The sequence below is a fragment of the Mesoplodon mirus genome (genome assembly GCF_964341445.2).
Source record: "Mesoplodon mirus genome assembly, chromosome: 3".
NCBI lineage: Eukaryota > Metazoa > Chordata > Mammalia > Artiodactyla > Ziphiidae > Mesoplodon > Mesoplodon mirus.
This window is the reverse complement of record NC_138978.1, coordinates 43,030,277-43,091,224: the sequence shown is the minus strand read 5'-3', so window position 1 is coordinate 43,091,224 and position 60,948 is coordinate 43,030,277. Positions and strand designations below refer to the sequence as shown.

Genomic DNA, 60,948 nt, shown 5'->3' with positions numbered 1-60,948 from the left:
GCTGGCCTCTAAGTTCCTCGAGGCCTGGAGACTTGGTGCATGTTTGGATGTGAGGGTAGGAAGAGGCAGATTTGAGTGGTGCCAAGGAGAGCTCCCTGCCCACATGCCATCTGCCACCTTGTTTACCCTCCACCCCGGTCCCTCGCTCCTTCAGGTCTGACAGCCACCCGTGCGGAGCCACCAGTGAAAGTATAAGGCCTTCCTGGGGAGATTCTCGCTGGAAATAGGTGACCGGGGATTGGGAGCCAGAGAGTAAAGGAGGGAGAAGGGGGGACAAGAAAGGGAGCAAAGATGCATGAGGATTTTTGCAACTCTCTTGCCACTCTTTTTCTTGTATCTTCCACTTTTTTGACCTCATGACACACGTAGAGTAAAAGCTCCTGCACAGACTCACCAGAAGGCAGAAATAGTGTTTTTGAGGTAGGAGTGAAAGGTACTGTAGTGGAGAAGAGATGGAGTCAGGCGACCCAGTGCGAGTCCTACTGTGTGGCCTGAGCAGACCCAGGGCCCTCTCTGGGCCTCCTGGCTCCACCTGTCAGTGTACTGGCCAGATGGGGTGCTCTTTAGGGGCTTCTGCAGGCTCAGCCTCTGAGGGCTCAGTGTGGACAGCAAGGTGGGAAGGGAGCCTGTCTCCGGCCGGCCAGGCCTGGCTGTGTTTAACCTGCCTTGGCTGATACCGGGCCTGCAGAGTCACGCAAAATAGCCCCAGAGGAAGATGTTGACGGCCAGCAGGAGGACGGCGTTGATGTTGCAGACGCTTCTCCAGAGCGGCTCCTCCTCGATGCTGGTCAGTTTCTGCTCCAGCGCGGCCTTCTCCGCGGGGCTCAGCGCTTGCTCCGGGGCCGGCGAGAGCCCGCACAGCCAGCCCCAGAGCAGCTGTCCCCAGGACCTGCGTGGGGCTGAGAGACAGAAGTCAGAGGGGAGGAAGGCAGGGGCGCGGCAGGGCGAGCTTGGAGAAAGGAGGTGATGAGAGAGCAGGGCCGGGACAGAGATGGCGAGAAACCCAAGAAAGGAATGAGGCGCACGGAAGGGGGCAGAGGCAGGGGGAACAGTCAGCTTAGCCCGGGTGCCAGCCGCAGGCTGGGCGCTGAGCTGGGGCGCCACGCTGAACCCCCAAACCGTCATCTAGCGGAAGCATCCATCCCCGTGTTGTAGGGAGAGGGGTGTTAAGGGGCTAGGATAACGAACACAGTTCAACCCAGTTCAGAGCGCACGCCCGGCCTGAGGACCAAGCAGCTCAACGTGAGGAAGCGCCCTTCACAGTGATATAAACCAAATCCTTGCACTAAGCTTTATCAGTAATGAGGGCAATATTTCAGCTCTCATCTGCCTTACGCGTTGAATAGCCATCTGGGAAGGGAGGAGGGGTGATACTTTGGGGACTCCCTTAGAGACCCCATCCCCAGTGACCCCCCAGATGGGGTCTTTGGGACCCATGACCTGGTGTCCATCCCCACTGCTCCCCCCATGTGCCCTCAGCCTACCTGCAGGCTGTTCCTGGCCGTGCCTGGGGTTCTCTGTCCCTCCGGCCCCTGTAGGACCCTCCCCAGAGGGCATGTCCGCTGCCCCTGCTGTGTTCTCCCGCGCCTCCATCTTCAGCTCAGGGTGAGGATGGTGCCGTGTCCACCACGTCAGGCGAGCGAGCTGGAGGAGAGCAAACAGCCTCGGCTCAGGGATCTTTGGAAGGAAGTTGGGCTGTAGAAAGAGAGAACTCGGGCTTCCCTGGTGGCGCAGTGGTTGAGAGTCCGCCTGCTGATGCAGGGGACACGGGTTCATGCCCCGGTCCGGGAAGATCCCACATGCCGTGGAGTGGCTGGGCCCGTGAGCCATGGCCGCTGAGCCTGCACGTCCGGAGCCTGTGCTCCACAACGAGAGAGGCCACAGCAGTGAGAGGCCCGCGTACCGCAAAAAAAAAAAAAAAGAAAAAGAAAGAGAGGACTCCCCTTCCCGGGAGGCCGGCAGAGCAGCAAGGAGAACAAGGAAGGAGCACAGGGCTGGAGGACGAGGCCAGCCTCTGAGGCCCGACTTCCCTGTCCTTGAAAAATCTGAATTCCCTGCACCTGTTCCATACAGGGCTCGTGCCGGGGGCCGAAAACACCGCGGGTCAGGCTGGGCCCCTGACCTCCCGCAGCTCACGGGCAGGGAGAAGCAAGGTCGGACACAGGGAGGCAGGCGGCCCACAGCAGCAGCTCCCGAGGTCAGGCTGAGAAGCTGAGACTACGTGCAACTAGTAGGCAGTGGAGAGTCACCGCACGCGGGAAGCAGAGGGAAGAGGCTCAGTTCTGGGCTTTGGGAAGATCTCTCGGAGCGAACTGATGAGATCCAGCCTGGAGACAGTTGCAAAAGTGAAACCAGAAAAATGAGCATTTGAGGTCACGGGGTGGGGGGCAGTGCCAAGGCTGAGGAGTGAGATCTGCAGGCCGTGGTGACTGACTGGAAGCAGCCGCCGTGGCTCTCAAGGCTGCCCTGGACCTTCAGATGGGTAGGGGGGCCCCTCATGGAGCTCGAGACTGCAGGGGGACGACTGGGCTTGGTGATGGTGGGAGCGAGAGAGAGTGAGAGAGAGAAAGCCTGGGGGCGGGGGAGTGGTCATTCACACACACACACACACAGCAGAAGCTTGAAGAGCCTGGAGGACCTCAGAGCGGAGACGTCCACGGGTCCCTACGGAACAATGATATTTAAGGGGCAGGAAGAAAATCCCATGAAGATGACAAAGGAGCAGCCAGAAGGGTAGAAAAAAATACAGTGAGCAGAAGAGAGGTCTCCAAGATGCAGGATGTGGGCAGTAGTGTCTGGTTCTCTTCAGAGTTAGCTTGAGATGAAGATGGAGAAGTGACCAGTAACAAGGTTGTTGGGAATGTTGGTGTGAGCAATGCCGGAGGGCACTGGGACCAGGCCGACTCTGCGGGTCGAGGAGTCGATGAGGGGGAAGTGGAGGCTGGCGATGGACACCACTCTTCACAAAGTTGGCTGTTGAGGGTCAGAGAGGGAGACAATGGTACCTGGAGGAGAACAGGAGCAGGGAGGGGATTTTTAACTGGGAAGGATTTCAGTGTGGGAATGAGACATCAGACAAAGGGGATGCTGAAGGATCAAGCGGTGGGGGGAGATCATTTCAGGAGTGAGCCCCTGGGGGAGTCAGTCTCTTGGCTCACCTGTGAATGCGCTGCTTGTTTGTAGGAATTCGTGACACTAAGGGTATAGGTCATTTTGCAAACTCTAAAGGTAAGGAGTGTTATTATTTCCACCCAGTGTTTCAAGGACCAGCTTCTGGCATGGACTCTCTTACGGGCTGAATACTGTTCCCCCAAATTCATATGTTGAAGTCCTACCACCCCCCACTTCAGTGTGTAACTGTATTCGGAGAGAGGGTCTTTAAAGAGGTGATAAAGGTTAAATGAGGTCTGATGAGTGGGCCCTAAGGACACCACTATGACTGGTGCCCTTAGAAGAGGAGATTTGGACACAGACAGGCACAGGGGAAAGACCACGTGAAGACAGAGAGAAGATGGCCATCTATGAACCAAGGAGAGAGGCCTCAGAGGAAGCAAACCGACCAACCCCTTGACTTCTGGCCTCCAGACCTGTGAGGAAATAAATTCCTGTCATTTAAGCCACTCACCCTGTTGTACTTTGTTATGGCAGCCTGAGCAAACTAATACCCTTCTGCTCTAAAGAAAAAAGCTTTCAAAAGACTGAGCATCAGTGTCTGAGGACTGGTGAATCCATCAGCGTGGGAGTGGTGAGGGCTTCAAATCGAGCTCTTACTCTGCTAGACTGTTTCTTTTCTCATAAACCTGTTTCTTCAAGGTCCAACTCAAGTGACATTGTCGGGGACCCTCCCCTCCCCCCAGGGGTGACTACCTCTCCTCTGCCCTCGGCCGCTCCCTTTGAGCTTGGACCTTCTGTACCTTCTCTTGGGAGAGTAACTGTTGGTGTTGGGGTCTTCCTCCCCCCCTCCCCACCCCTGCTCCCCATGGGCAGTTGCTGGCAGGGACCATTCATCTTTGTAAGCCCAGTACAGTGCCTGGCACAGAGTAGGTGCCCACTGAGTAATTTTCCAATTGAATGAATTACTTTTCACTTGGGAATTAACAGCCCAAGGAGCTCACCGTCCCCAGCCATCTGTGATCACACCTCAGTGGAGTAAAAGTCGATGGTGGAATTCTAGGCACTGTGGGTAGGGGAACACTTGGTGGGAGGGGGGCTCGTTCTGAACACTCCACTTGCCTTTTCCTCAGGGATGGGGGTTGTGCAGAGGCTGACAGTAACGATGACGATGGCCGTGAGCCCACAGAGGAGGAGTGCAAAGTAGAGGTAGTGGAAGTCTTTCAGCACGGCCGGCCTCGGGTCTGCCTCCCCACAGGCTGGGGCTGGGTACGAGAACTCCAGGATCATGCGCAGAAGCCCCACCACCAGGCCAAATAGGAGGCCCCAAAAGGCTCCCTGCGGAGAGAGGGCAGTCCAGGGGTGGGATCCAGCAGGGAAACCCTAGGAAGCTAAAAGCCACGGTTTGGTTTATCACCGTGTTTGCTAGTCTGCCTGAGTAAGTTCCCCATGAATGCCGAGGCTTTGTCTTAACCTAAAGGCAGGCAGAGCAGTTTATTGGAAAAGGCATGGGTTCCAGAGTCAGACTAGGCTCCACTGCAGAACTATGACTGAAGCAGTGACTCGACCTCACTCGCATGCAATGATAAGCAAATTAATAAGTACTAAGGGTAGCTGCTTAATATTCAACTAGAATGGAATTTGCTTTTGTAATCAGCAGGGAAAGCCAGGATCTTCCTCCCCAGGTTTCTGACAAATCAGAAATCAGAATTAGAACTCTTCCTTTTTTATTCTTAAACAAAAGCTCTGACACCTCCTATATCTTCTCTGTAGCACTGTTGGACCCTAACCTCTACCTGTTCCCCATGTATAAGGGTCAGAAGGCTTATATTTTCAAAAATTCTGGAATGAATAGAAACCTCTAGAATTCAACCGAGTCCTGGCGTGCACTCTAGTTATCAGCAGGGGGCTCAAGCTCTGCAAACAGTAGACCCAGCAGAGGCCTGGCTTAACTACTCCACTGGGGGAGGGGTTTCTACAGTCCCCCTTTTGATGACCCTGGGCTCTCACGTGGCCCCTGTGCAATCATGTCCATGATGCTCCTTACCTTCCCAAGGTACAGCCAGCAATTTGGGCATGTCTTTTCTAGGCTATCCTGGGGAGTGACCAAGGTTACCCTCCTGGTACCTCCCAGGGTCTGTTACATTTCAGAGCAGTTTCATAAATGGCACATGTGCAGGCTCCCCTGTAAGCTCACACTTTGTTTCATCATCCTCTTTGCTGTTATTTTGCCGACACGTAGAGCCCTACCATGTTAGAGAGCTTCCCATCTGCTTGGGCTTTTACACACACTGTTCCTCATGTCTGGAAGACTCTTTCCTCTCCCAATAATCCTTCAGATCTCAGCTCAGAAGTCACTTTGTGACCCCCCCTCCCAGGCGTCCCATAGGTTAGGTGCTCCTGCTCTTTGCTCTCTTGGCAGCTATCATACTTTGCTATTATTGCATATCGAAACCTCTTTCCTCCCGCTGGCCCAGTGATGGTAGACCTATGTGAACTTTGTAAACCACTGCATCCCTGGAGCCTCCATAGTGGGATTGATTAATGTTTGCTGAGTGAATGAATAATTCTAGACCCGATGCTATGGCTGGGGAGACGGAAGCCTGGAGGGGGCAGTCCAGGTTATGGACAGACTAGCTCTCCTGACCCTCTGGTGTTCTGGGAGAGACAGGTGCGCTGCTGCACTCACAGGCTCTGTGACCCTCTTGCAGAAGATGGCCAGCAGGAAGAGGGCAGTGATGGGCGGGGCCAGGTAGCTGGTGACAGACTGGATGTAGTCGAAGAGCTGCCCGCTGTTGGAGCTTTGGATGATGGGGACCCAGAGGATGCTGATGATGACGAGGAACACCACAAACACTCTGCCAGGAGAGAACAGGGCACCGTGAATAGCGCTCAGAGCGGCATGGCAGGGGGGCAGGTGAAGGTGATGTACGGGAACCAGGAAGGGAGAAAGGAGGGGAACGCATGGTCGCTGAATCAGAGAAGACAAGATCACAAACGCCAAGATTACAGAAAGTTAGACTCTTAGAATCCCAGAGTATCAGAATTATAGAATCCAAAAAACCCAAAATTTTAAATTAGGTCCCTTTGAAGGTGTGTAGCCCATCTGCTTTCAGGAAGAAATCCGTTCCTTTCCCCTTCACCACCCACCTGAGTAAATGGCCTCTGGTTGAAAAACTTTTCTTGGGTGTGTTGGGTGCAATGATGCATATTGCCAGGAGATGGTGCCCAAACCTCACTGACTGATGAAATCAGGTGCAGTAAGACTTGGCAGGTGAGCAAAGAGATAAAAGGATTCTGCACACCTGTCCTCTTCTCTCCTTTCCCTCCCATTTTCTCTCTCTCAGGCCACACTAGAGCAGCAGCCAAACCTGCCGTTCACTCCCCTCTTATCCCCCACCTCTTTGTACAATCTGTCCTGCGCTCAGATCCTTTGATGGTCAGTCCCTGTGCATAGGGCTGGGATGCACAGATGAGTGGGCCATAGGGATCCATGGCAGCCGTAGGCAGAAGGCATCGTGATGGAAGGAACAGTGAATGCAAAGGCAGGGAGATGGAAAAGAGCAAGTTATCTAAACTCAAGTAGAGAATGAACACGTTAGTCCAGAAACCTGAGTGATAGAGCCTTAAATTATGAAGCAAAGATTTCAGAAAGGGACTCTTAACTTTGTGTAAGCTATAAATGCCCAACCCAGGGAGAAAAAGAAAAAATAGCCACCAAGTTATATTTTGAAAGGCATAAAATGAATACCTATGAGATAAAGTTCAAAATTTTCAGCTGAGTGTTCAAAGCCCTGCACCCTTGGGAGACAACCTTCCTATGAACACCTCCATCGATGCGGGCCCCTCACTGAATTACATGTTTCTGATTTTCTCATTAAACTGTGTGCACCCTCAGGGAAGGACCATATAAGTCGCCCCTGTGTCACCAGCACAAAGGTATGATGCAGGACACATGCTCGGGGTGAGACTGAAGGAGTAAATAGTCTTTCTGTTATCCTGGGATGACATCCAGAGCTGGTCTGGAAGACACTGGGGGCGAGCTGCTTGCTAACTGCTTTCCATCTATACAGTTCATCTTTCATTGATTCAGTGCTTTGTCAGCTTCTCTCATTTACCCTCTTGATCAGTTCCAAGATAAAGTTGAACAGGCAGGGAAGAGATTTTTTTCTCCTTATTCTGGAGGGAGGGGAGTGGTCCAGAGTTGGGGAGGAACTCACCTGAGATCATGTAGAAAGTTGACGCTAGGAACCAGGGGCTCTGACTGCCAGGGCAGGGCCCAGACCCAGCCGCATCTCCTTGTGGTAACCCAGAGCAGGGAGGAGAGGGGAGAGGGGTTTTGCCTACAGGGAGGGGGTGCTCCGGAAGGATGGGCCAGCGCACCTGCCCACCACCATCAGCTCCTGCTCTGTTGCCTGTCTGCGGAAGCGCTGCCACACGTCAATGGCAAACAGGGTACTGCTGCTGTTGAAGATGGAGGTGAGTGAGCTCATGAGGGCGGCCATGATCACTGCGATCATCAGGCCCCGCAGACCTGGGGAGAGATGAGGTCTCTGTGGACAGCTGGCCCATTAAGGTCAGCTCTGCCAGCAACCATGGAGGCTGCCGGCAACCAGCAGAATCAGTGTAGGGGAGGGGAAGGGATGGGGACGGTGTTGAATGAGGTGCCCAACCAGGAATCCTGGAGACCCATAGCACTAGAGGCCGGGTTCTGGCCACACGCTACCTCTGCCGCCCGCTGTGGCCTCGGCCGAGTCATCTGCCCTCCCTGAGCCTCCATTTCCTCATCTGCACTATTAAGGGATGTGAGACTAGCTGATCTTTAAGGTTCTCTGCTGACTGGACAGCTCGGTCTGGGTTTTAAACCTTGTAGACACTTGGTTAGTGGGCCCTGGTAGGGAGGAGGGTGACTATTAATTATTGAGTGGTTTTTTTCAGTGTTTTGTACCTTTTTCATTGACGCTATGATACCAGGCTAAAGTCCCAGCTTGGGAGGCAGAAGCCCTGGAATTTTTTGAAGTTTTTTTAAAAATTAATTAATTATTTATTTAAATTTTTAGTACAAATGTTAAAGGTTACTTTCCATTTTCAGTTACTACAACACGTTGGCCATATTCCCCGTTTTGTACAGTACATCTTTGAGCCTATCTTACACCCAGTAATTTGTGCCTCTCAGTCCCCCACCCCAATGTCCTCCCCCTCCAGGAACCACTTGTTCCTTCCCTATATCTGAGTCTGCTTCTTTTTTTGTTATAGTCACTAGTTTGTTGGGTTTTTTAGAGTCCACATATAAATTATATGATACAGTATTTGTCTTTCTCTGTCTGACTTATTTCATTTAGCATAATGCCCTCCAAGTCCATCTATGTTGCTGCAAATAGCAAAATTTCATTCTTTTTTATGGCTGAGTAATATTCCATTGTATATATATACACCATCTTTATTCATTCATCTGTTGATGGACACTTAGGTTACTTCCATATCTTGGCAATTACAAATAGTGCTGCTATAAACATTGGGGTGCATGTATCTTTTTGAATTAGTATTTTTGAGTTTTTTTGGATATATACTCACAGGAGTGGCATTGCTGGGTCTTATGGTAGTTCTACTTTTCATTCTTTGAGAAACCTCTATACTGTTTTCCACAGGCAGAAGCCATGGGTTTGTTTCCTGGTTCTGCAAGAAACTAGCTGTGTGATCTTTGGACTAGTTCTGACCCTTTCTGGGCTGTTTTCAACCTGTAACAAGGGATGGGGGGGCCCACTGATATCTCAAGTCTCTGTGATTCTGATGAGGAAGCATCTAGAAACACGACTCCCTGGCCAGCCCCATCTCAGTCCTTTTTCCCCTCAGTCCAAATATTTAACCACCTCCTGCATGACTCAAAGTCTCCCAAATCTAGGCCAGCATCTTCCTCTGGGTCCCTTGCTTCTTCCTTTGGTTAATGATATGTTTCTGGTCTCTAACAAGCCACCTCCAAGTTATTCTGGACCCCTTCCTCTGCCTTCCTCCTACCCCACCTCCCTCAGCCAGTCCCTCTGTGGCTGCTCTATCATAGCTGGGCCTCCACCCCCATCTCCACTATTTCTTTTATTCATTTCTTGTTTTACCGGAGGGAGGGAATAACTCAACTTCCCTCCATAAACCTGCCTTTCTTTCTATGTCCCCAGTCTCAATATCATTGTAAACTCAAGACCTGCAAGCCCTGTTTGGATCCCTCTGTCTTTCTTGTCCTTCAAATACAATCAGTCATCAAGTCCTGCCAATTCTATCTCACAAATATCATCTAACCCTTTCTGTCCATCCCTAAAGACACTGACCTGGTCCAAGCCACCACTACTGCCTTGACCACTGAAAATCCCTCGGGATCTACCTCCCTGCCTCCCCCTAAGCTGAATCTTCCATGCAGAGTGATCCTTCTAAAGAACACATCCAATCATGCATGCTGGCCTGAAACCCCCAGTGACCCTCCACTGCCCTCAGAGTAAAGGTCACGCTGCACAGTGGGGCATGGCCACCAAGTCCTCCCCACAAAGGCGGTCTTCATTCCTGCTGCATCTGAGCCTGCAATGGCGACTTTCAGTTCAGACTTCACACTCTCTCATCCCTGGGCCTTTGCACATGCGGGCCTTCATCCCCGGAACGATATTTCCCATGCCCCTCCGCCTTTGTCTGCCTAAGATGTGCCCCGGCACTCAGTTCCATTTCCTCTCCTCTGGGAAACTTTCCTCCACATTCCTCCAAAGTGGGTCAGGTGCCTCCTTAGGGCTCCCTCAGCCCCACCTTGTCCCCACACTGGTCCCATTGTACTGTGCCTTCTGCTTGGGTACCCTGCAGACTGCATTGAGCCCAAGAGCAGGGGCCTGCCTTTTATCTCTGCATGTCCAGAACCAGGAAACAGAGTAGTGTCCTACATATGCTTGTGAAAAGTGTGTGTGTGTGTGTGTGTGTGTGTGTGTGTATTAGGAATGGGGGTGTGGAGGTGAATGTTTTCATTTTCTCTTCCCATCCACGACCATCCTAATGCAATCCCTCTTGGGCAGTGGGGATTGGATGAGGCTGGAAAGCTGGTGTGCAGCCTGGTGTGGGGGGATGGGACTTACCCACGGGCATGAGACCCATGACCAGCTTGGGGTAGGCAATGTTGGAACATCCCACGCGGGCCCCGCAGGTTCTCTGGCAGACTTCAGGGTCCACGCAGCCCACTTCATCTGCAGAAGAAGTGATGGCAGTCAGAGCTAAATCATCCCGTGCCTTCTCTGGCTGGCCCAATACCTGCTTTCTGACCCCATAGGGAAAGTGTTCACTGGTGAGTGCCGGGAGTCAGCATCTAGAGGGTCAAAGGGCAGGTGGATGTTGGGTCCTGTGATTTCAGAGTGTCTGGTAGACTTCTCAACCACATACTACCCTGCAAAACCTGATAGACTCCTCTGGGTTTTAGGCCTTATATCTTTTTTTTTTTTTTTTTTTTTTTTTTGTGGTACGCGGGCCTCTCACTGCTGTGGCCTCTCTCATTGTGGAGCACAGGCTCCAGACACGCAGGCTCAGCGACCATGGCTCACGGGCCCAGCCGCTCCACGGCATGTGGGATCTTCCCGGACCGGGGCACGAACCCGTGTCCCCTGCATCGGCAGGCGGACTCTCAACCACTGCGCCACCAGGGAAGCCCGCCCTTATATCGTAATAAAAGGCAAATATCCTTATAAGGCACCATGAAAGCCTCAGTTGGTCTTTCCCTTATAGAGAGAAAGCAGGATGTTAAAATGACATTCAGATAAATATTTCTTCTACTGATATACATACTGTATTTTTGGCCCACAAAGCCTAACGAACTTACTATGTGTTCTTTTTTTATATATACATTTATTTATTTATTTATTTATTTTTGGCTGCTTTGGGTCTTCGTTGCTGCGCGCAGGCTTTCTTTTTAGTTGTGGGTGAGCAGGGGCTAATCTTTGTGGCGTTGCATGAGTTTCTCATTGCTGTGGCTTCTCCTGTTGTGGAGCACGGGCTCTAGGCATGCAGGCTTCAGTAGTTGTGGGACGCGGGCTCAGTAGCTGTGGCTCACGGGCTCAGTAATTGTGGCTCACAGGCTTAGTTGCTCCGTGGCATATGGGATCTTCCCAGACCAGGGCTCGAACCCATGTCCCCTGCATTGGCAGGCAGATTCTTAACCACTGCGCCACCAGGGAAGCCCTTACTATGTGTTCTTAATAGAAAGTGTGTGGCCCTTGCTCTGGTCCAACTTTGCCCAGAGGGAGACTAGCTCTTACCTGGGTACAGGGCCCGGCTGATCATGCCAGGCATGACGATGAAGAACATTGGAAGGATCTTCAGGTAGCCCCCCAGGACGGAGCCCCCCTTGGCGTGGGACAGACTCTTGGCGGAGAGAGACCTCTGCACAATGACCTGAAAAGACAGCAGTGCAGGAACGCCAGTCGGGCCTGCTCGGGTTTCCCTCAGCTCCAGCGAGCCCCAGCATGGGGACTGTGCCCCATACCTGTTCCCGAACCAGTCCCAGCCCTCTGTGCATCCACATGCCCAGTTTGCCCGCAGGAGCCACCCCAGTTTGTGGTGGGCTGGGCCAAGCTTGGTTAGGGCATCACCTGGTCAGTGCACCAGCACCATGTGGCCAGCACCGTGAGCCCGAAAATGAGGCCCGGCCAAGGGATGTCTCCGCTCACAGGGTCCCGGAGCATGTGGAAGGCGTCGGGCTGGGGGAGGTGACAAGTGGTGTTGGGGACTGTGACATTAGGGATGGCCTGCCTGTACCTCTGCTCCAGGCCTGGGTACCAGCCCACCTCTTGAAAGCCTGCAGGGAGAGACCACTGCGAGTGAAACAGCCCTGAGGCCCCACTGGGTCTGTCACATGCCCCAACTCGCTGGATCCCAGTGCTGTATGGGACCCCTGAGCTTGGAACTCATATGGGACTTGGGAATGAGAGATGGAGTGGCACTCAGGCTCAAGACCCCTGGTTTGGAGTAGAGGGAATCCTGCTGCTTGGGAGGCCTGGCCTGGAGGGGGGACCTGGCTCTGTGCTCTGCAAAGTTCTGATCAGACCGTGATGGTAACAGCCAGAGAGAGATCAGAGAGGAGTTTACAGGGGAGGGTGGGATGTATTCAGGACTCTTCCTTACCCAGAAACATGAGGACCAGGGCTCCCCCCACCATGATCACCGTCTGCAGAGTGTCTGTGTAGATCACGGCCGTGAGGCCCCCTGGGGACCCAAGGAGAGGGCTCATCAGCACCAGCAGGGGGTTTCTCTCAGGGTGCCTGCCCTGTGCTGGGCCACACTGGGGAGACCAGAGAACACATGGAGTCCTCAGCAGATGGACCCTGGCCACTGCCTTCTCCGCCTCTCGTGCTCCATGGGCCCGCCCAGAAGGTAGAGGCTGGTCCAGTCACAGGCCCTCAGGTCCCTCTCTTTCCGTCCCGACGGCCTTTGGCTGTTGTTTGGTAATATCCCAAGTCTTTTCCTTTACTCTGCTCCACCAGGAGGCCCTCCTCCCTCCCCACCCCAATGCCCATTTAAACTCCCCCATCTTTCCAGGCCACCTCAGCCAGGAGTAAGTCTGCCGGAGCCTGTGTCCCGGGAGCCCAGGCCTGTGTGAGGGGCTCTGGAGGAGACGGGAGAAGGCATGCTTTTGGCTCTTGTCTGGAGCAGCCCGTGGTGACTCTAGCCCGGGTGACAGTCCCCCCACCTCCACCCTATTCCCTGCTGTCGGTCTTCCTCTGCATCTCCTTCCCTGGCTCTCTCGGGCTGGCTCTGTTTCCTCCTGTTCCTGCCCTTCCTGTCTCCCCTTTTCTCGGTTGCACTGAGTCTTTCCGCCTTCTCCTCTGATTCTGCATCTCTGTCTGCCTCTCTCTTTGTTCCCTCTAGTTTCTCTTTCTCACTCTCCCGGTCATTTTTCACTCTGTTCCTCCCTGGACCTCTGTGTCCCTGTCATCCGGGGCTTCCCTCTCCACCTGTCCCTGTCTCTGTTCCCGGCACCTGCACCCGACGTGACCTCCCCTCGACCCTACCTGTGATGGTATAGATGGCCGTCACCACCAGCAGGATCACAGTGGAGAGGTAAAGGTTCCAGCCCAAGGCCATCTGGATGAAGAGGGCTCCAGAGAAGATGTCAGTCTGCAGAGACAGCGACCCAGGAGTCCAGGTCACCCAAGGCCCTCTGTGTGGTCACCGGGGTATGTCACCTTCCTGCTCAGCAATACCAAGTGCTGTCGGCCCACGTGGTGCGATGAAGATGAGCCTTACGTGCCATGCTCAGGAGGATGGGCTTGGCCTACAAACACTGAGGCGCTGTGGAGACTGTAAAGCAGAGGATCACCGCGGACAACTCTGAGCCTGAGAACCGTGTGATCTGGCAGCACTGCCAAGGTCATGTGCTGGCGGGGAAGGGATGAAGTGGCACACCAAGGAAGTGAGACAGGAGCTGGGGTCGGGGGGTGGGGGGAAGAGGCCACTGGGGGAGAGGGTGGGAACCTAGGGGGTTCCTGACTTGTCCCTGAAGGAGCACCAGCCCACTCAACTGCCAGATGGGCCCGTGGCTGACCTGACGGGCAGGTGCCCCAGTGCAGATGACACAGGTCCTGGATACCCACATGTTTGGGTTTATTGGAGGACTTGGGGTCGCAGCCTTTGCCTGAGCTGATTTAGGGTTATTTACAAGCATTGATGGAACAAGAGGCTGTAATTTTTCCAGCCCTGGACCTGGCAAACCTGAATGATTCAGTTCCCTTCAGGACATGCTTGCTGGTCCCTTTACATGAGTGTTTTGTGAGCTATTACAAGGGCTACTACATGAAAAAGCCTCAGGAGACCTCAACTTGGCCACAGAACCCAAACGTTAGTTCCAGCCCCAGAGCTAGTGCTCTGTGTGGACCTGGGCAAATCGTTTGACCTGGGTTTGTCTTCTGAGTTTAGGTCAACAGAGGAAGAAGAGGCCCTTTCTAATGGTAACATTCTAGGCAATTAATGCTCGGTGCTGAATGAAGAATCAATGAATGGGAAGATAAATGAGTGAATGAATTCTAGATTGTGACTTCTTTGGATAGAGGGACTCTCAATCACTCAACAAACATTTATCATTCATCTCTAATTACCCTACTGCCGAGGGGGAGCATGTGAGGAAGGGGTGTGGATTTTTTTTTTTTTTTTTCAGTACGCGGGCCTCTCACTGTTGTGGCCTCTCCCGTTGCGGAGCACAGGCTCCGGACGCACAGGCTCAGCGGCCATGGCTCACGGGCCCAGCCGCTCCGCGGCATGTGGGATCTTCCCAGACCGGGGCGCGAACCCGTGTCCCCTGCATCGGCAGGTGGACTCTCAACCACTGCGCCACCAGGGAAGCCCAGGGGTGTGGATTTATCCTCCCTTTCTATTATCCTTCCTCTTCTAACCATCCATGCATTCATCCATCCATCCATCCAGCAACAAGCCGTGCCCTCTCCTAAGCATTTTCAGAGAGACATGATGGCCACACAGGAGCAGGTACTCACTGAAATCTTGGTGAAGATGTAGAGGATGAGAGAAAGGACAGACATATACACCTGGATCCTCTGGCCCCCGAATCGCTTCTTCAGGTACTGCGGCATTGTGACCACACCGGCTGCGATGTACACGGGGACGAAGATCCAGCCGAGGGCCAGAAGCAGCCAGGTTGCCTGGGAGAGTGGGGAGAAAAAGGGATCCATGTTCTAGATGCAGATGGAGGGGTGGTCTGTGCAGAGGAGAGCCCTGGGCAGCGAGGTAAGGGACCAGAGGCCTGATATCAGTCCTGTGTGACCTCTGATGAGGTCCTCCAGGCTTTGGTTTCCTCATCTGTAAAATGGGTTCTCAATTCAGCATGCAGCTTCCCCAAGTGCCTCTGAGGTTCCTCTTAGCACTAAGGCCGGGGATGGGGTGGGGTGGGGTGGGTTAAGACCCCCGTTATCCATGAGAATCCTCCAGGCCAACTTCCTTACATTCCACTCAAAGCCACCCACAGCAAGGCCTCCAGCAGCCCCTGTCCCAGCCAGGCCGATGAACAAACCGCTGCCCACATTGCTGGACATCAGAGATGCTCCGATCTGCAAGGCACAAGTGGGGTCAAGGGTCAGAGGTCAGTTTTCATTTGAATCGATTTGTAGTCAGGACTATGGGCTTCAGGATCTGGGAAAGAGGCAGAGAGAGAGCAAAACCTGAACTCAGGAAACGTGAGATCAGAGGGAGGAGATGCAGTGGGGGAGCAATGAGAAGAGGAATGGAACTGATATTTATTAGGCACTTACTGTATGCCAGAGAATGTGCTAGGCATTTTATAGGCACTAATACACTTAATCTCCACAAATATTTAGAGGGATGGGTATTTTAATATTTCCAGTTTACAGAGGAAGGAGTTAATGTTAGGAGAAATGAAGTCACTGCCTCCAGGCCACCCAGTGAGGGAGAGGCAAAGTGGGAAAGAAGAGAAGCCACGGGAAGCAGGGTCCATGTAGGGAGGATAAAGCTCTGCTCTGGGGCCATGGATCTAAGGGCCTCCAGAGAGAAGGAAGCTGAAGGGAGAAGGGGAGTCCCCCACGAGAGGGATGGGGGAGGCCCTCTGCCACCCGGTTCCGGCAGGTCCCAGGGCAGGGCCAGGCAGCGGGAGGAGCCGCGGGGTTGAGCACAGCCCAGGCCAGCCCCCCAGTTAATTCTTCTCCAGGAGGCAGCCAACTCCCCGAGGCAATAGGAGGCAACACCAGTTAGATAGATGATGTCCACAGTCACAGCAGTCAGTACTTGAATGGCACGGCCAAGTGCCTGCTTCTGTTCTAAATATATTAACTCACCAACTCCTCATGCCAACCCCATGAGGAAAGTTCTGCTATTATCCCCATTCTACTCAGGGAAACTGAGGCACAGGCAAAAAACTTGCTCAAGTTCCAGAACTGATAAGTGACCGTCGAAATGAGGATTTCGACTCCTGTAATCACTGCTTGATGGGTGTTAGGCCTTAGTAAGCATCCATTAGCGTTATCTGTTATTGCCAGATGGGATCCTGCATTGGGAGGGGTGAGGAATGGGAGCTGGAGGGGAAGAACCTGTCTTGTACCCTGTGTCACCTTAATAAAATTGTGGGGCTGGGCAGTAGAAAGTGAGAAGAAAGGGGCTTCCCTGGTGGCGCAGTGGTTGAGAGTCCGCCTGCCGATGCAGGGAACACAGGTTCGTGCCCCGGTCCAGGAAGATCCCACGTGCCGCGGAGCGGCTGGGCCCGTGAGCCATGGCCGTTGAGCCTGCTCGTCTGGAGCCTGTGCTCCGCAACGGGAGAGGCCACAACAGTGAGAGGCCCGCGTACCACAAAAAAAAAAAAGAAATTGAGAAGAAAGGAAAGCACTGAGACATTCAGAGAAGAGGCAGCACAGTGCAAAGGCACAGAGATAACAATCAGCCTGACGTTGCTGAGGACTCTGAGCCACCACCCCCCACCCCCGCGCACACAACACGTACACACACACACTCTCTCCCTCTCGTAGGTGGTCCTGGATATGCTGCAGTCTGGGCTGGATCACTCAGTCACAGCAGAGAGCACTGGGCCTCCTACTGTGGAAGAAGAGGTTCCCCAGGCTGCTCTCGAGGACCCTGCCCAGGGCTCCCAGTGCATCACTCAGGGAGCCATCAACAAGGTCGGCAGGGGACCCCACGGGCCCCTCTGAGACGGGGATGCTGCTGCGCCTTCTGCTGTCAGCCCCCAACCACACTCCCCTCAGGCCACAGGGAGGGGGATGAGGCACCTCTCAGGACTGGCTGAGTAGGGAAGCGCGCAAAGCTATTGGACGATCTTCACAGACACCAGACGCACACGTCCCAGCGGGGCAGCGGGACTGAGATTCCCGCTCCGTCACCATCTCTGGGGCACCCCCTCCTGCTCGGAGGCCTCGGGTTTCCTCACAGCCCACAGCTCTGCTCTCCGCAGGACTGACCGTCCAGGCCGGCCCCCTACTGGTTCTCCTGGATGGACCAGAGGAGACCTGACCTGTCCCAATTCTGTGCCTCCCACTGACTCATTTCCAGGGCTGTGATTTGGGGTGGGGGGTGGGGGGACCAGATGATCAGAAAGGCTTCCGAGGGGTTTTCATTCTTCTGATGAGGGGGGTCTGACGGCACCAGAGACCCTGTCCCCACCCCTGTGAGCTGCCAGGCCCACAGCCCCCTGCATCCCTGGGGATTCTGTCATGCTCCTTTTTTTTTTTTTTTTTTTGCGGTATGCGGGCCTCTCACTGCTGTGGCCTCTCCCGTTGTGGAGCACAGGCTCCAGACGTGCAGGCCCGGCGGCCATGGCTCACGGGCCCAGCCGCTCCACGGCACATGGGATCCTCCCAGACCGGGGCACGAACCCGCGTCCCCTGCATCGGCAGGCAGACTCCCAACCACTGCACTACCAGGGAGGCCCTGTCATGCTCCTTTTGTCCTCACCTCTCCCTGTTCCAGACACCTGAACCTTCCAGAGAACCTGCAGGCTTCCTGGGTTCCTCTGCTCTTCGGTGAGTCTGTCGCCAGCGGTGGGCAGGGAGGGTGGCGAGAACAAAGACAGGGACGTGCAGAGGGCCGGTGGTGTGTGGGTGCGTGTGCGTGTGTGCACTCACACGCCATATGTGAGGTGTGCGTGCCTGGGCTTGTGCCCAGCTTCAGTGGCCCCTGGGGCTGAGGACTCCGCCGTTAGTTTGGAAGCAGGCCTCACCCCCCTCTGTCCTATTTCAGGAAGAGGAAGTTAGCTTTGAGGACCAAAAGGAACAAGTGGGGAGGCCTGATGGGAGGGACTGGGGTTCAAAAGATCAGTTCCTGGGGTGGGTGGGATTTTACCTCTAGGATTTCCCTCATTTAACTGCTCTTCAGTATTTATGTGTCACTTTCCCAAGAAAATCTTTCCTAATCCCACTTCCGCTGTCTGGAGGTTAGAGGCCTCCCCCAGACATTCACAGGCCCCATGCTGCCCTCCAGCTCGGCAGCCATCAGGTTGTTTATGAGTCTGTCTGCCCCACTCAGCCCTGAGGTCCTCTGGGACGGGAACACTCTGAGTGGCTCTGAGGTCCAGTGTCCAGGTCCAGTGTCCGGCCTGGGACCCACACTTAGGAGACGCCCAGGGCACGCAGGTCCCAGCTATGGGTTTGCAAGTTCTCTCAGGTTGCCTGGTGCCTCTGAACCAGAGAGAAGGAGCCCAGAGCCAGGAACCCCCCTGGGAGCTGTAGCCTTGGTCCAGGCAGGAGATGGGAGATAGGGGGAGGGGCGGGAGGAGGGTCGACTCACTGGCCACCAGCTCATGGACCTTCCCGCCAGGAAGTAGCCACCAATGGTCCCTCGGCTGGCACGGATGGACGACTGGAAAGGAAATGACAAGAGTGAGGATTTCCCGAGCCTCCCCCAGGCTCTGCCCTCTGCCCCAGATTCCCTGCCCCTCGAGGTAGGCACCGTGGGGACACTGGAGGTGAGAACTGAGGCTGAAGCATTCGCCATCTTTAAGCTACGTGGCTTTGGGGGTGTCAGCTCCCCTCTCTGGGCCTCCCTGCTCATCACCCAGGGCTGGTGTGAAGAACAAAGGAGCTAATGGCATGTGTGTGTGTCTGTGTGTGTGTGTGTGAGTGAAACGCCCTCATGAACGTACAGCGCTGTTCATGTGCACAGATTATTGCCATTGTGCACTCTTGTGTCCTATCCTGCTCCCCCGTCTCCGTCCAAACATTGCTTCAGGAAATGAGTTGGGGTCTCATCCTCAGGCTACCGTGGCAGGGAGACTGCCTTGTCCCCTTCGCCCAGCCAGACTCTCACTTGGGGGGCTGGGAGGATGCAAAGCACTCAGGCCCCAGACAGAGGCAGGACTCTTCTGGGGGGCGTCTCCTGCTCCGGCCTGATGTCAGACCACACCGCTGAGGTCCACCCATGACCCTGGAGCAAACCCTCTCCTGCAGTGGGAGGTGGTCAGTAGTGGCCTGTTTGAGGAATTACTCCGAAGACTGAAAGGGGGTGGGGAATGAAAGAACTTTCTCTCGGATGCAGGGGGTGAGTACAGGGCAGCGGGTTGGGGAAGATAAATGTAAAGCCCTTATTGGATGCTGAAGCCAGGCATCTGATTGGGTCTGCAGACAAGAGAAATACCTGAAGGAGTGGAAGGGTGAGGGAAATTGAAAGAAGCTTCTCTTCCCCCAAGAGAAAGTGACAGATTAGTCACTAGGGCATGACTGGTGTGCAGGGCTTGCTGCCTTGGACTTTGCTGTGCCACCTCTGGTCCTTGGGGAGGACAGATGAACAGAAATAATTTACGTTACAGGTGAGGAAATGGAGGCCCCCTAATGGGAAGCAACTTGTCCAAAGTAACAGGGGAGTTTCTGCTTTTCACGGCTGTCCACCTCCCGGGAGCCAGCAAGCCTCTGTTTGCCCATCTCTTCCTCACACACCCTGAGAAGCACGGACAGTTCATCCCACTTTACAGATGAGGAGACTGAGGCCCAGAGATGGTTCTTGACCTTGCCACAGCCTCATAAGTGACCACCTGGGGCTCAAATCACTCTCTGCCTCACAATGGAGTCTAAAGGTGCTGGCATTTCCCTCGAATGCTGCAGAGATAACAGCGGTCATTTATTGCTGCAGGCTGTGTGCTGGCACTGTGCCAGATCCTTAAATGTGTCACGCTCCTAAATGGTCATGGCCACTTTACCTCATAGACCTTTATACTCTCATTGACCAGATAAGAAAACTAAGACTCCGTATGTTCCCAGGGCCATGCGGCCCTACCTATTGGAGTTGACATCTGAACTCAGCTCCCCAACCTCCAAGCCTGGCGCCCGTCCAGGGCATTGAGGCTCTGGTGAGCAGTGGAGAACAGAAGCATGTTGGGATCCACCTGGCTCCCTTCCCGTGAGACACGCACCCCAGCTCCTTTAGAAAGCACGGCTCCTTGCCAAGGCACCATCTGGTGGAAGGTGTGGTGGGTCCAGGAGTCAAGCATTCGCATAGCTGGGGATGCTGGCATGTGGAAGAGGGCAGGAATGGGACGCGGGGAGGCCAGAGATGCACGGGGCCAAAGGAGCAGATGCACAGGGATAGGGAGTCGGGCGGGAGATGGGGGCTCGCTGTGTGAGCTCTGGCAGGTCACACCCCTCTCTGGGCCTCAGTTGCCCATCTCTAAAAGGAGGGGTTGGAGAGGATGATCCCTTAAGGTCCTTCCACATCAGCCCCTGTGCTTCCGGGACACGCCTTCCTTCCGCCCACCCCTGCCCCCAGCTCCATGACCAGCCATCGATGAGAGCCTGCCTTTGCCTCCCCTACCCACTCCCAACCTCCAGGCTACTCACCCAGATCCCCACACCAATGACGAAGACAAAGTAGACAACCAGGACCGCGATGTCGTAGGCATGCAGGCTGCCTCCAGGACCCGGTGCTGAGCGTGGAACTGTCGCAGTGCTGACCCCGTTTCCCGAAGCTCCAGGCCCCATTGCTGCCAGCTCCACGCTCATCTACTAGTCAGTCACCACCAGGCTGGACTTTGAGGCGCTCCTGGTTTCATTCCTTTCCTTTAATGATTAAACAGCCCCAAGCGCCACCGGCCAACGAGAAAGCTCTGAGCCCCATTGGCACATATAGTCCTGGCCTGCCTTTTCCCCTTACTGCCAGCTCCATCTTCTGCAGGCCTCTCTCCCTTTCTCTGACCCCACTACACACACACTTGCACACTCACACACACATGCACGTGTACACATGTGCACGCATGCACACTCCCACCCCGGAGAAGAACAGGAACAGGAGGGAGAGCAGAAAGGAAGGAGCAGAGTCTTGGCAGCCTGGACCGGGGGGACTTCAGAGTCAAGGTGCTCGAGCTCCTGCTTGTGTGGAGGAGCAACTGAGGCCCAGGGAGGAAAGGGATGCAGGGAAGTAAAGGCAGAGCTGGGCCTGGAGTCGGGGTTTCTTTTTTTTTTTTTTTTTTTTTGCGGTACGCGGGCCTCTCACTGTTGTGGCCTCTCCCATTGCGGAGCACAGGCTCCGGACGCGCAGGCTCAGTAGCCATGGCTCACGGGCCCAGCTGCTCCGCGGCATGTGGGATCTTCCCGGACCGGGGCACGAACCTGTGTCCCCAGCATCAGCAGGTGGACTCTCAACCACTGAGCCCCCAGGGAAGCCCAGGACATTTTCTGTCTCAGTTTTGTCTGAGGTCGAATGGGTGAGGACAATATAACAGGTGCCTAGTACCCTTACTCCAATTCTAAAAGTGAGTTAGGACACTCAGGGAGCCATGCCACAGAGGCCGTGGCAATGGCTAAGCCCAGGGCCCCTGCTGCCCCAGCTGACCCTGTAGGTATTGAACACTCGCCCTGAAATCTCACTTGCCTGGCTGCTCTCAGCCAGTGACTGAGCCCAGCTGATACCGTACATGCTCTTTCCTGCAGGACATGTGGTTTACATAATGGGCATTTTTGGCTGGAGGACACTCCTTGGACCAGCCGAAACTTTCTTAGAACTGCATTAGAGCCCCATGGCAAGTGCTTTGCAAAAAGTTGTTGGAGTGACCCAGCGACCCCTCTTCTTCCCCATCTACAGGGTGAGGAGGCGGCTCCTTTCAGCCTCTAGTGAAGCCAAGAGAGAAGAGTGTCAGAGGGTCTATGGCAGAATTTTATGTGTGTCCAAGGGCCTGGTGACTCAAGGAAAACAATGGTCTAGGCTGGGGACATCTCAAAAGGGGGAGTGACACCAGCAGAGGGTTAGGCCAAGGTCTGGAGCATGGAAGCTGGACAGCGCCCGTCGGGAGGCTGCACAGAGGGTTCCTGCTCCGGCACACGAGACTAGGGTGTTTAAGGCCCTGGCTGCACTGCCCTTGCCTGTCCTGCTGCTGCTGGGGGGCCACTGACCAAGAGATCATTTCTTGCCTCCCCTCCTCTCCTCTGGCTGCTCTTTGCTGCCTTTCCTGGTGCCCAGGCTGGGGGCCATGTGCTCTCCTTCACAGCACTGACCACACTGGGCTCTTCCTGGCTGTGTCCGCAGCTAGGGCGGCAGTGGCTCTGATGGGTCCCTGTGAGCTAAGACCCCAAGCAGCCTGGGGGCTTCCCGAGGATTCAGGGAAAGGACCGCGGGAGGGTAGTGAGTGCCTGACATTGGCTGTCTTCTCTGCAGACGTCACTTTTATGAGGAACCGGAGCTCAATCCAAGAGCAAACAGCAGAGCCCGAGTGACAGAAGGCAGCAGTGGCACAGAGGAAACAGGTGTGGCCCGGGAGCCGGAGAGCTTTGCTTCTGCCACCAGCACAGTGGTGACCCCTAATGCATGGATGCACGTGGCACACATCACTGCAAGCGCCTTTCCTCACCTGTGAAACGAGATGTCTGGAATCGCTTGTAATGACCTTGGAGTGCTAAAGTGCTACAAAGCAAATTATTGACCTGGTCTCCTCTAGCCTTTCGGTTCTAGGAGTCCTGGGGGAAGTGGGATCCAGCTGGAGCTGTGATTGAAAAATGGGAGAAGAGTGAGGGCTCGAGTCCATAGCTTTAGGCCAGGCACCCCTGGACCCGGCCCGGCCCTGGTACTCATGAGTTGTGCTCTCAGCCTCTGTGCCCTTGTATGTGGAGAGGGGATAACGAAGTTCACCTCGCAGGGGCATCCTGAGGTATAAAGCCTGAGGAGTGTGTGCAAGGCACAGAGCCCTCGGCTGGCGCAGGGCTGCTCTATCACGAGCGCTGTCACTGGCACTGTGCTCTGTGTGGCGAGATGGCTCTGTGGGACTCTGCCCTGGTCTTCACCTAGAGCGCTCAGGCCCCTGGAGATGTCCTTGGTCCTGACAAATTCCAGAGCCCCAAGAGGCCCCAAGTGGGGTCGGGGGACGGCTTCCTGCCTGAGCCACTGCCACCCACCTTGCCACGTCCTCCTCAGAAAGCAGAGCCTGAAGCCACCCAAGCAAGGCTCTGGAGCGCTCGCCAGCGAGCATCCGGATCTTGCTGGGGAGAGACTAAACAGGTGGCGAGTTCTCTGCCGCCTCACGTGAGAAACAAGCCAAGGAGATTCAGAGGATCCTGGGATTAGCAACTAGAGGCAGAGCCTGGGACCAGGGCTCATGCTCCTTCCACCGGCCCGTCCCCACCCCCGCCATGTCCTTTTCCGGATCCTGGGTTACTTGGTACCCACGGTCGCCTGTCCCTCCCTCCATTATAACTCCTACCAACTGTGCTATAATTGCTTGTCTGTTCCCCCTGCTAGTGGGGGACTCCTGGAAAGCAGGGGCTTTATCGGGTTCACTTCTGTCTCTAGCATATGGCACAGGGACTGGCACACCGTAGATCCTCATTACATTTTCATCAAATAAATGAATGAACGCATATTACATCAGTTTCTTCCTTTCCCATGCAAGCTCTTCATAAACTCAAAAACTCAAAACCATGCCAGTTGTCACTAGCCACACCACCTATATCAGCTAGGCTTAAGTTTGGCTGTGATATACATGCAACTTAAAAGTTGCTTAAATAAGAAAGTTTTTTTCACGTTCATGTCTAGAGGTACAAAAAACAGGACCGGTAAGGCAGTTCATAATTTTTTAAGAGACCTCAACTCCTTTTTTCTTGCTGTTCTACCATCTTCCATCTCATTGTTTGAAATGGAATTCCAGCCATTGCCTCTGTATTCCAACCATTGCCTCTATATTCCAGTGTACATTTCCTGGAAATGGCACACAACACTTCTGCTAATATCCTGTTGCCCAGAACTTAGTCATGCGATCACACCTAGCTACAGGGAAAGACAGGAAATGCTATCATTATTTGGGGTGGCCTATGCCCTGTCAAGATTCTGGGTTTTTTTACTCATTAACAGAGAAGAATGGATGCTGGGGGTGGGGGGGCATTAGGAGTCCCAGCCATGCCACACCTCATAGTCTAAATAGCACACCCTTCTCTTCCTATCTTCACCCACAAACCCTGCGTGGTACTTGGGAATAAGAGGCATTATCCCCACTTCACAGTTGAAGGAACAGAAGCTCTGAGAAGTCAGCAAGTTTTCCGAGGCCACGGAGTGAGTTATGGCAGGGCTGAGATGGGCACCCAAGGTTTCCAGCTACAAGGTTAGTCCTCTTTCCTCTTCATCATCTTGCCCCAGGGCTTCTCGGAAATGGTAGAGCTTGGGCTCCTTCCTCACAATTCCCTCAAGAAGCATCCAGCAGACACCTGCTGTGTGTGCAGAAAGCACCGGGTACTCGGAGAGAAACCAGATCCAATCCCTCTTGAGGACCTCATGGTCTGTCTTTACACAAGTCTTAGAATACAGTGTGATGGCTGGAGTGTTGCTAGCACAGACAGGTCTCTGACCCCAGAGCCAGGGAAGCCAATCCTTCAAGCTGTGTGACGTTCCATTTCAGGTTCTTCCAGCCTCCAGTTTTCTGTCTGGAACCAGAGATGGCGTTGGAGAATCCGGGCTGAGTTCAAACCTCAGACAAAGGACATTGGTGTTTATGTTTGATGGGGTGTGGTGGCACAGCTAAAAGTGTAGGCTCTGAGGTCAGAAAGCGCTACTTCTCTTTTCATGGAAAGCAAGTTACAGTCCTATTTTTCATGTGAGAAAACTGAGGCTCAGCGAGTTCCAGTCTCTGTCCAAGGCAAGTGTGTGTCGGAGCGAGACTTGAGCGCAGTCTCCTGATGTCTAAGCTGGACCTCCTCCAGCACAGGGCTTTGGGAGGCTCTCCAGACCACTCCCACTGCTCCAAACCCTGGCTGGGGCTCACTACCTGCCAGGCTAGACCAGGCCCCCCCCACCTGGATTTTATTCTGCAGCTAGAAGCCTGATCACCTGTAAGGAGCTGTCGGCATCGTGTCTCAACAACTGGAGAGAGGGAGTCTCACCAAGGGAGAGATTTGCCCCTTGTAAGGTGTGTAATGTTTGCTCTGTTAGACTCCATTGTGTGAGGCCAAGACTCTGCTCTGGCTAGTCTGTGGCATTCATCCCTTCTCTCCTTTTTCTGCAGGAATTATATCTTGAAGTTTACCCACTTCTGTAGGGCTCCTGGCTCCTCTGTATCCTGATGGCAGCAAATGGGATGGGAAAAAAATTGCCTTTGTATCATGCAGCAAATGGAGGTATATCATATCTCAGTAGCCTCACCGAGCCTGTTAGTTTTCAGGAAAACCATCTGGCTTTCTAAGCAGTCACTGACCCCAATTAGGCATTGATCAATAATGATCAATAAATGATCAATCAATCAATCATCAATTAGTTTTTGTTTTTTAAAAATATTTATTTAATTTTGGCTGTGTTGGGTCTTCATTGCTGCACGCAGGCTTTTCTCTAGTTGTGGTGAGCGGGGTCTACTCTTCGTTGTGGTGCACGGGTTTCTCATTGAGGTGGCTTCTCTTGTTGCAGGTTTCAGTAGTTGTGGCTCGCGGGCTCTAGAGCACAGGCTCAGTAGTTGTGGCACACAGGCTTAGTTGCTCCGCAGCACGTGGGATCTTCCCGGACCAGGGCTCAAACACCTGTCCCCTGCACTGGCAGGCGGATTCTTAACCACTGCACCACCAGGGAAGTCCATCAATTAGTTTTAAAGTATCAGCATTCACCAAGTTTATACTGTCTATCCAACCCTGTGCTTGGCCTGTGACTGGCAGAAATAAAGGGGAGTCTGGTTGCCTTCCTTTAAGGGAATTCAGCTGAGAGATTAGAGGTGGAAACAGAGAAAAGAATGAGGGACTTGAAGTAAGACAGAGGTAGGTGTGAATGACAACACTTCAGCTTATTAACTGTGTGACTGTAGGCAAGTGCTCAGGATACCTGGCTTGCTTGTTGTGAATATTAAAGGAGAGAATAGAAAACACTTTGCTCACTACTGGATCCATGGGAAATGCTCTGTTGGTGGTTAAGTGTCAAAAGCAGGATGAATGCACACAACTATAACTATTTAAATTGAGACAGGAATTCAGAGAAGGGAGATATTCATGTGTGAATTCTCTTTTAAGGCCTAGACTTGTAGAGCAGGTAATTTGGACCCTGGCAGGTCTGGGACTGGGGCCCTGAAAGATCCTACTTTTCAGAATGTGCAGTACAATGGATGGCCACAGGGGGAAGACATAGGACAAATTTTAGCATCTTCCATTTCACCGTCCCTCTGGGCAGAGAAACCAGTAGGTTTCCACACCCATGTTATAATCAGAGCTAAACTTCCACACACAATATCTGTAGATAGATGAGGGATTCGCGGGGCTTTTCAATTGCAATAATATGTCAAAAGTTCTCTGAGACATTCCTGGCACATAGGAGCCATTGTGTCAGAAAAGTCTTTCAATCTTGCTCTGATTTTTTTTTTCACATTCTCTGATCAAGTCTCCCAATATATCTCTGAAATATGCAAATATCTATAGTTTTCTGTATCTCTCTGAAACTTTTGGGACACCAACTATCTCACTGAAATATTCTGAAACTCCTTGAAATGCTGACTTTCTATAAATCTCTCAAATTATAGATCTCTGTGTGGATGTCTTTTTTTGACCCTCTCTACCCTTTGACAGCACACATTCTCTCTGAATCTCAGAGACTCTCAGTCCATCTGTCTACAACAGCTTGTTATCATTTTGCAAGTGGATATCGGACAAAGACAGACACGTGCTATCTGTGCTAAACTCCAGGAATTTGCACCTCCTAGTTCCAGGTTACAACTGTCTTTGTTCTGAAGAAGGTGGAGATCAGAGCCCTTCCCACAGGAAGTTTCAGCTAGAACTGGAGCCAGAGAAAAGAGCCAGGCATTTGGAGTCAGGCAAACCTGGGTTTGATTCTCTATTCCTCATCTTACTGTGTGGCCTTGGCAAATTGCTTTTCCCTCTCCAAGTCTCTCTTTTCTAATCTAGTAAAAATAATCCTGCAGCCTTCGAGACTGTTATGAGGACTAGCAGCTGTATGAGGTAGTCAAGTGTAAAATGCCTGGTGAACGCCCATGACTATCCTGACTTTAAGTAAGATGTGAGTCCGGAGGATGGAGAGATTCATGTGTGTGTTTCATTAGCCCTTGACATGGAAAGGAAGTATTCAGTCTGCTGCATTTAAGAAGTCGCTTTGTGTAAGCCCGCGTTATTGCTTCCTTTACAGATTCTGTGGGGCTGTGGACTTGCAAGAATTAGTCGTACTTTTCCCCCCACCCAACTTTATTGATGTATAATTGACAAATAAACTTGTACTATATTTAAAGTGTACAGCGCAATGATTTCATATACATATAAATTGTGAAATTAGTCCCACAATCAAGTTAATTAACACATCTATCACCTCACATAGTTACCCTTTTGTTTTGGTGAGAACGCTTAATATCTACTCTCTTAGCAAACTTCAGGTATACAACACAGTATTATTAGCTATAGTCATCATACTTTATGTTAGACACTCAGAACTCATGCATCTTACAACTGAAAGTGTGTAGCCTTGACAAACCTCTCTCCATTTCCTCCAGCCCCCAGTCTCTGGGAACTGCCATTCTATTCTCTATTTCTATGAGTTCAACTTCTTTTTGGTTCCACATACAAGTGATAGCATATGGTACTTGTCTTTCTCTGTATGGCTTATTACACTGAACATAATGCCCTTCAAGTTCACCCATGTTGTCACAAATGGTAGGAGTTCCTTCTTTCTTGAAGAACAATATTCCCGTGTGTGTGTGTGTGTCTGTGTGTGTGTGTATCTATATATCACATTTTCTTTACCCATTCACCCACTGGTGGACACTTAGGTTGTTTCCATATCTTGGCTATTGTGAATAATGCTGCAGGGAACACGGGAGTGCAGATATCTTTTTGAGATACTGATTTTGTTTCCTTCAGATATATACCCGAAGTAGGATTGCTAGGTCACATGGGAGCTCTAATTTTAATTTTTTGAGGTACCTCAACACTGTTTTCCATAATGGTTGTACCAATTTACATTCCCACTAACGGTGTATATCCTCAACATCTTCAACAACACCATCTCATGTCTTTTTGATAATAGACATCCCACCAGGTGTAATGTGATATCTCATTGTGGTTTTGATTTGCATTTCTCCAATTAGTGATGTTGAGGATCTTTTCATAAACCTGTCGGCCTTTGTATGTCCTTTTTGGAAAAATGTCTATTCAGTACTTTGCCTATTTTGGGGGGGAGGGGGGAAGGAAATGTCTATTGAGGTCTTTTGCCCATTTTTAAATTGGGTTTTTGTGGGGTTTTTAGGTTTTGTTTTTGGTTTTTTTTTTGGTTTGTTTTTTGCTATTGGGTTGTAAGGTTTCCTTATGTCTTTTGTATATTAACCCTTTAATGGATATAATAGTTTTGATACAATCCTGATTATTTATTTTTGCTTTCATTGCCTGTGCTTTTGGCAAGAAGATTCAAAAATTGCCAAGACAAATGTCAAGGAGATTGTCTCTGTTTTCTTCTAGAGTTTTACAATTTTAAATCTTTCCTTTAAGGCTTTAACCAATTTTGAATTGATTTGGGAGGGACATGATGTAAGATAAGGGTCCAATTTCACTCTTTTGCATGTGAATATCCAATTTTCCAAACACTGTCTGTTGAAGAGACTATCCTTCCCCCACTTGTGTTCTTGGTGTTTGTCAAAAATTAATTGACTGTATATGTGTGGGTTTACTTCTGGGCTCCCTATTCTGTTCCATTGTTTTCGGTGTCTGTTTTAATGCCAATACCACACTGTTTTCATTACTATAGCTTTGTAGTATGGTTTGAAATCAGGACATGTGATACCTCCAGTTTTGTTCTTCTTGCTCAAGAACAAAACTTTAACTATTTGGGCTCTTTTGTGGTTCCATATGAATTTTAGGATTTTTAAAATTTCTGTGAAAAATGCCATTAGAATTTTTATAGCAATTGCATTTCATCTAGAGACTGCTTTGGGTAGTATGGACATTTTAACAATATTAATTCTTCCAATCTATTAACAGGGCATATTTTCCCATTTGTGTCTTCTTCAATTTCTTCTGTCAACGTTTTATAGTTTCCAGTGTACAGATCTTTCACGTCCTTGGTTAAGTTTATTCCTAAGTATTTTATTCTTTTTGACACTATTATAAATGGGATTTTTTCTTAATTAATTTTTTCAGATAGTTCGTTTTTAGTGTCGAGAAATACAACGGATTTTTGTATGTTGACTTTGTAACCTGAAACTCTACAAAATGCATCTATTATTCTAACAATTTTTTGGTGGCGTCTTTAGGGTTTTCCATATATAAGATCATGTTATCTGCAAACAGAGGCATTTTACTTCTTCCTTTCTGATTTGGATGTCTTTTCTTTTTCCTGTCTAGTTGCTCTGGCTAGGACTCCAGTACTATGTTGAGTAGAAGTGGTGACAGTGGACATCCCTGTCTTGTTCCTAATCTTAGAGGAAAAGCTTTGAGCTTTTCACTGTTGAATACTTCTGTTAGCTGTGGGCTAAGTTCAAGGTCTTTATTACGTTAAGGTACAATACATTCCATCTTTACCTGATTTTTTGAGTTGCATTTCATTTATACCTAACTTGTTGAGAATTTTTATCACAAAAGTATGTTGAGGTACATTTTTATCTAGACTTGATTTGTTGAGAGGTTTTTTAAAATTTATTTATTATTATTTTTTATTTTTACGGTACATAGGCCTCTCACTGTTGTGGCCTCTCCTGTTGTGGAGCACAGGCTCCGGACGTGCAGGCTCAGTGGCCATGCTCATGGGCCTAGCCGCTCCGTGGCATGTGGGATCTTCCCGGACCAGGGCACGAACCCATGTCCCCTGCATCAGCAGGCAGACTCTCAACCACTGTGCCACCAGGGAAGCCCAAGAGGTTTTCTTTTATCATGAAAGGGTGTTGAATTTAGTCAAATGCTTTTCCTGCACCTATTGAGATAATCATATAATTTTTATCCTTTATTTTGTTAATGTGATGGATCACTTTTATTAATTTGCATATATTGGATCATCCTTGCATCCCAGGGATAAATCCCACTTGATCGTGGTGTATGATCCTTTTAATGTGCTTTTGAATTTGGTTTGCTAGTATTTTGTTGAGGATTTTTGCATTTATGTTCATCAGGGATATCAGCCTGTAATATTCTGTTATTGTAGTGACCTCATCTGGCCCTGGTATTAGAGTAAAGCAAGCTTTGAAAAATGAGTCTGGAAGTGTCCCTTTCTCTTTGATTTTTGGGAAGAGTTTGAGAAGGATTGGTAGTAATTCTTCTTTAAATATTTGGTAGAATTCACCAGTGAAGTATCTGTTGTAATGTTTCCTCTTTCACTTATGATGTTATTTATTTGAGTCTTCTCCCCCTTTTTCTTAGTTATCCTAGCTAAAGATTTGTCAATTCTGTTATCTTTTCAAAAAGCCAACTCTCAGTTTTGTTGATTTTTCTATTGCATTTCTAGTCTCTATTTCATTTATTTCTGCTCTAATCTTTGTTATTTCCTTCCTTATAATAACTTTGGGCTTATTTTGTTCTTCTTTTTCTAGTTACTTGAGGTATAACATTAGATTCTTTATTTGAGATCTTTTTTTCTTAACATAGGCGTTTATCACTATGAATCACTTACTTTGAATGTGCAATATCAAGAGTTGGACACAAGCTGGGGCAATAGAGCAGATTTCAGCATCTTCCACTGCAGTTTACCTTTAGTGATGAGGAGTTAAGCCTTTGGTGCACTTCATACACTATCTTATGTGTGACCCCATCTGCCTGCAGTGTTTAGCATCGGTGGGGACTGTGTGGGCAGCTGGAAATCTGAGCTGTTGTTTGACAATATGTCTCTGTATTTAGCATTTAGACTAGTGTGTTCCAATAGAACTTTCAGCTATGATGGAAATATTCCAAACCTGTGCTGTCCAAAATGGTAGCTATTTACCACATAGGGCTATTGAACACTTGAAATGTGACTAGTACAACTGAGGAACAAAAACTTTAACTAAGGGGCTTCCCTGGTGGCGTGGTGGTTGAGAGTCCACCTGCCGATGCAGGGGACACGGGTTCGTGCCCCAGTCCGGGAAGATCCCACATGCCACGGAGCGGCTGGGCCCATGAGCCATGGCCGCTGACCCTGCATGTCTGGAGCCTGTGCTCCACAACAGGAGAGGCCACAACAGTGAGAGGCAAGCATACCACACACACAAAAAAATTTTAACTTAATTTAATATTAATTAATTTGAATATAAATATTTAGCTACATATAGGTAGAGGGTTCTGGATTGGACAGCACAGAATTCCAGACAACTCCAGTTTATCTAGGAATGAATGAACACTCTCCATCCCAGCCTCTTTCTGAGGCTGAGCTAAGATTAATTAGTGAAGTTGTCTCCCAAGGAACTCACAGTGGAGGAGTGGTGGGAAGTGGGAGAGGAAGCAAAGATGAATTCATAAACACTATAATATAAGCAAGCCTAATTACTACAGTAAGAGATATAAATCATACCGATGGTTGCTTCCACTTTTGAGAGCCTAACCAGGGGCAAAACACATTATAGTGTGATGTAGGTCTCAGGGCATCCCTATGAGATTTTGCAGGTGAGGAAACCAAGGTGCAGAGTGACCAAATGGTTTATTTATGACAATTTAGATGTCAACCTAGATGGGTGTCTTACTCTAAAATCTTTGTATAATGCTTATGAGGAACCTAAAAGAGGACTACATCACATCAAGCTTTCTAAAGGAGTTTGGGTTTCAGCTATAGCAGGAAGAATAAATAGGGTTTTAGTAGAAAAGGAGAGAAGACAGAGTCCAAGCAAAAGGATAGCATTAATCAGTGAGGCAAGAAACCTTGGGGGCTTTTTCTGCTCATTAACATTGTAATTAACCAAAATTTGGGCTTGGCCTCTCCTTTGTAACAGGTTTGGCTAAGTCCAAGAAGAGGGGATTGGTCCCTGACTAGAGGAGTCTGTGCGTATGAGGTAATTGAGAGGGTGTTGTCCATGGAACAACATCATCTAAAACCACTGGTCTGGGAGGGAGACTAGAGAGCCCCCAACAGGGCTGGAGGGATGTGGAGCCCAGGGTGGAGGGCAGCAGGGGCGGGGGAGAGGGTGTCTCCCTTTGAGGTGGGTAAATTCATGGAGTGCAAGCATACACCCTTGTACACTTAAACATCAAAGGAGACTCCCAGCTTCTTAAAGATGAACTGTGGATACTGGGAGAGAGACACAGGGAATGACGGGAACCATGAGGTTCAAGTCGTGTTAGACTCACTCTTTTGCCTGTATTTTCAACAGATGTAAGAGAATCTATTGATGGAACAATCAAGTTCTTTGGCATCAAATATGTGGTGGAGTCAGCAGACAAAGTTTTTCATGTTGGGATTTCAAAAAGACATTTTCCATAATCTCTTGGAGACACGATGGTATGTTTGGTGGACTTGTGATAGTTGACGCTACTATGAAAACCTAGAGGCAGGTCTCTAGCGACTTAACCGTTCAGCTCTATTCTTGGCCATGTTCCTAACAAATGTACTGCATGATCTAAATAAAGACATTGGCTAAAGGGTTATCCTATTTGGTAAAGAGAACTAAATTGCTTTTCAGAGAATCAGAAGCCAAGAAGTTATTGTCTTCTGTAATTGATTTGACCCTATCAAGATTGTATTTAATTATGAGAGCTATAAAGTGTAGCATTTAGCCTCAGGAAAACCAAGTTGAGAAGGAAAGGAATGTTTGATTTGGTAATGTCAGTCTCAGTCAAACTTTTTTTTTTTGCGGTACGCGGGCCTCTCACTGTTGTGGCCTCTCCCATTGCGGAGCATAAGCTCCGGACGCGCAGGCTCAGCGGCCATGGCTCACGGGCCCAGCCGCTCTGCGGTATGTGGGATCTTCCCGGACCGGGGCACAAACCCGTGTCCCCTGCATTGGCAGACGGACTCTCAACCACTGCGCCACCAGGGAAGCACTCAGTCAAACTTTTTTAGTGCTTGCTGTAGGGATTTTATAGTGAATAAACCACTGCTCTCACTGGTCATACATTCCCCACATCAGAGCCGATAGAATCACTTTTACACTTGCTACTTAAATGGGGACTACAAAATCTATAGTGACTTATGGTGTGAAGTGGAGTCCTGGCTGTGAATAAACCCAGTTGTAGCCTGGCTTTTCTGCTGGAAATATAGAATGTTTCTTTAAAAACTGGTTTAGGATTTTTAAGTTAAAAAAATAAAATGTGATGGGGGTGTGTGGGGGGGAGGTGATTGTCCTGTACTATTTTCCCCCTAAAGGCAGATCGCTGCTTAGAGAAATGAACAGACGATTATGAAAGCCCGGGTTTATTTACCAGGCTCAGTCCCAAGGGGTGTCTCCCCAAAGCAGCAGCAGATGGGCCGAAGACACACGTGGACAGAGGGAAAGACCTAGAGCTGCTTGAGTGTGAGGTCAAGTCCTCACCTCAGCTATGTCCTGCCAAAGGGTGTGTCCTGGCGCAGGCCAGAGCGAGTGTTTTTAAGTGACTTCTAAGTGCTTGCAGTTCCACTGACCTGGCCTTTCCTCCCTCCTCCAATCCGTTCTCCACACTAAAGCCAGAAAGACCTTTTCAAATGTAACTCTGAGCATGTCATGCAACCTACTCTCTGCTTAGAACCTACCAGTGTTTTTCCAGGAATGTCAGCACAGTTCACTGGTGCCTATGTGGTTTACCCTGCAGCTTCATTTGCCCCAAAGCTCCCTCCTTTTCACTCTCCACTCACTGTAGTCTTTTGTTTCCTGGCAACATGCTATGGCCTTCCACTGTGGGGCCTTTGCACATGCTGCTGCTTTTGTCCAGTGAACTTTCCTGGACACACCCCTTGCTTTGTGCTCTCATAGATTCATATTCTTCCCATAAACTACACAAAGGAGGGGTTGGCCTGATTCTGCTCATCGTATTATCCCTAGCATAATGCCAGACACATAGTCAATAACTAGTTATTGAAAGAATGACTGAACTTTCTTTCTAGAGTGAAAGACTTTCATGCTATCAGATTTCGCTTCTAGGAAAGTATGTCATATTGATCTTCTATTCCCTTTTAATTTCTCAGGGTGGGGTGGGAGGGAAACCTTGAATCATGGCTGGGAAGGCTTAGGCATTGGCAAAGGGCCAAGGAGTAGGTGGGGGAGGTGGGAAGGCTTTTGGAGTGTCATGCAAAGGGGGAGGGAGGACTTTTTCCAGGCTGTCCTAAGGAGCCATCTACTTTGCCAGTGACTATGTTCTCCCCTGCCAGGCTACCCTGGGTCCCAGGAATTTAATCTTAATGAGTAGATGAGAAGTGGATAAATACATAGAGCCCTAAAGGAGCTGGGACTCTTCACCAGCAGGATTCTCATATAACCTATGCCTCTTATACCTCACGTGACTTCAAGCCATGATGTAATCTCTGTAAATCTCTTTTCAACCCAATTGTGATCCAAAGCAGGATGAGTGAAGCCAGAGGAAACTAAATTTGAGTGTCCGCTCAGCTACTTACCAGCTGTGTGATTTCAAACAATCCTGTTTGAAAACCTGTTTTTGCCACTGTAAAGTGGTGTTAATAATAGTTCCCATTTCACTGGGCAGCAGTGAGTATACAACAAAATAATGTCTCTAAAACACTGAACACCACTCTCGTCTCACTGGTTTGACACACAGAGGTTTATTTCTTGCTTACACTGCAGTACTGTGCCATGAGTAGTGGTGGCGGAAGTGTAAATCTCTGCATCCTTTCTGGAAGACAACTGGACAATATGTATGAAAAGCCTTAAAGTACTAGTCCAGTAATTTCACACTTCTAGGAATTATTCTTAGTCAAGTAACCAGAGACACAGATACACCAGCTGATGTACGTGGATATCCTTATAACTTATTGACAACAATGGGCCTGGAAAGACTTCAGTGTTTAACAGTAATGGGGGAGGGCAGGAGGGATGGCAGGGGTGGTTGTAAGGGCTGTAATTCTCCCAACAGCTGACGTTTACTTCCTTGTGAAAGCAGCTTTTTCTGTTACTAGAGTAATTCCCGTGGCCTCTCTCTACCTCCTCACTTACTACTCACCATGCTTCCGTGGTATAAATTTGGGATCAAGAACTGAGATGTGTCTTCCTGAAACTTCTTCCCATCTATCTAAGGAATAGGCAAACCCCAGGAAACATGTGTTCTCAATTGCTTTCAGCCATGAAGCAAGTTTAGCAGTTAAGTCTCAGTCTCAATGGGACCAGGCTATCACTGCCTGTAATTGGGCAGATAAATCAGCCCAATACTGGAATTCATCATTAGGTTGTCCACCCACCCATTCACATATGCTAACTTTATTTTACACCAATGATTTATAAAGATGACATTTTAATGCACAATCTGCCTTAATCTTTTATTTCTCACTTAGTTTAGTTTTATTTAGGAGAATATAATTATGGTGTTTATCACTTATTCTAAAGGTGTAGTCTCTATATCAGTAGTATCAACGTTACCTGGGAACTTCTCGGAAATACAGATTCTTGGACTCTACCTAGATCTACTGAATCAGAAACTCTGTGGGTGAAGCCCAGTGGTTTGTGTTTTAACAAATTCTCTAGGTGATTCTCATGCATGCTAAAGTTTGTAAGCACTCATTTTTTAGCACACATGCAATACTGGATGAAAATATACCAAAATGTTGCAGATACCAAATCAGGACTGGCTCCTTGCTGCTGGTACATCAATACCCAAGAAGTAGTTGTTGTAGAAAGGAAAGTTGCTTTTAATCAGAATGCCAGCAATCTGGGGAGATGGTGGACTCAGTGTCCCCCCAAAACCACCCCCGAAGACCCTGCTCGCCCATGAAAGTTTTTAAAGGGAAAAAGGGAAGTAATCTCAGTTCATTATTGAGATAGGGGGTCAGTGTAGTCTCCATCCCCCACTGTGTGCAGGTTTGTTGATATCTTGTACTTTTTCTTTAGATGCTGTCTTGTTCATACAGTTTGTTCACCAGGTTACTGAATGGGAAGCTAGGGAAGAGATCTGGTCATCTGTTAATTACTTATTCTTCATTTCTACTTCTTTGATCTACAGAAAGAACCAACAGATTAGACAAGATATTGTGTGATCAAAAGGTGTGAAAGGTGTGCTAGGGCTGGAGATGGGAGTGCCTGGTTTAAGGTTAGTGACAAGACAAAGGCCTCCCGTAGGGAGCTCTTTCTTGCAAAAAGCTCTTTCCTGCCAAAAGCTACTTACATTACTAGTAATTTTCCTTGAGAGGTGGGGCTGCAGATGTGTGTGTTTCGGTATAAGTTAATTTTAAAATAAATTATCTTAATTTTCAGATATCTTTGTGGATTTCTTGGCTTACATCCCATCAATAAATCTCATAGGGTGGAGCAGCAATTCTTGATGTCATTCAATGAATTATCAGCTTTTAATTTATCAAAAGTAGGCAAGGTTACAGATATTTGTAGTTTATGAGAGTAGATAAATTTTTCCACTTAAGAATTTTAATTTTTAAATAATTACATATTCACAGGAAATTGCAAAGATAGAATCAAAAGCAATTGATTTCTGTATATTAATCATGTATCCTACAACCTTGCTATAACTGCTTATCAGTTCCATGAGTTTTTTGTTCTGTTTTATTTTTGCAATTCCTTGGGATTTTCTTTATTGAGAATCTTTTCATACGCGAACAACATATCGTGTTTTACTATTGCTTCTGGCCAATGTTCAAAAACAAAATTCTCTAAGCTTTCCCCTAGTCAATATTTTCGCCTTTATCCTTTGTATCTTTCCCACTCATACCTCAGGAATGGGCTCTGGTAATTGTCAAGGAAATTCTAATGTAACATAGAGACAGGTAAACATCCCCAAGGGAAAGAAAAACTAGTGGGAAGTGGAAAAATTCCTATTCTGAGCCAACTGATTATCAACTAATTTATCTTTCCCCACCCCTGAAAAATGGGGGTAATCAGTAGAATCATTCCCGTGTTTATAATCAAGGTATAATTTAATACTACAGTGAAACAAGTAGACAAAAAAATGTGCAGTTCAATGAATTTTGAAAAATGCATATGCCTGTTACTTGTGTCCTATAACACATTTCCATTATCCTAGAGAGTTCTCTTACCCCTTCTAGGCAACCCCTCACTCCTCCAGTGACTACCACTCTACCATTTTACAACATAGATCAGCTTTGCCTGTTCTAGAAGTTCATACACATGGAATCATACTGTACATACTTTCTGGTGTCTTGCCTCTTTTATTCAGCATAATATTTTGACATTCACCCACATTGCTGCAAGTATCATTAGTTTTTCTTTGTTGCTGCTGAGTAGTATTCCATTGTCAGAATACACCACATTTGCTTGTTGATGGGCACCTGGACTATCCCTAGTTTTTGTCTATTACGAATAAGATTACTGTTGGTTTGCATTCTGCAGGCCTGCAAGGTCTGTACTTTCCCAGCTTCAAGACTGAAGAAAGAGCTTGGAGTCAGCAACAGACACATCAGTGGTTTAATGGATGGGGGAGCTTACACGTCTGAAGCAAGGTCCTGGAGCCACACCCCACCATGCGCTATGGACGGCAGGGCAGGACATGGTGGCAGTCTTCACTCCCGGGGGGCAGGGGGAGATTACCAGTTATAGGAGGAATTGATATCAGGTGGGCTCATTGGTTACCAGGGAAACCAGCAGAGGGGCATGCCCCTAACCACCCCTTTGATAAGCATAGTGGAGAGTTCTTATCTAAAGCTAGAACAATCATTAGCTGGGGCCTGGGCAAGTATGTAAGAAATTCAGTCATGTGAGCAGCGTGTAGGTGAGGCAGGACCTGATGGAGCAGGGGATGTACAGAGAGCAAGAGCACAGCCATCGAGTGGCCTGACCATACAACTACTATGAACATTCTTTTTTTTTTTTTTGCGGGCCTCTCACTGTTGTGGCCTCTCCCGTTGCAGAGCACAGGCTCTGGACGCGCAGGCCCAGTGGCCATGGCTCACCGGCCCAGCCGCTCCACAGCATGTGGGATCTTCCCCGACCGGGGCACGAACCCGTGTCCCGTGCATTGGCAGGCGGACTCTCAACCACTGCACCACCAGGGAAGCCCACTATGAACATTCTTATACAAAGAGATTTGTGGATATGTTTTCATTTCTCTTCGATTAATGCCTGAGAGTAGAATTTTGGGGCCATTGGGTAGATGTATACTTTAAAAGAAACTGCAAATCTTAGACACAACAGCCGTGTATGAGAGTTCCAGTTATCACATCCTTGGCAACATATCGTGTTGTCAGTGTTTTCATTTTAGCTATTTCAGTGACTCTGAGGTGAAATCTTTTTTTTTTTTTTTTTTTTTTTTTGCGGGCCTCTCACTGTTGTGGCCTCTCCCATTGCGGAGCACAGGCTCTGGACGTGCAAGCTCAGCGGCCATGGCTCACGGGCCCAGCCGCTCCGCGGCATGTGGGATCTTCCCAGACCGGGGCACGAACCCGTGTCCCCTGCATCGGCAGGCGGACTCTCAACCACTGCGCCACCAGGAAAGCCCTGTTTGTAGATTTTTTGATGATGGTCATCCTGACCGATGTGAGGTGATACCTCATTGTGGTATCAGATCCAGTTAATTGTTAGGAAAAATTAATTATCTCTAATCAGCAAGTCTTCTTTATCATGTACCCAGATTTGTGTTAGGTTCCAGGGGGAAGAAACAAATAAAGAAGACCTAATACTTGCCCTTGAGAACCAATATTCATATTTAGGAGACATGATTTATGTACCACTTATACTGTGAGGAAGTGGTCTAAGCTGCAGATCCATACTGGAATCCATGTGAGTTATCAGTGAAGTAAGGTGTCAGACGAGGAAGGATGGGATGGGCTAGTGGAAGCTTGACAGGTGATGAAAATTCACATTTGTAAAGGGATCTATGCAGAGAAGAAATAAAGATAACGTATTTAGAGATAGGTAAAAGAAAGCCTGAGACAACAAATGGAATATAAGATTTTAATGTTTCTAACAAAAGCTGCTTATTAAATGACAGAACTCTTAGTGATGCACATTTAGGTGGTATCCAGCCTTTGGCTAATAAAATAATGCTGCCACCAATCCTTGCACACATGTTTTGAGCATGCCTGTGAGTACATAGGTAGGAAACATTCCAGTGAGTAGAACTGCTGCTCAAAGACTATGTACCATTTTATTATATATTGAAAATATCATTCTGAAATAGTTACTATTCTACATTTCCACCAACAGATGGTATCACTATCTCAGATATTACAGGTATCAGAGTTTTTTATCTTTTCCAAACTTACAGATGAAAAGTAAATTTTCATAGTGATTGTATTTTACCCTTTTTATTAACAAGACTGAGTATCTTTCAGAGAAATTTTGTATTTCTTTTCTCTGAACTGCCTGTGTAGGTCCTTACTCCATGTCTCCTTTGCATTGTTGGTTTTTCCCTCATTTTTTTTTAATTATGAAAGAATCACCTTTTATTTTTTTAATTTTTTTTGGCCACACCATGCAGCACATGGTATCTTAGTTCCCTGACCAGGGATTGAATCCACGACTCCTGCATTTGAAGTGCAGAGTCTTAACCACTGGACTGCCAGACAAGTCCCTCCCTCATTGCTTTTTAAGAACTCTCAAATTTTTAGGAATTTTTATCTCTTATACCTATTCCACATGTTTCTGACTAGTTTATAATTCAGTCTGTTGACATATTAATTATATTTTGAACATCCAGAGGGTTTTTTTTGACTTTTTATTTTATTTTGTAAATTATGAAATTTCCCAAGTCCCCCTTTATTTTTTCCTCCTTTTTACCCTCATTGACTTTTTAAATTTTACTACTCTATTTTCTAGAGCAGTTTCAGATTTACAGAAAGAATGTGCAGAAAGTACATAGAGTTTCCATATAACCAACCCCATTCTCCCTTCCTCACCCCGCCACTCCAAAGTTTCCCCTACTACTAACATCTTCCATAGTGTGGTATGTTTATTACAACTGATGAACAAATATTGATAGGTTATTATTGAATAAAGTTTACATTAGTGTTCACTCTTTGTGTTGTAAAGTTCTCTGGGTTTAAACAAATTGTTATATAAATGAGCACAAGTAGCCTCTGTATATTGGCCCTGTGTTACTTATTTCTTTAAATCAGGCTGAGACCCATTAGTTCAAAAGCCTGCCAGTGCCAAACTCAAATTTTTACACATCCAATTGTTTTAGATATATCCCTGATAAGCATACTTTTAGCTATGTAATGCCTGTCTGCTTTGTGTGTCCTGTGAAACTGCACCCAACATCTGCTAGCCATAGGTAAGATAAACTCTGTAGCTACAGAGACCCCAAGCCACTGCTGCCCTGCAGAGCCCTCAACTCTTCACTGTTCTGTGATGTGACATTACTAGACACATAAGCCCTCTCTCCAACCCATCTCCTCCCTGGGAGTTCCCTTGCCCTCCTCCCCTTCTGCATGGTGTTCCCTGTGCCTCCAAATGGTCTCATACTGTGGGGATTGCCACCTGCGAAATCCTGTCAAAGTGCTGCTCAAATAAAGGCTTCTTGTGTGCTACCACCACCTCGTGGTCATATCTTTTTCCTTGATCAGCCCTGAAATCCTCAAATTTACTACATTAATACATGCATAATGCCATGTTTCTACCATTTCTGAATCATACAGAACCACTTTACCACTTTAAAAATACCCTATGCTCCACGTATTCCTCCCTCCCTCTTCCTAAACCCCTAGCAACCACTGCTCTTTTCACTGTTTCCATAATTTGGCCTTTTCCAGAATGTCATATAATTGGGATCATACAGTACATAAGCTCTTCAGACTGGCCTCTTTACTTAGCAATATGCATTTAACGTTCCTGCGTGTCTCTTTGTGGCTTGATGGCTCATTTCTTTTTATCACTGAACAATATTCCATTGTCTAAATGTACCACAGGACATATTGGTTGCTTCCAGTTTGGGGGCAATTATGAATAAAGATGCTGGGAACATTTATGTTCAAGTTTTTGTGTGGATGTAGTTTTCAACTCATTTGTGTTATACCTAGAAGCCTGATTGCTAGAACATATAGTAAGCACATATTTAGCTTTGTAAGAAACTGCCAAACTGTTTTCCTATGTGGCTGTATCATTTCGCATTCTCACCAGCAATGAATGAGAGTTTCTTTTGCTCCACATCTTTGTCAGCATTTGATGTTGTCAGTGTTTTAAATTTCAGCCATTCTAATAGGTTTTTCATGATATCTCATTGCTTTAATTTGCAATTCCTAATGACACATTATGTTGAGCTCCTTTTCCTGTGTTTGTTTCCCATCCATATATCTTCTGTGGTGAAGTGTCTGTTCAGATGTTCTATCCATTTTTATGTTGGGTTTTTTTTATTGTTAAGTTCTGAGAGACTTTGTATTTAGTAGTCCCCATCCCCATCGGTGGTTTTGCTTTCTGCAGTGTCAGTTACCCAAGATCAACCATTGTCTGAAAAAATTAAATGGAAAATTCCAGAAATAATTCATAAGTTTTAAATTGGGAGCCATTCTGAGTAGGTTGATGAACTCTCATGCTGTCCTGCTCTGTCCTGCCCAGAATGTGAATCATTCCTTCATCCAGGGTATCCTACTCCTTAGTTACTTAGTAGACATGTTGGTTATCAGAATGACTGTCACAATATCTCAGTGCTTGTGTTCAAGTAACCCTTATTTTTCTTAATAATGACCCCAAAGCACAAAAGTAGAAATTTTGGCGATTTGGACGTTCCCTTACTGTGGCTAATTTATAAATTAAACTCTATCATAGGTATGTATGTATAGGAGAAAACATAGTATATATAGGGTTCAGTACTATCTGGGGATTCAGGAATCCACTGGGTTCCTGGAATGTATCCCTTGCAGATAAGGAGGGACTACTGTATTTTGGATACAAATCCTTTATCTGATATATCTTTTACAAATATTTTTTCTCAGCCTGTAACTTATCTTTCCTTTCTCATAACAAAAGCTTTTGCAGATTTAAAAAAAAAAAAAAAAAGCTTTTCCAGAGCAGACTTTTATTTTAATGAATTAAAATTTTAATTTAATGAATTAATGCTTGATCTGTTATACCTTTTATTGACCTTTATAATTCAATTTATTTACTTATTTTTCTGTTGCATAATTCAATATTTTTTCTATTCATGGTTTCCAGCTGGTGTGTTTGCTTAGAAAGAGTTTTCTAGGCCATGTTCCAAGTTATACAGCCACTTTTTCTATTTATTTTATGTTTTCAAATTAATCTATGCAAAATGATTTCTATTATAAGGATTTTGACAGAAATATAACATTTTTTTTCCAAAAAATACCCAGTTGTCCTTCCAGTTATTAAATAATCTATCTTTCTGTACTGATACCAAATTTCATCTTTGTCATAAACTAAATTCCTCTATGTATTTGAAATTATAAACTGTTTCATTGAGCTCTCTTCTCATGAGCCAAATTCAGATTTTTCAAAAATGATAATATTTATACATTGTTCTAACTTATAGAACAATTCCATGCTCAGTACCTTTTTTAAAAAAATATTTTTTCTATAAAAGTCTATAGAAAACAAAACAAACAAAACATGTTTTGTTTTATGAAAAGGTTCAAGATATTTTTATTTGATGACCTCAAATTTCCACACTGAGTTACCCGTGCTTTACAGTTGTTCTTAATAGAAAATGCTCTAATATTTTCCATTATATCTTTGAGAATAAATTTTCACTTTTTTTCTTGTTTCCTGTAAGATTGTTATAAACCTGAAAATTTATGAAAATATGTATTATGTAACCTTAAAATGTATCAAATTATAAATCCAGCTAAATATAAAAATGAGTAGAAAATAATGATGAAATTATCGTTATTATTTTATAATAGATATAAAGGTAACTGGTAGTTAGCTTGTAATCACTCTATTTTATTTGTTACATAATGCACTTAAAACACATTCAAAATAATCAGTGTTTTGGATCCATAAGTAAAGTTTAATTGTTTAAGGGAATAAAATTAACTTCATTGGCAGTGTTCAAATAGCTCAAATTATTTTCAAATATTATTATACAAACATATCATAAAATGGGGATTAAACAGTTTACACCTAAAATAGTATTCCTTTCCACATACAAAATAATTTTTAATATTTTATATGTTAATTGATTAATCAATCAATTAATTAGTTGACACATTGGTACTGAGACTCTTCTGGCCTCAAGGATGAGAAATCCTAAATTTATTTGGTGGTCTTTTTCAAGTGGCGATATAACAGGAGGGATTGGGAGAGACAAGAAGGCCTTAATGTGGGGGAAACAGAGAGTCCTAGAGTTTCAACTATGTCTGCATCCTCCCCTCAATGAGTGGGGCAGGGACAAAAATGTGAGGGTCTGGCATGTGTCCTATTCCCACACCTTATTCTAGTCAGGAACTAAATGTCAACTTTGAGAATTTCTGACTCTCTAAACTGAAAGAACATCTGTGGTAGCCCAGTTGTATCAGGAAGGCAAAACAAAAAATGAAATATTTTAACATGGGGACACCCGTAGGAGCAGGCAGTGGTGGTTTAAGACATCTGCTGGTAATACCCAAGAGAGTTGAGAGGTGTTGTGTGGAACATAAAAATTTTATAAGAGCATATAGTGAATAAGAGAAGTAATAAAATTAAACATTTGTTTGGTGAGAATTTTCTATACTTGAAGAAAGATGAGAATTATCCAATTCAAAAAGCACTATCAAGCTTAAGCTAGAAAAAGAAACATAAATTCATACATAGATTCATTACAACTAAAGTGCAATAAATCTTAAAAGCTGTCTGAGAGAAAGAATGTTTATCAATGAAGGAACAGTTATCAGAGTGGTAGCAGTTTTCTTAATGGCAGCAATGGAAACCGTATATCATATTTCTTAAGGGAAACAGTCTGATGAACTAAAATTCTGGTAAAGTACAAAATTAAGGCGTCTTCAGGAAAAATAAGAGACTTCACCCTCAACAAAGGAAGCTTAAAATTGATATATTCTCAAAAAATTAATCATGACTGATCAGTAAAAACGTGTTTTATTAAATGAGGTAATGTTAGTAAATTGGACAGTTTTATGTAAAAACAAAAAAGGATATTTACCAAATTTTGCTCAAGAAAATATAGAAAACCATTTAATGTCAATGTCCATTTGAGTTTGTAAAAGGGAAAAATAATTGTTGAATAACTATCCCAGAACAACTCAGAATCTAGATTTATTGTTGCACTTTTTAAAATTTTGCAGTTTTCACGCTTTGTGAGGAACTCAAGAGTATAAATAAAAGTAGGAAGGATTTTAGATGATATCACATTGACTATATAATTCTGATATCACAATCTGATAAATGAATTCTTAAAAAAGATAAATTTCACTATGGGTGCAAAATTAAAGCTATTAAATAAAATATTATTAAACCAAATTCAAAAACTTGTTTAAAGTAATATTTAACAATTACTACATTACACTAATCTTCAAATTGCTGAACTTCACTGCTAAAAAAATTGTGATTTAATAACGTATATTAACAATCCTAATTAGAAAAAAAAGGTTCAATTTTTTTTTTTTTTTTTTTTTTTTGCGGTACGCAGGCCTCTCACTGTTGTGGCCTATCCCGTTGCAGAGCACAGGCTCTGGACGCGCAGGCTCAGCATCCATGGCTCACGGGCCCAGCTGCTCCACGGCATGTGGGACCTTCCGGGACCGGGGCACGAACCCGCGTCCCCTGCATCCGCAGGCAGACTCTCAACCACTGCGCCATCAGGGAAGCCCCTAAAAGGTTGAATTTATATTAAAGATTTTTTATATATTCAACCTCCATTATATTTTCTCTTCTTCTTCCTCTTGTTCATTCTGCTTCCATATTCCTTATTCTTATGCATCCTCCTTCTCTCCCTCTCCCTCAGTTGTGTCTTGGCAATTCTTCAGCCTTTGCACATCGACATTGATTTGTGTCAATTTGTCAATTTATGGAAAAAAAAAAACTATTGGGATATTGGAACTATCCTGAAATTATAATTTATCGGGGGAGAAAGATTTGAAACTTTTAAAGAAATGATTCTTCCCATTTACGAACATGGTATATCATTTTTCATTTACTTAAAATTTTCATGCTTAGAATATTGCCATGCACATTGTAAGTGCTCAATGTGTTTTAGCAATTATTGCAATCTTAGCGGTATCTGAACTTGTCTTTACTTTCCTCCCTACTCTGTTATTGGATGACATGTGTCCAAATGTGAGCACTATTCCTCTATCATGCAAATTTTGGACACTTTTACTTTCCTCATTTAAATAATTCTGTATTTTAAAGTATTTCAGTATGAATCTATAATACAGCATAATTACAAAGAAATAAATTTAAAATGTTTACATGAATAAAGAAATATATTTTGTTCCTTATCACATAAAGGTTTACCATACATCCAAGTCATATTTTCTCCTTCAGTGAGTTGTATGGTATGTGGCTTTTTACTCTGGGGAAAAAAATCTAAGAAACTCATTTGGAAGAAATAAATTAATAACTTAGTAAACTTTTATTTTTCTCTGAGTCCATAGATTACAATCCCCCACCAAAAGTGTAAGAGAGCATAGTCTAGTTGGAGCAGAATTCCCCACAATGAGATCCTACATAATCTGTTAAAGGGAAATATAATCCTTTAAGGGATACAGAGAAAACATCTTTTTTAAAAAAAAGCCCTACCCATACAGATGGCCAAAAAACACATGAAAAGATGCTTAACATCACTAATCATTAGAGAAATGTAAATCAAAAGTATAATGGAGTATCACCTCACACAAGTCAGAATGGGCGCCATCAAAAAATCTACAAACAATTAATGCTGGAGAGGGTGTGGAGAAAACGGGACCCCCCCCTACACTGTTGGTGGGAAGGTAAATTGGTAAAACCATTATGGAGAACAGTACGGAGATTCCTTAAAAAACTAAATATAGAACTACCATATGATCCAGCAGTCCCTCTCCTGGGCATATATCCAGAGAAAACCATAATTTGAAAAAATACATGCACACAAAAGTCATGGCACCACTATTTACAATAACCAAGACATGGAAGCAACCTAAATGTCTATCGACAGAAGAGTGGATAAAGAAAATGTTGTACATATATACAATGGAATATTACTCAGCCATAGAAAGAATAATGAAATAATGCCTTTATCAGCAACTTGGATGGACCTGGAGATTGTCATACTGAGTGAAGTAAGTCAGGCAGAAAGACAAATATCCTATGATGTCGCTTATATAAGGAATCTAAAAAAAGGTACAAATGAACTTATTTACAAAACAGAAATAGAGTCACAGATGTACAAAACAAACTTATGGTTACCAGGGGGAAAGAGGGGTTAGGGATAAATTGGGAGATTGGGATTGACATATACACACTGCTATATATAAAATAGATAACTAATAAGGACCTACTGTATAGCACAGGGAACTCTACTCAATACTCTATAATGACCTATATGAGAAAAGAATCTAAAAAAGAGTGGATACAAGTATATGTATAACTGATTCACTTTGCTGTACACCTGAAACTAATACAAAATCATAAATCAACTGTACTCCAATAAAATTTTAAAAAATAAAAATAAAAAAGCCCTACCGAGAAATAAATTTTTGAGTTTTAAAGGGATGAAAGGAGAAATCTATCAGATGTCAGGGTCAGTGTGGATTTTTTCAGTCGAAATAAAAATGGTTGGTGGTTGGCCTGAGGTTAAGAGAAAAGGCAAGAGTAATGATCACACATATTTTTTAGAGAAGACTTTATTTGCCTGTGCAAATCAGTCAGTCTACATTATTTGATTAGGCACTTAGTGAGTGCAGAGATCTTTATTAAGGACTGAGCCTGATGGAATATCCCTCTTTTAACTGGTCTCTTCTTTATTTTCTTGAAATTTCTATCTTAATCCTATTTAAAGAGAATCAAATAAAAGGGAAATTTTGGGAGTCTCTGGAAAGATACTAGAAAGGTAAGGCATTCCTATAGGTGGTATTTGGAAGGAATGTTAAGAACCCGTTGATACCTAGAAAGCTAGGAACTCATCATGTACATATATGAATCAAATACACAGTGACTCCTGGTTCATACTCTCACCTTTTGGTTACTGTCTTCCTTCACAAAACAGTTCACAGTGAATGGCATTCAGGGGCCAATCATGGCTCCATTAGGTGGAAAAGTTGAGTTCAGTAGCCAGGTGTCCCCACCACAGAGTGCAGAACACATAGAAATACGCTGGTTCTGGAACCACTACACAAAACCTGTTCACCTGTACTAGAATGGTAGACTTGTATGGAGAAACCATCTCCAAGTATGTGGAGTGGACAGAGCTCCTGAAAGAAGCCACTGGAGAGGGTAAGGTGACCCTCAGGATCCTTAATGTGAATGCTGCTGCTGATGGGTGGTACCATTGTTTCTTCAAAGATGGTGATTTCTGTGATGAGGCCATCAGAGAAGTGAAGGTCACAGGTAAGGATGGATCCCTCTGAGGCTTCTAAGCATCCACGATTCTCAATCCATCTGAGGCTGAGTATTAGGAATATTCTTAGTGTTTCTGACCATTTTGTATTACAGGGTTTGGTTAGCAAGTTCAAATTCATGCATTTAGTCTTTAAATGGGGAAGAGTGTAGGATTAAGAATGCAAATTGTGTCTGTGCACATATTACCTTTATCAGCAAGAACTGTCTGTTTTCCCAGGTCCATGTGCACTGTTAGAACTTTAAAGTATCAACAGAATCCTTTCAGGATTTGTTACTATTTGTTTCAATTATTTTTGACAACACTTTAGTAAAACTTGACTCTCTAAACCACCTAAATCTTTACAACTGTCTCCTTAATGATCATTCTTATTCCCATTTCTCCCTGACTCAATTTGCTGACTACTTAGTTCTTAAATCTAGTTCAGAAAGCCTTCATCTATAATCTTCTGTGTCCTCCAATATCACCTCAGTCTCAGTTTTCTGAATAACAAAGAAATGGTGGCAAGATGGAGGACTTGAAGTAAACTGAAAGGCTTCCAAATGTGAGGGCACAAGGGTAGGCACCTAGGCCCATTCACATTTAACATTTTCATTAGCTATTGTGACGCTCATCTGTATTGCCTAGAGCTAAGCTATTCAATATGATAGCCACTAGCCACATGTGGCTACTTACATTTATGTTTAAATTAAATAAAATTAAATTTAGGCAAAATTTAAAGTAAAAAATTAAATAAAATTGAAAATTTAGTTCTTTAGTCTCACTGACCACATCTTGATCTTAGCCAAAAGGCCAAGAAGGGATCACTGACCACATCTTAGGTGCCAAAGTCTCACGTTGCAAAAAGCTACTGAATGGACAGCACGGATATGGAATATTTCCATCACTGCAGAAACTTTTATCAGACAGAGCTGCTCTAGAGTAACTCTTTAAATCTCTACTCATTCTTTCTTTGCCCACACATTAGGCAATTCTTAACATCCCCAGCAATGTCCTGAAAATTTTCAAAAACTTGTTTATTTTCTCTAAACTGATATCTACTGCTTTATTTTGATAATAGTAGTGCGTTACCTGTTTTATTCAAAGAGCACATAAATTAAAGTTTCAATTAAAGTTGCAAACTTGCCTTTATGCTATTTACTGCTTATTAATAAATTATGGTAGCTCATACGTGGCTAATGACGAATATACAAGAAAAAATGTTACACTATAAATTCTATGAGGACTGAGATCTTGATTGTTTTTGTTCATCATTATGTCCATGGACCTAGCCCAGTCTCCTAGATTTAGTAAATAATCAATAAATATTTTTGACTAAGTGAATAAATGAAACAAACAGGCATTTCCTCTCCTGACTTTTTAGGACAAGGTTGTTAATTTGGATATCATAACCCTTCAGTCTGACTTAGCCTTTTCCCCTTTTGATTAGCTTGTAGAAGCCATCAGAGCCCCACAGCACTTGACTATCAGTATATCTAAGGGCATAAGGTTTAAAGTAGAAGAAGGGGACTTTTCTTTCTCTCTAATGTTTCCCCATCCCTTCACCTAAATATTGTTTTCCCCTTTCTTTCCAACCAGCTACAAGCCTGGAAACGCAGATTCTTGTGCATCCTTCTAATACCAAAGGTCTTTTAGTGGAGTGTAATTCAAGAGGTTGGTTCCCGCAACCTCAAATGGAATGGAGAGACAGCAGAGGAGAGATCATTCTACCTTCATCAAAATTTTACTCACAGGATACTGACAAATCATTCAATCTGAAGATGACCCTTCTTCTAAGATGGAGCTCCTATGGGAATGTCACTTGCTACCTTCAAAACCTGTAACTGGTCAAGAGGAAGGAACAAGCATTGTCCTATCAAGTGAGATCTGTGTGTTTGTTCTTCAAATGATGGCCACTGTCATCAAATTTATAAACTAAAGAGAAAAATTAATACACTTTCTTCACTTGGTTTTTAGGATATTATATTCTCTTGGCTTTGTTCACCATCTTGCTTGTCTTCTTTCTTATTCTCTTCTGCTACTTCATCTTTTTCGCTCCACCTTCTTGATATATGAGTTTCCCAGGGCATAGTCTTTGAGTCTTTTTTCTCTATTGTGACTTAATTCTATCTCATGGCTTTACATAAAATCAATATGATAAGAATTCCTCGAATGATATCTTCTACCCAGACCTCTCTCCCAAACTCTAGTCTCATCTCTAAACTCAACATCTCAGTGTGGAAGTCTAGTAAATATCCTGAATCAAACAGATCAAAAACTAAACTCTTAATCAGCTGTCAACTTGTGTGATTTACTGCCTTCCCAGTCACACTTCCTATTTTTGTTTTCTCAGAAAAAAATCCTTGAAGTCATCCTTGACTCCCATCTTTCTCTTATATTCGACATCACACGTGTCAAGAGATATGTCGAGAGATACTAGCTTTACCTTTAAAATATACCCAGTGTCTCACCACTTCTTACCACCTTTGCTGCCCTCCAAGTCTGAGACACCATCACCTATGGTCTGAACATTGGCAATAGCAACTGAAAAGTTCTCCCTACTACTTCTCTTGTCCACTATGGTATATTCTCAACGCATGGATAGGAGGATCCATTTAAAACATGAGATATATGTCACCCTCTGTTCAAGACCCTGCAATTGTTCCCCATTTTATTCAAAGTAAAATGCCCCACAATGTCCAGCACTATCTCTGCCCCCGTTACCTATCTGACCTCATCCCCTAATGTTCTCTGTGTCTCCTCTAGTCTAGTCACACAGAACTCCTTGCTGTTCCCCAACCGTGACAGAACTGCTCCTGCCTGGGGTCTTTGCTCCAGTTGTTCCCTCTTCCCAGAATGCTATAATTCCAATAAATTACCTATCTCCTTCAGATCTATACTCAAGTCTCACCTTGTAAGTAAGGACCACTTTAACAAACCAACTTGAAAAAATGTAACCTTTACCACCCCCTCCACCTGACATTTCCTATCACCTTACCCTCTTTTAATTTTTATTTTTTATACAGTAGTATCACCTTTTAACCTGCTATGTAACTTATTTATTATGTTTATTGTCACTTATCTATCTCCCTTTCTAAAACATGAAGATAGAGATCTTTGTTGTAATATACCCCAGTTTCTTCAAATATTGCATGGCATATAGTAGGTAAGCAATAAATAATCAATACTTGAATGATTGAAATAAAATAAAATGAGTGCCTTGGAAACTGCTAAGTAAATGTACATGTATTAGTATTTGTATATGTCTGTGAAATTCATGTTGGACAGATGCTGAGAGGGGTATCCCAATTCAAGATTATTATAATAGGAATAAGTCCCCAACAGGTTTAGCAGTTTACTACTTTTAGAACATTTTTGTGTTTATTTCTCTGGGCAGAAAGACATCAGATTCCCAAACAAAATGATAGGTGTCTATGCCCAGTATGTGCAAACCAGCAAACCAAAGCAGTTGCTTGTTCACACGAATAGGAAAGGAGGAAAGCTTATGTAAACGTATGTCTCAATGTATTCAAGAAGAATAATGCCAGACCCAGTGAATACATTGGAGAATTCAGAACTGCGCATATATTGGTTGCTTAGACAAAAGGACTGAAGGACTGAGTTGGTCTGAGGCTTAGTAGGAAGAACCCAGCTCTGCCTTAGGGAGAACATGAGACAGAATGGATGGGAAGAATTGGGGTGAGCAGCCTTCATTCACCTTTGCTCCAGTCTCAAACTAATCACACTTGGCTCAGTCCCACTCCAGACCCTTTGTCACTTTTCACTCACCCAATTACAACTACCTCCCCAAACTGGCTTAGATCTAATATCCCACTGTCATGGGGTCTTGAATGCTTCGGATGAATCTATTTCCGATAAACTGTTTCCATGGAATACAATTTGGATACTGATTCTGGTCATAATTCTGGTTCTGCTGCTGCCATTTATCATGGTGCCCAGTGTCGATTGATATTACAGATTACAAGGTAAGTGGGCTTGAAGAGCAGGAGATATAAAGTGGGGGTGGGAGAGCTAAAGCTGCCTGTCCCTTGATTCCCAAGCCCATCTACCTCAGGAAGTTCTAAACTCTCGGGACAGATGTTAGACATACGCCCTTCATCATTCCTGGTCCTAGATATTCTTTAGCCGAGGAGCTTCTGACAATGCTGTTTATCTGAAAGCCTGGGCTTTCTTGTACCTCAGTCAAATTGAAATCCTTTTTTTTTTTCCTGTATGGTGATAGCTTTCCCAACAAACTGGGAGATCTTTTTAACATTTAGCATTTAACATGTAACACAGTTTACACATATTTCTTACTTGACTCCTTAAATGGTCCAATGACCCCGTCAGGGGCAGGAAATAAAGTGCTAATTACACAGGACAGAAACAGTGGAGCAGAGGTCACTTAATAGTCTGTAGCATCAGGAAAATAGGACATGCAGGGAGAGTTACACCAGGTGGCCTACCCTTCCTAGGGAGAAAGTTTTCATCCATCTCAACTATGTTGTATTGGGGGAAATGGACTTGGAGGATTTGGGGGGAAATTTTAAGACACAATAAAATAGCTGTTTGATTTGAGGGTGTGCTCAATTTTAAAAGCTTCAAATGCACAGATCCTTTCTGGTATAGCTCTATCTTTCAAGACTACATTCTTCTGAGGTCTCTTTCTGCCTGAAAACCTGGACTTCCACAAAGACTCTCTCTTTGGTAGGTCAATGTTCTGCATGTTCTCCAGGAGCACAGCTGAGAGGAGCCACAGTTCACAGTCTCTTGTATGTTCCAGAGCAGGTACCAAATACTGTCTGCTTATTACCTGACACACAGGTGAGCAAGACTCCTCCCGGGCCCCTTGGTGTATGGTGCTGTGTCCCACAAATCCTATAGAGGTACTTCTGTTTATGCATGGATGCCACATTTTTGTTGTTGATGGGGAGATAAAAATGAGGGCTATCTTATGCCACCATGATGCTCATGAGTCTTTGTATCCCATATTTTACACACTAAGTTAGACTGCGCATAATACTCTCCAGCAGAGGACTGGGCACGACCTGTGGTAGTAAGCACCCCTGTCATAGACTATTTTCATGGAAAGACTATATAGCCAAGTGACACCATGACATGTGCTGAATAAGATTTTAAACAAAATGCTGTCTAACCACACTTCCATTGATGAAATTCTTACTTTCAGAGCTCTTATGATCTCTTAGGCAGTTCAGACATCTCCAGACCTATCCTACTCCAGCCTATTTTGAACCTATACAATACCAGGACTAGTGCATAACTTTGCCTCATCCTCCAAATGAGGGACATTGATTGATGGATTAGATAGAGAAAAAGAAAGATAAGTCGCTTTTCTCTGGGTCTGTTTAGGCTCAGCCCAAAACTGGTCCCATCTTAGAAACAGCTCTGCTTATTGTCCCAGTGACAAACAGCTTTAGACCTAAGACTTTAGATCCTTGGGATCCTCTAGTCCTAAGCCTTAGCCATATTTTTTCCCTTGGTCCTATTCTAAATAAATACAAAGGGATGGCATTAAAATATAACTCTTGCTTTCTTCGTGCATTTCCCCCAGTGCAAAGTGTCTCCACACCAATAACTGATGATTATCTCTTTTTACCTTCAGATTGCTCCTGCAATGTGATACCTCCTTGGCCAGTGGGCATACCGGTATTCTTGACGTCAATATGTGTGACTGTCTTCCTCATTATCTATTTGCATCACAAAAAAGAGGTATGTGGGACCAGAAAGATGAGAACTTCATGAAAGTATCTCCTTTCCCAAGTGTTTAGTAGCTGGCAAAACATTTAGCTGAAGAAGAGTAACAGGCTATTTATCAGAAAGCCTGGGCTTCTTGTACCTCAAATATTTGTTTGAATTACATGAACAATAAACTTTTGGATCTCATGTCACTGAGTTTGGATTCCAGCCTCCAGAATTTGTGGGCTTAATGATACAAACTGATGATGTTTCTCCTCCATAGCAAAAGAATATATTTCTTTCAGTGTAATAACTATATTTTTGCCAAAAATCCAGCCATCATTTCACATAATAAAATATGCCAATTCTTCCTGTACTTTAATCTTAGAGGAGATAATAATTCAGTATATCTTAAACTTTTGGGGTCATAGATTATTTTAGAGACTGATGCAAAGTAAAAAAGTCCTCTTCTCAGGGGCTTCCCTTCCCTGGTGGCGCAGTGGTTGAGAGTCCACCTGCCGATGCAGGGGACACAGGTTCGTGTCCCGGTCTGGGAAGATCCCACATGCCGCTGAGTCTGTGCGCCGGCCGGAGCCTGTGCTCCACAACGGGAGAGACCACAACAGTGAGAGACCTACGTGCCACAAAAAAAAAAAAAAAAAAAAAAAAAAAAAAGACCTCTTCAAATAATCCATATGTCCACAGATATTTCACTTAAGTTTATGGTCTGTATGGACAACTGAAACTGATCCTTCTCCTCTTTGACTCTTTTTTTTTTTTTTGCGGTACGCGGGTCTCTCACTGTTGTGGCCTCTCCCATTGCGGAGCACAGGCTCCGGACGCGCAGGCTCAGTGGCCATGGCTCATGGGTCCAGCCGCTCCGCGGCATGTGGGATCTTCCCGGACCGGGGCACGAACCTGTGTCCCCTGCATTGGCAGGCGGACTCTCTGACTCTCTTTGAGGGTGAAATTGAAAAGGTAATTGTGAAAGTTTGAGGATAGCTGAACCCAACATATTTTAAAATGTGTCATCAGCTCTATCTTTGAGGTCCCCAAGGAAATTATGTATACATGTCAATGATCAGCAAGGTAAGGTAATTTTTTTATTATAGCTGGAGCTGTAGCTATAACCAAAAATCACAATGCGGATGTCACAAAGTAGTGGTGAACAATTCAGAGGATTTTATTTATTAATTTTCTCCTATGAAATAAAGACAAAATACCCTAAACCAGACCAGACTGAAAGTGCTTTTATATTTTACTCTAAGAAAGTCCATACCTGAGTCTTGCTTATTAACCATGTTAGCAGACTAAATGCCATTTCCACCAGCGCTGGAGGAAAGGAGCAAGATGCTATGATAATAGCTAGTATATTTTAAATATTTATTATGCGCAGTATGCATTTTATAAGATTAATATATTTAATTTTCAGTGAATTAGATTTTATCTGTGATAAAATCTGGTACACAAAGAAGTTGAATAGCTATTCACACCGTTAAGTGATGGTGGTGCCAGGACCCCAACCAGGCACTTAGACTCCTTAGCCCTCTGTTTCAACAACTGTAGTGTACTGTTCCTCTATGAAAAGACCAAAAATAAAGTAAAAAAGAAAGAGATATTTAGTCATAGCAGCCTTGTGAAAAGGAATTTATCATTAAAGGGAAATATAGCCTGGGCATTTAGCGATTTATGAGGCTTCCATTGGGTGTAACTGAAAGCCCCAAGAATAGGCAGCAGGTCATTGTCATTGTTGAAGCAGACCTGGAATCCTTAAGAATGAATCTGGGAATTAAAATTTTATTTTTGCTTACTCTACCTTGAGGACCTAAAATTGAGTCATTGATTTCTGAGGCCTCCGCCCACACTGCTCACAACTCCTGGTAATTACGCAGGTAACACCCATCCACTAACCTCTTTTATAACTGCTACTGAACTTTCTTCTCTTTACCTAAAATGGACTTTCCCCTGAAGGTACTGCTTCCTCTACAACTATCTCATTTAGCAGCCTTCTTCCCTATTTAGGCAACTTTCTGTTTGCTGTGCCTTTCTGGACTGATTTTCCTTCTTGAGGTTTATCAATTCAGAAATCTGTTATCAGTTCATTTAACAAATATGAATTGCCGGGAAATTCCACAAGCATTGTATATTTTAATTCTGCAAGAGATGCAGAAGACACTCAATCTGCAAGAGATGTATACCATTTATTTCCAAGAATCAGTTCCAGACTAGAGTCAGACTTCTTGGCAATACTATTACCTGTGTGAACTTGGGAAAGTTATTTTAAGTCTCTGAACTGCAGTTTCCTCATCCTTAAAATATTGATGATGATGCCTACTTCATAAGGTTATTTTAGGTTAAATTAGTCAATATATCAAAGTTATTTGGCCTGGTTTCACACATAGTACAAACAACAATAATGTATGATATTATTGTTACTATCATTATTATTAGCATAATCTAGGGATTCTGTCTCAATTCCCTCTCTGGTGTCTCACCTGCTACATGTGTTTGCCATCATCCTTCTCCCCTTTTCTCCTATGCTTATGGCATGTCTTTCTTCACTCGCACCCCACCATCATCTTAACTTTCCTTTTAAGCATGGACAGCTCTAGCCATGCTTAGAAGCCATGCTTCCTAGCCATGTAGGAAGGAAAGAAAATTAAAAACTCAACTTAGATTTAAACACACACACACACATACACACACACACACAAAATCCTTTGAATAAATACTCTTAGCATCTTTGTACTATCTTCCAAGTTTTTCTTTCAATTTTGTTTTAAATTATTTTCTATCCCTTATGAGAAGAGGTTTGAAGTTCTCCTAAATGTTAATGTGAGAAAAATAGAGGTATGTAACCAAGAGAGAGACTTACAGACTCTCCACTCTCTGATCCTTATGCACACACTCCCAGGGCAATTTTGCTATTTTTTAAACTTTATGCTATTACCCTTATAAAAGGGATCCCTGATCTAGTTAAGGGCAGAGAATTTATATCAAATTATAGGGGAAAGTAGATATTAATTAGGTGAACGCTTTACCCTTCATTTGTACAGTCTAAAACCATATGGAATATATCATGTGGGCAACAACCTTGGTGACTTCTGAGTTTTCGCTTCTCCAACAAGAATTTTATCAATTATTTCAACTGTTATTTCAAGAACATGGATTTAAGACTCCTGACTTCAGCTTCCTCAGCCTCACCATCTTGGTTGTCTTTCTCTACAAGGTAGTATGAATCAGTGAACAATCATGTTAGTGAAACAAACTAGGGTTGATATAAGAAAGTAATTTTTAATAGACATAGCTGTCCAGTAATGAAACAGATACCCTAACTGTTGGCAATGGTGTTCCCATCACAAGACATATTAATCAATATTATGAGTTAGGGGTGTTTTCCACTTTTATAATCACCCAGAAAACATACTTTACAGAAGACTTCTGCTCCAGATAAGAGGATAACTTTTGAGAATTGTAAGATCTCTTTCATCTCAGAGATTCTGTTCATCTTAGACTATTCTATTTCACCATACTCCTCAAGAGGTCTAGAATTCTTGAGGGGCTACAGCACCACATAAAGAAGATAAAGGTATAATGTGTCTATATCTGTCCTTCAGACCCTGGCCAACCAGAGCAAGTGTCATGATGCTTGGGTGGAAGAATGGGTATCTGCCTCTTTGCCGCCTTCTTCCAGACTTAGGCCAAATGTACTCATCTCCAGGATCATCCACATAACCCAGTCTACTTCTCCTTCACCCTCACATAAGCCCAGAAGAATGGAGCAATAGGAATGTGAAAAGTAAATTTATTGGTCTGTAATTCAGTTCTCCTTTCCCTCTGTGACCCTTTTAATTCTTGCATCTCTTTCCAGTCCCCATTTCAGATCCACATTTCCAGTTGGATGTCATGTATTTGGAAGATATGACTCTGATCCTGTGTGTTCTGATGGTCTTTATCACCATGGTCATTTCCTTTATTTACTTTAGATTCAGAGGTAAATGGAATGGGAAGGGTGGTAACTCAGAAGGCATCTTTCTTCCAACTGGTCTCCAGATACAATCTCAGATTGTAGCCTTCTTGAGGCTCCTGGGGTTTCTACAAAAGTGACCTTTCCAGTCTTTGTGCCTTAATAACTGGGGAAAGGAACAAAGACCTGTAGATTTTCTCTTGATCTGTTAATGTGCAAAGCTCTTGGTGGATTTGATGTGAGAATAATACACTAGAGATTTTCTTGCCAGAGTATGTACTTTTCTAACGTGATATCTTTGGCACCTGTAATGAAACTACACATGTAATGAAGCTGCCCAAGCCAGGATGCAAATATTCTCAGGATAACTCTAAATTCAACTAAATATGATTATGGAGGAAAGAAAAAAGAACTGAGGGGGGTACCCTGTTTATTAAAAAAAAAAAAAGAAGAAAGAAAAAGTAAGGTGATTTTGAGACTAGGTTTTACTCAGGCTAGAGAAAAAAGGTTGCTTAATGAAAAGAACATAGTTTTTGGATCCAGAGAGTTGGGTGTTTATCCTGACTTAACCATGCTGAGTGACCTTGGGTTAATGGCTTATCCCTTCTGATCTACTTTTATTTCCTCCATGAAATGTGGAAGATAATTATGAGATTGTGAAGATTAAGAATTTTTATGTAAAACGTCTAACATTGTGCCTGGTAAACACTCAATAAATATCACATGCACACACATGCATGCATATACCTGCACATACACACACATCAGGGAGGCAATCAGAGGGGGAGAAGACTAGAAGTGGTCAGATTCTACCCCAGTGAAATCTGTCTATCTATCTCTTCCTCTCTGCTTCTATATCTTTTGAAACATCTACCTCTACTGCCTCTCACTGTCTCTACCTGTTCTCTCAAAATCTCACAGAGGTATCAGCTGATATCACTGAAAGAAATGTACACAATATAGTCCCTTCCTAAAAAAGGAAAGGAAGAGAGAAAGAAAGAAGGAAAGAAAGGAAGGAAAGAAGGCAGGAAGGAAGGAAGGAAGGAAGGAAGGAAGGGAGGGAGGGAGGGAGGGAGAAGGGAGGGAAAGGAGGAAGACTTATGCCTTATAAGGACTTTCTGATTGTAGCTGCCTTGAGGCTCCGGGGTTTCTACAAGTACCGTATTAGTGCCTCAAACTCCAGTGACAGTCTCATTTCTGACTTCACACCTCTGATAGTTCTCTCAAGTAAAAGTGGAAGGCCCAAGTGTTTCATCCAGAAATATTCAATACTGAGCTCTTTGTGAGGTTTAGATGTTTTCTTCTATTTTGATCTCAAAGGCAGAATTAAAAATTTAATATCATAGTTAATAATAATAATTTAATATTATAGAAACTTGTAGATGTCCACAAAGGCTGGACAGGAACTGTGAACATATGTTCACAGTAAGGCATGTGAACTAATGAAATCCCCTAACTAATTTGAAATCCCCTAACTAATGCCCAACGATGAAAGTCCTGGCTTTGTTGTGCAGATATAATCTTCTTATGAAAATGGAAGGAAATGTAGAATTAGTCACACGGGAAGAAACATTTTAATTCTCGTGTTCCACCAGTAATCTACAATCCTAAAACGTTCCATTAAAAAATGTATGCAAGGTTATGAAAACATGTACTGTTAATTACTAGCAGACTTTTCCCCCCGAATACAATGCAAATCCGTGATAAGTTATTATGGACAATACAGAGAAATTATTTTTACTTAAACCAACTAAAGGCCTATAACCTAGAACCACAGAAATGGGTATTTGTTTTTTCATCTTTACATCCATTGACTCTTGGCTTTCTCTGTACTACCTGTTGAGAGCTGCTAGATGTTGACATGGCCAATTAGGACAATGAGTAAAACTAAAAGTAACAGTCAAGCTTTTATCCCCTTATTGTGGGTGTATAAGAGGCCAAAAAAGGAAAGCTGTGGTGGCTCCTTACAGTTCCATTTCCCCCATAGAACAGCACTGGGTAAGGGTCAGGTGACATGCAGCACAGGTAGGGGAAATTGTGTCTCACTATAAAGAACAGTGAACAAAAGGCTCCTGCCATTTTATGGACCCAGGGGAGAGCACATGGGGAGGAGAGACAGAGAAGGGCTAGAATGGAAAAATACTGAGTCAGAGTGGTGAAGAAGCTTTTAGTCAAGACACCGTCTCCCAATAAAAGAAGGTCTCAGAAGAGGTGACTAAAAAGCATCGCAGCTGAGGACCCCAATAAGGAGGCCTCCAAATGGATGTACCTGGGCTGGGAATGCAGGTATGCATATGAGCATGGCTGCTGGGGGCCGGAGACCTAGTCCTTGACTGCAGCTTCCTCCAGAAATTGCAAGGCGTTGACTGTGCACCAAGTCTGGTGTGGGGAGGACAGCTTTCCCGCACGGGGCCTGCTACACAAAGCCTTTGTAATTTCCTACGATCGGACATAAGGAATCACACATGGGAATCTGGCCTGGAGTGAGACCCTCATTACCTCTCCAACGTGGAGAAACATTCCACCCTTTGAGATTAAACAAAGGCGAGGACAAGTCAATGATTCCTACAGTGCAGATTTATGCTTCTCATGCCTAGTTTCTGCCACTAAGGAAAACAACCCAATCAATATCTTTGCATCCAAAGGCACAGGTTAATGATACAGGGAAACAGAAAGGAGCCTGTACCCAGTATTCATCCACTCAAAAGTAAGGTTTTAATTTCATTCTTTTACATGTAGCTGTCCAGTTTTCCCAGTACCACTTATTGAAGAGGCTGTCTTTTCTCCATTGTATATTCTTGCCTCTTTTATCAAAGATAAGGTGACCATACGTGTGTAGGTTTATCTCTGGGCTTTCTATACTGTTCCATTGATCTATATTTCTGTTTTTGTGTCAGTACCATACTGTCCTGATTACTGTAGCCTTGTAGTATAGTCTGAAGTCCGGGAGCCTGATTCCTCCAGCTCCGTTTTTCTTTTTCAAGATTGGTTTGGCTATTCGGGGTCTTTTGTATTTCCATATAGATTATGAAATTTTTTGTCCTAGTTCTGTGAAAAATGCCATTGGTAGTTTGATAGGGATTGCACTGAGCCTGTACATTGCTTTGGGTAGTATAGTCATTTTCACAATGTTGATTCTTCCATTCCAAGAACATGGTATATCTCTCCATCTGTTTGTATCATCTTTAATTTCTTTCATCAGTGTCTTATAGTTTTCTGCATACAGGTCTTTTGTTTCCTAAGGTAGGTTTATTCCTAGGTATTTTATTCTTTTTATTGCAATGGTAAATGGGAGTGTTTCCTTAATTTCTCTTTCAGATTTTTCATCATTAGTGTATAGGAATGCAAGAGATCTCTGTGCATTAACACCATACACAAAGATAAACTCAAAATGGATTAAAGACCTAAATATAAGGCTAGACACTAAAACTCTTAGAGGAAAACATAGGCAGAACACTCTATGACATAAATCACAGCAAGATCCTTTTTGACCCACCTCCTAGATAAATGGAAATAAAAACAAAAATAAACAAATGGGACTTAATGAAACTTAAAGGCTTTTGCACAGCAAAGGAAACCATAAACAAGATGAAAAGACAACCTTCAGAATGGGAGAAAATATTTGCAAATGAAGCAACTGACAAGGGATTAATCTCCTGAATATACAAACAGCTCATGCAGCTCAATAGCAAAAAAACAAACAACCCAATCAAAAAATGGGCAGAAGACCTAAATAGACATGTCTCCAAAGAAGACATACAGATGGCCAAGAGGCACTTGAAAAGATGCTCG

At 45.2% G+C, this 60,948-nt stretch overlaps 1 protein-coding gene and 1 pseudogene across 2 annotated transcripts; one reads left to right on the top strand and one right to left on the bottom strand.

Annotated features, from left to right (window-relative positions):
* Positions 1-565: 565 nt before the first annotated feature.
* On the bottom strand, positions 566-20,582 carry SLC5A9 (solute carrier family 5 member 9; the record flags this gene model as incomplete). Its single annotated transcript, XM_082615226.1, has 14 exons — positions 566-899; positions 1,485-1,644; positions 4,234-4,449; positions 5,801-5,969; positions 7,495-7,645; positions 10,215-10,322; positions 11,385-11,520; positions 11,718-11,923; positions 12,250-12,330; positions 13,137-13,242; positions 14,613-14,777; positions 15,078-15,182; positions 18,379-18,450; positions 20,421-20,582. 14 exons carry the CDS (start codon positions 20,580-20,582, stop codon positions 691-693), a joined length of 2,046 nt encoding a protein of 681 aa, XP_082471352.1. The 3' UTR covers positions 566-690.
* Positions 20,583-20,833: 251 nt separating this feature from the next.
* Positions 20,834-49,480, top strand: LOC309800769 (annotated as a pseudogene). The gene is made up of 6 exons: positions 20,834-20,997; positions 22,231-22,366; positions 22,858-23,091; positions 24,199-24,336; positions 47,163-47,503; positions 49,092-49,480. The product of its transcript is annotated as an uncharacterized misc_RNA (transcript).
* Positions 49,481-60,948: the final 11,468 nt, after the last annotated feature.